The sequence below is a fragment of the Polyodon spathula genome, chromosome 20 (genome assembly GCF_017654505.1).
Source record: "Polyodon spathula isolate WHYD16114869_AA chromosome 20, ASM1765450v1, whole genome shotgun sequence".
Classification (NCBI taxonomy): Eukaryota; Metazoa; Chordata; class Actinopteri; order Acipenseriformes; family Polyodontidae; genus Polyodon; species Polyodon spathula.
In genome coordinates this window covers 5,697,455-5,769,543 of record NC_054553.1, presented here as the reverse complement: position 1 = coordinate 5,769,543, position 72,089 = coordinate 5,697,455, and the positions used below count along the sequence as shown (strand labels likewise).

The following is a 72,089-nucleotide window of genomic DNA, read 5'->3' as shown; positions in this document are numbered from 1 at the left end:
AAAAAAATGTTATTAAAACAATAACTAGGATCCAGTATGCACTCTAATGGGTTAGGCCAAAAAAAAGGCATTTTAATTCACCCACATTTTATTCTGCTTACTGTGAATGCACTAAGGTCAAGCTGACCTCCACTAATTTACTGAACACTGTGTTAGATTTGCAAAGCCATTCTCGTTAGATTTTTTTTTTTTTCAACAAGGAAAAAACACCAATTACAATTCTAAAACAAAAACCCAACTGCTTTCAAGATTACAAGACCTTAAATTAAATGTCTGACTGGTTATATCTAAATTGTTAATGTTATTATTATGATTTACCTTTCTGTAAAAATTGTGGTTATGAATATTTGGATACTTGGAGTAAACAGCTTTGAAAAAAAAATCCTATATCTTGAAGAGCTTGGTCAATTTTGATGACCCTGTGCATGGGACATCAATTGATGTTGTTGGCCTACTTTTCATTGGTGCTGACAACTATCGTGTGATTTTGTAAGCGGCATGCATATGTGTACTTACATGCTTTACTTTATTTGTAGTATTTTTAAAATAATGAGCCCTATTAATATAACTTTAAAGATTGTTTAAATGAGTCTTTTGCTAAATATTTTAAATTGTGTTTCAGCTTTTTTAGAGGGGGTTTATTAGTTAATTTTCATTTTTCAAAACACTGTGCAGATAATGTTTAAAAACACTGAATAGAAAATCACAATAAACTTTGCGATAGATGCAGCAACAATAAGCTTGTTATGAAAACTTGTTGATTTTCTAGCTTGGCTATGCAGGTCTTCTCACTTCCATGGACTACAAACTCACTGTTAGCACTTTCTGCAATATTAAATTATTCATTGTGACAATAATTCTACATAACATCTGTCTCTGTCAACTTGAAAAGTTTAATTCCAGATGGGTGTTTGTGAATCCTGACACTTCTTTGAGCTGCCAAACAGCTGCTATAAGGAGCTGGTCTGGAATATGTTTTAACAAACTTTGCACCACAACACTTTTAATTAAATAAATGCAGTGGAAAAGAATAAAGGTGGACAAACAAAACCAAAAAAAAAACGTTTTTCCAAAAATAAAAAGGCGACGTAATTTCTATATGAATATGCGCTGAATGTGATAAATTACATGTGTTTGTTGTGGTCCTATGCAACACTAAACACAGCAAGAAAAATCCCAGCACCAAAATGTGTATCAACAGTGCATAAATGGAATGAGAGATGAAAAGTAACTGATTAGCAGGTACTTACTAATCAAATTGTAGGTACTCCTAATTATAAACATTGCATACAAATGAGTATACTGGATATGTAGTATGTGTAATACAGTCGGTTCAAGCTGTAAATATTTTTGTATTTCTTGATTCGAATACAGAACACAGACTGTATTATAATAGTTGTTCTATTCTATGTTGTACGCAGCATGTACTTTCTCTGAAACACCAACTGACAGAATAGTGCTACAATTATTTTATTGAGTAGAAATATATATATATATATATATACAGGCTGGCATACAGTTTCTTGGCTAACATGTATGACCTCTAAGGAAGAGCAGGTATTGCAGGATGAGGCATTGATGGCATAGCTGGGGGTATTTTGGGTCTGAATTTAGGGTTAGTAAGCAGTGTTGCAGAATATACTTTCAAGGCAGGCTTATTAATGTCTGTCCTAAATCTATTGATCCAAATTTCCCCCTTCTCAAAAAAAGTCTTCAATTTGAATGTAAATGTGAGCAGAACATCACTGAGAACGAGATGCTTAAAACAGTGGAGTTTAATCCTACTTAAATATATTCCAGTTACTATAAAGATGAAGGCCTGGTACAGTATTCTTCACTCCAAAACATTTATCTTTAAAGTCTTTTTTTTCTTTTAAACTCTAAGGAAAGGGAAGAAATGCTACAGAGTATTTTAAGCATGTACAAAATTAGGACAACTCTTCAATTCTTCCACTTGTGAATAGTTAAAGATAAATAACAAATTAGTTCAAATCTGTTTTGAAAGATTAACACAAAAAGGGGGCTTGATACTTACTGCAGAGCAGCTCCTCCCAGTAGAAGAAAAGGCTGTAAGATAAAGTCATCACTAAGGGTGCAGGCATGAGGCTCTGCTAAGGGTTCTCAGGAATTCTGTTTGAACTTTCTACTGGTTTTCAATAAAGCAGACCTGGCTTTATGCAGGAATGCTCCTCTGAGCATGTGAAGCTCGGCTTCCAGGACATAACTGCAGTGCCTGCCCAGCGCTCTGCCTTTCAAGCCTGCACTTCGAAACTAACTGGGTTGTGTTGCAACTCCTGGTAGTAATACAGGTCATATTTAGGGATGGTGAGATGGTTGTTTTGTTTAATAGGCTTATTTAAAGGTAGTCTACATTGGGCTGGAAGTTATATTTGTCATTATTTTCCAATAACTTAAATATATCAGTTTAAGGGACACACATCAATAAATTAATTGTAGTTGAGGGAGGAAAGGAACATATGAGAGAGGTGTCATTACAGAAAGTGTGATTATACCTATATTTTTATTACCCGTTATAAAATAAAATTATCAATTGAAATAAGTCTATCTTTAGCATTACAGCACCATGCAAATACCCATTCTATTGTGTTAATGTTATCGATGTCAGGCTGCAAAGATCAGTTTTCTTACAACAACAACAACAAAAACAAAACGTATTTGGCTTTATGTAATACAAGTATAACAAAAGGAAAATCTAAACATATATGTATAAACAGCTAACAAAATGTGTATAGTGTTGTTGTTTTTTTTAATATATATAATATTTATTGAAACTGCCTCTATGTAATCTATTTAGCAACACCAAGGGCATTTCAATGGAAGGCTGTTACAAGTAAGCAAGTAGATGGACCAGGTGTTGATAAGAACGTCAAGGGCAGTTGAAACTATGCTGTACTCAACTGAAAGAAATTACAGTTATAGTACAGCTGAATTTCAGCTGCACTGTTTTGTGTATGGCATGGATTATTGTACTGTTTTCATATAGGAAAAGTTTGCCTAATGTATCCTGTAGAGCCCTCTTATTATCCCAAATGTTACTGGGGGCAGATATGCTTTTCCTTGTACAGATATTCTAGCCCCAGTGTGGGGAAGGAGCCTCTTTGCAATGTAAAAGCATCTTCAAAGTGCTCCCTTGTACAAAAGCTCTAATCAATGCCCTCTGATAAAGATAAAGTCCCCATTGATGTATAACAAGCCATGCTTTTGTGTCACTTACCCAACTCAGCATTCCCAGAATGCACAGAAAAACTTTTCTTTTTTCCCCCCTTTATCCTTTGTGCATATCTCACTCTGTTAAATACAGGCAGTTGGAATAAAATGGAACATTTTGTATTCTGTTCGGTTGGCTTATGTTCAGATGAATACAGATCAGTGCCTACCCATCAAAATGTTTGATACATTTAAATTCCTTATAGGAATCATTATGGATTGACGCAGAATCCAGGCTGTTTGAATAGCCTGAGCTCAAAACTGATTTCTGTGCTGAAAGAACAGAGGAGATCAGACCTCATTGTCAGTGCTGACAAGATTAAGCTGCCTCAAAAAGCTGTTCAAGCCCAGCAGCTTTCTATCGGACTGCGGCTTGCTGGCGGATCAAGCAGTAAACACAGACGCTGACAGTGATGAGGACAAGTCGTGCTTCCTGACCAGGGTCAGTTCAAAGCCAAATCTCCTGGCATTGCAGTGCTCCAAGCAGGCCAGCATCCAGACCAATCCGGGCTCAAGCCAAGGTGCCCAGCTTTGCGCAACCAAGTAGGATACAAGAGTGCCAGGCCAAAGCCCACAGCTTGGATCACTGCAGAGCACCTGGCAGAAAAGATTACAGAACTACCAATGTATGTAACACATAAACACATATGTTTTAACACATAAACACATATTTTAATCTGGAATGTTTGTCAATTTTAAGAGCTCACTTTCGGTGTATGCAAGAGAGTGCCACGGTGTGATGTTGTAATTGACTGGTTACTCTTTGCAGACAAATCTCAACCAAATTCCAAGGTAACCAATTCTGTTTTCTGTAATACAGTGTTGTACTTATTCATAATTTACTTAAACTGAAGATACAGGTAAACAGGAAATAGAAGACTGTTATGTCCACTATGAATCCACTGTTCAATGCACAATGTTCATTGGAGTACAGAACTGTAATAATCGCATCTGGTTACCTTAGCGATCAGAAGGGCTCAGGCATTGCAATTAATTAAATCCAGGACTGTTGAAGAGGCACTAATTCAGGGCAGGTTGAGCAGTGTCTTGTGATTACCTCATAATTCTGACTTTTTAATGCATTACCCCCCCCCCCCCCACTAAGTGCCTGTCCAAGTGCTCTTCGACAACATTCAAAAGACAATAACAAGATAGACAAGCGCTCACTGAAAACCAAGCCCCTTTTTCATAATAAAGAGTGAAGGTTATTATGACCATTTCAGTCACAATAACCGTCAGAGATAGTGTTCTCGCAAATGCAGCTACCTTTCACAAACACAAAAGAATTAGTGCTTTTTTTTAAGGGTGGCATCTAATGATAACAAGTGTATCAAACACTGACTAGGAAGCAGACAGGCAGTAACCTAGAATAATGATTAGGCAGGAAGTATGCTGACTGGAATATCGTACGGTTTCGAAAGAAAACAACATTGTTCGATGCAGCTTTCAAGGTGGCATTTTGAAATGTTTTCTATCCTAGGGAACAAGGGGGAGGTTGTGTTTTTTTCTGGCTGCAGGTATATTACAGAGAGGCAATTATAAAGCAAAGACAATTAACTCAGTGGAGACAGTGGGGAAGTGTAGGCAGGGACTACTGGGGCCTTGCAGTTTCTGGAAGGGTGGGACTTGAGTGGAAATAGTATGTTGTTTAGGTTTGAACCCTTCCTCCAGGCGTTTGAAGCTTCTCATTGAGACTAATTTGATTCCTTTGGGCTTGGAAGCTCAGTTGCTGTGATGACAGAAGTGAAGATAAGATCCGGCAAGCATTGAGTTTTAAACCCCCTGTATTTTTCCAAATGAAGCCAGTGTAGCTTCTACTTCAGTAATCTTCGAGACAGCTTACTGGAAGTCATATGGGACACAGTCGTTTGCATACATAATCCTGCAGCAATATGAATAATAATAAAAAAGAAAAAAAGAAAAACAACAACACATCCCAGTACTTGTTGGATGAAATGTCAAAAGAAAGGCATTCACCCTTTCAGTCCCAGTGAGAAACCTGCTGTTGAAAATCACACTCCTTACAAATTACAATGTGTTTAGATTTGAACAAAGAGCAGAAAATAAAGTGAAAATAAAGTGAATGAGGGTAATTAGGAGGCATAATGCTGTATTCCAGCCATTGCCCCCAAATGAAGTATTTTACTCTTGTAAATAATGAAAAGGACACAGAAGCTAAAAAAAAAAAAATGTGAATGCTCTTGATATTAGGAGGATGTGTGATCTGAAACAGGCTTGTAACAGGAGGTCCCCGGTTCAAATCCCAGCTCAGCCACTGACTCATTGTGTGACCCTGAGCAAGTCCTTGTGCTCCCTCTTTCAGGTGAGGTGTTGTTGTAAGTGACTGCAACTGATGCATAGCTCACACGCCTTACTCTCGTATCTTGTAAAGCTCTTTGTGATGGTGGTCCTCTGTGAAAGGCACTATATAAAAATAAAGATTACTATTATCAGGGCCGCTGTCCTTGGGGCTGGCAGTTTAACCCTTTGCCGTCCTATGTCGGACCTTGTCTGACATTACAATTTTCCCTTTCCAGTCCGATGTCGGACCCTGTCTCTAGTCGTTTTTTCTCCGGGGAAAAAGCAGAGAAAACCTTTCAATGGCTGAGTGAGACTGAGAGGAGCCGAATGAAGCTGGGAAAAAAATAAATAAATAAATAAAAAAACCTGCGTATCTGTTAGTTTGTTTGTGAGGCATGCCTCATGGACCACAGAGATAACATGGACACAAACAAAGGAGATAGCTGCTTCTGCATTCAGCGCACAAAGAATATCACGGACATTTGCAGAGTGTTTTGAGATGTTATAGGAATAAAATAATGACTTGGATCGCATTATTGAGGAGTTTGGTGATGAAACGAGTGATGAGCAGAGGATTTATCAGTATGCACATCTATAAAGAGGTATGTGAAAAATACAGCAAACAAGGAGAGGGGTTTGGCTGGAGATGCAGTACTGAAGTTGCTTTGCCATGCAATATCTTTTAAACTTGTTTTACCTTAAAATAAACCATGTGTGAAAATAAATTGGACCTGACGTGCCTGACAAACGCTGAATAAATGGACTGCAAAGAGTTAATGTTACTACTAGTTTACTACTTTAAACACCACACTAAATAATCCAATCTCAAAGAGATGATGTGTCTGTTAGCATAGTTTATAACTGCAGTATAATCGTAAATCTCTGAAAACTACTCACTTCTAAATCTTTTATAGTCATTTTTGTATTACTTTAGTATAAATACATGTTAATTTGGATTCATATGTTGTTTTTTTCTGACTTTATGTGAACGAAAAGACACACATTTGCCCGTTTTCCCATTGGAAATAGTGATATCACTATTTTTTTTATATCACTGTCCTGGTCACAGAAGCAAAGTTTGTGGGGAATAATAGCCATTTTCTATACTTTTGAGGCATAAGCAATTAAGAAATAACACTTACTACCCAGGAACAAAACAAACAAAAAATTGTTACACGGTGTAATTCATTAGACTACATTTTTCTATAGTAGAAACCTCTTATGTTATTTCTCTTTATCAGGAAGCAGATCTTGTCAATACCTAGGTTAACATTCTCTTATAGTTTTATCTGTAGGGACACAAACTTTGCCCCCTGACTCAAGTGTTTCTATCATAGGAAGATGTAGGAACTGTGGTTGTCTTGCACTAGCACAAGAGATTATTTTTGATCCAGGCTTCATGGTGGTAATGATGACACATGCAAAAAGTCAAGCAGTGTATCGCACCACATAACCCAGGCAAGTAGCATCTGAAGACGATCCATTGATCTAGTTTTGCTATGTATCCCCCAAGCCTTAGCAAGGGGGAGGAACGAGGCCAGTTAAATCACGATGCATAATAACAGCTGCTATTCGATACACATTCTGTGTCAAGGAATGATCTGGTGCATCTTTATCTCGATTTTAGCTGTCTCAATCATGCATGGCTGGCAGGGCAGCTCCCCCATGAAGGCCACCCCTTCAAGCAATGAAGAGTTAAAAGGGATTGATCGCAAAAAGAGCTGCGACACAGAAATGTCACAACGCAGAGAGGGGTTAGTTTGTTTGTGAGGCATGTCAAGCAAATGGCGTTTAAAAAAAAAAAAATTGAACACAGTTATCATGCCTTATGAATGCTGGTGGAGATCCCCTGAGTTTCACACAGGCCGTGCTTTGCGTTTGCATGTCACAGAATGTCACTCTTAACCTCTCTGCCCAGCATCTGAATGCCCAGATCTGGCTAGTGCAGAGAAGAGATGGAGCAGGCTGTAGACTGCCGGTCCCTGCAGCCTTTTCCCATATGGGCTGGCACATCTAGACTCAATGCATGTTCCTAGCACATGTCAGCTGAAATTACTTTGCAGGTGGGCCTCCTTTAGTCAGCCTTGTTGGAAACCTCTTAGTTTTGTTTCCTAACACTGATTGCACACTATCTATCAGTATTTATGGGCTATACTGTAGTTCTGCGCACTGTGTAAGAACATAAGCACAAATAGGGAGGATTTTAGGTTGTGTTTAAACCTGAAAACAGCCAATGTATTCCCATGTGATTTAATGAGCTCTCTCTCCATTTATTTTTATAAAACAGTTTATTAATTCATCTCAAAGAAGCCCTCATTTTTAAAGAACAACCCACAACAAATGAAAATGTATGGTCTGTATCAATCTGCTCTGTCTTTGTAAACATGTTAAGTAATTGTATTGATTATTAAAACCCTGCTCCTGCCTATTGTAAATTAGATTTCAATGGCCTTAAGATTGGTTTAAAAGTTGTTCAGTGGGTGGCGGTGGTTGTGGAGGGGTTGTTTGTTTGTTTTTTAATCATTCTGCCTAAACAACAATGATTCCCCATGCACTATGTAGAGCCTGAAACACTTATAGAGAAAAATGATTACATCTGAAAACAAACAAACAATATACTTGTTCCTCATTTAACATTCTGAATAGAAATTATCAAAGTGATTATTCAAAAACAAACAGAAGAAAAAGCCAAAAGAGAAAACTCAAACTATCAATAACACTCCCCATATCAACATAGATGATACTTTACTATTGGGCAGTACAAAAAGTGAGTGCCTTGTTAGAGTGGTTACCATTTAGACACACATGAGCACATGAGCACACATTCAAACACACAGACACAAAACTGCTTTAGAGTTGGCTTTGTCTAAATATCAATGCTGGCGATTAAGGTTTGAAATCCGTTCATATTTATACAGTTATTTTGTACAGCTGGTGATACTGAGGGGCAGTCTGCGTGGGTTTATATTTTAATCTTGTAGTTTCGGGGATTATTAGGCTGTGCGGCCAGGCTGGGATTAGAGGGCGATGGCTCTCTCAAATGAGATTTGCGCAGTTAGGACAGCAAATTGTGTAGCATATTTTATATTCTTCTGCTAATCTAGGTATTTGTCTTTCTCCCAAGTCATCCAGTGTCCTAATATCTCATAGCTGGAGCTGGAATTATAGTTGAATAAACTGAAAACTGAAAAAAATTGTTAAAGTACAGCTCAGGGACACAGATTCAGAAGAGCTTGTATTACAGCATCTAATACAGTTTAGCCATTATAAAACCTAAATAGCACATAACAGAATTGATGCATTTAATGTTTTGAACTCTCTTTCATGGCTGTTCCATTAGTTGTAAGTTCAGGTCTTGCTATCAAACCGTTTTAATAGTAGCTCTGAGTAGTGTACAGATATGTGCACATGTTACAAATGATTGTCTCATTTATCTCATTTATCACATTGTCCACAGCTGGATATGGTTACATTTTTGGGGTTTGATTTTAAGAGGGATAATCGTTGCATTGAAGAGTAGTCCACACTAAATTATTGAATAAAGAGATTAATGAGTGTCTTGACAATCTATACACCTTAGACCTCATTTTTCTTGGTAACTGGGGATTAATTTAGTTTATGAAAGGTGCCAGACAGTAATTGAGATGGACGCCTGCAATTTACCCAGAGAACTGTGGCAACCATTGTACCCAGCACACTGTATCTCCCACCCCACCTATATATTCACTCTGCCTGGCCATTCTACCCAAACCAAGCCCTGTAGGGGGGTAGAGCTAACTTTACAGATCCCTGTAAGCCTGTAATGTGGAGTGAACAATGGAATGAATCTCCTAGCGGCTGATCAGTTAATAATACTAACATCAGCATAAGACCTGCACTTTCCTCTCGACTACTGACCTTGCTCTTTAGTTGAATTGTAAGACGTTTGTCTTTGAAAAGTATGCTTTGAGGTTCACGTCCAGCCCTTGACTTTCCATTTCATTCAATGGGCTGAGATGCCAATGCATTACAGTGGCACGCTATGGGAAATAATCTTAACCCTTGTGGTTGAAACAGGTAATTAAATCACTCTGTTCTTTGCATGGTAGCTATAGCATGCATGCGGGTTTGCCACGCATGATTCTAAGGTCGCTCCGAACCCTTGGGGACAGTGAATGTCTTGGTTACCTCCACTTGTGTTTATGCTTAAGGATGAGCTTTGACTTAACAGGGGGAGGATGTAATGAATCTTTTCCTAGCGGCCGATCAGTTCACATCAGCATTACCTTAACTTTAGTTGAATGGTAAAAAGTGTGTTTTTGGACCATGTGGTTTGTAGTTCATGTCCTGTCTTTTCAATTCTATTCAATTCAATGGGCTGAGATGCCAATTCCTTAAAATGTCACTGTGGCAAAGTGCCCGACCCTGTGTGTACTTTCTGTTATATGTTGTGTTTTAATGTTGGTGTATAGTCATTGGTACACGGGATATAAACGGGTCTGTGTAACACGAGTGCTTAAAATGTATATTTACATTTAGGCACGAGGATTGCACAGCACTTCCGTGCAAGTAAAAAGTAATAATATGTGAGCACAGGGAATTGCACTTTATTAATTCACGTGCAGTTGTACCATGACTCCAATTGAATGATTGATTAGCAGTCCAGTCTCGGTACAGCTGCATAAAAGCAGCATGTTTTCACTCACTCGGGGTTGTGTGTTTGGTGAGTGGAGAACGGGATTGGAGATGGAGGCAATATTAAGTGTAATAATGAGAATAATAATCGTTAAATAGAAGCTCACCGTGTTTTGTCTGTATAGTCCGTTTTGTTAGTCTTTTTGTTTTGGCGAATGTGCCGTGTCCTGCCTTGTTTGTCTTTGCAACCTTTTATTTCCTGCTTGTATAAATCATTAAATGCTGAGCGAGATCATTCGCTCAGCTCCACCAAACTCCACCTCTCTCTTTGTTTATTTCCTGGTTCCTGTTTCTGGTTTGACGTCCCCCACTCCGGCTGTCTTTGTGACAGTCACATACACACTCTTGTCACATTCTAGGCTGTCATGTCTTTACACAGTAAACGAAATCTTGATTTTATTATAGTGGTTTAGGCAGCTTTAAAGGGTTAAATGCGACTAGATTAAACTGAACACACATCCGTTTCCATCAACTAATCCTCTTACTCCCCCCTCTTAATACATTTCTATATCTTTTTCTATCTCTGCGGAGTGAAATATCAGATTAGCTGCAAGCTTTGAGTGTATCATATTGCATTCTTACCTAACGGCAAGGGGAAATGCATTTCAAAATACGACAGGGAAAACACAATGCAGGTTTGCCAGGTAACAAATATATATAAATATAATATATATATATATATATATATATATATATATATATATATATATATATATATATATATATATATATATATATATATATATATATATATATATATATATATATATATGAAATTTTAATTACTGATTAGTTACTGGCAAGGCTAAGATCTGCTTGAAAAACATATACACATTTTTATGTCCAGTAAAGGTATAGCATTCTCTTGTTTAAATATTGCACATGTAATTTTTCATTGTCAACATCCTCACAACTTTTGACGCTTATAACTTTAAAGTCTGTTTCAAAGCTATTTTTAAAATGTCCGCTTTAGTGCACTGGGGTTTGAGATACTTTCTCTAAATCACTGCAGGAAAAAAAAAATAACCAAACAAACAACATAACAACAAGTGCTCTGGCTTTTCTGCTCCGTACCCATCATGGATGGTTATTGTTGTGTATTTCCAGATTGTGGGCAATAACACTAACTGTGCACTAGAGCAGCTATTTTGTAAAGAGCTTTAGAACAGACTTCCAAGTTATAAGTGTAAAAAGTTGTCAGATGATAACAGTGAAAAGAAAAATGACAGGTATGTTATTTAAACAGTTGTAGTAACATACGGGGGCATGTAACACTATTGTTTTGAACCCCACTACTTACTTTTTAAGACCAGCTTTATAGCTTTTGACAGATCAGAGCCCAGAGTAGATGGAATCTAAACATGCTCCTCACAAAGGACAACTCGATCCCAAAAGTGGAAAACACAAGCTGTTCACAGAGATTTTTTCAATACTGGATGGATGTGCAATTTATGTCCTCTGAACAGCATGCAGCATCTTTCATGTGCTATCTCTTAAATCTCTGCAATATTTTCTTTATTGGGAGAAGGAAATTATCCAACAAAAGAAACTAATTGCTGTTTATCCCTCTGTTGCAACCCCTGTCAAGTCTACAAAGAAAGATGTGATACTCTACTGTTAGCACAAACTGGCAGATGCTAAAGGGGGCAGATTTAGGTTTCTCTGATAAGCTGATGAGTTACTCTGCGAGACATTGCTAGAATTTTTTTTTTTGCTGCAATAAAAAAAAAAAAAAAAAGTAACAGTTTGGACAACCACTTAGCTATGGCCAAAAGTTTTGCATCACCTAGAATTTTAGGATTGAGACATAATTTAAAAAAATTAAAATTAAAACTATATGAACATAATTTAGATATTTTATTTAACATCATGTAATCAAAACAAAAGGATATTGCAGGAGTCTATCGGAAGCCATGATAGTAGTACAGTATTTCATGTTAAATTTCGAAATGTCACATTTTTTAATTTGTGTCAGTTTCTCATTAAGTATATGGAAAACTACAAAGTGGAGAAATAAGGGAAGCAGGCCTATAGTGTTCTGGCTACTAGAGTAAAAGCATATTTTAAACATTTTAAGAAAAAGGTGTGAAGTTCATTACTAAGACTGAATGGGGAGCTGACAGGCTCTGACAGAGAGAGTCTCGCCAGTGCTCTCCTCTCCCTACAGAAGTCACAGCACACAACAACACACTGAACCCTGCTGATGCAGATTCAAGGAATTACAGAGGATAAAGCTTCCAAAACAGCAGATAAAAATATTTAGATATTAGATTAGATAGACGGATTTAAAAAACGGAAGCAATATGTTTCTCTGCCTTAAGTCTCTTCCCTAAGTACATATTAACTCACAGATACAATTAATCATGCGGCTGTATATGCACTTCTAAGTCTTTTTTTTTGTTGTGCCATTAGATATTTTCATTCCTTGTATTTAGTCTGTATCTAAAAAAAACAAACATGACACAGACCACATGTCATTTTAAACATCAAGGAAAAACAATACAAGGAACTTCAAAGGCAGACGTGAGATAAAACAGGTTAAGCTCCTAGCCAAGTCATTATACTGTATCATTAGAACACTGTTTTAAACATAGCTGTGGGTGAGGAGGGGGGTGTACAGCTAGAGTCAAAAGCTTTGCATCACCTGATTGAATTAACTAATTTTAAAGTCGAATGAAACCTGCTGAATAAAGTTATGTTAACATATTGAATTACACACCGCTTTGTAGTTTTCCATATACTTAACGAAAAACTGACAGAAAAATGTTAAATGTGACATTTCAAAATCGAGAGTCTGCTCAATCTGTTTTAAACACTCAGTTCATTTTATTAGTTGGCTACCCATATAAAAGTCTACTATAGTAAAGGCACAGCAAAGTGTAATAAAGCATAAAAAAGCATGGTAAATTAAAAGTAAGCATTGTAAAACCCAAAAAGATATGATATAGCATATTAAAAACAAACAAACAAAAAAAAAAAAACATGGCAAACCATGGGAAAATATATGGTTTATGCATGGCATAAACATTGGGAAAGCATGGGAAAACTGCAAAATTGACATTGAAATTTACTGATGTAAACTTTTAGAAGCATATTTATATACATTTTGACACGTCCCAATGCAGTGGAATGGAAGTAATAGACAATGAGCAACAAGATTCTAGAACTGACATAATAGATTGCAGAATGTGCTGGAGCCAGTCATTAAAATGTTCTGCATTAGCTATTCAATATAGCCACCATACATCTTAAGGAGAATCAGAGAGACTGCATCAGAAAAGTAACATTTTCACACCAACATCAAACCTAACGGACGAATTTGATTGTAAAAATGGGTATTCCAATGCAGTAGTGCAATGGCGAAGTGACTTTTCACACCCTTAAATAATGCACTATGAAAAGAAATGTAAACCATGCGATTGCCATTCAAAATGTGATGATTGTGCATTATTTTTGAATAGGGTGTTACTATAGTGTATTGGCACTGGAAATGGAAAAGTGGAAAAATAGTTAATAGCACAGTATATCCTATTGGTAGTGATTTCTTGTGATTTCAAAAACTTTTTATGAACTGGTACTTTCCTGGTATAACAATCAAAAAGCTTTGAACTGTGCATCCAAGTAGTGTGGCACCAATTAAAAGCTTACAGCAGGGTGAGTCTGCAGTGTGTGTGTGGATGGCTGTGCATGTTTGTAAAGGGGGGTGGGGGTGGGGGGGGGGCATGGAAATAGCAGCTGTTATATTATTTAATTGACTCCCCTATAGGCTAAGCAACAAGTTATCACCCTAAATTGAGAAATGAATAAGTTGTCCTTAGGCAACAGAATAGACGGTCGCTGGCTACGTCTGTTTTCACAAACACAAATGTTTTTAGTTACAGGGCACATCTTACATATTACATAATGCATAACATCTTGGTAACCCCACTGTAACTAATATGGAATGAACTGGTAGTAATGGTGTGAACACAACATTTATCTCAGTGCATGCGACTAGTAGATAATTGCATGGTAACTGAAAATCCTTATTCATAAATTCTAATTTAATTATACAGAATCGGCATGAATGCAATGCGAAATGTAAAAACAGCGGCGTGTTCAAGAGAAGTTACTGAGGAATTAAGAATAGTGGACAGATGCTAATTGCCGTCAAATTACTTAAATGCTGTTTCACGCCCTATCTGCAGTTTTATTGAGTTACTATTTACTGTTTTGCTGAAATGTACAATTGTTATGTTGTTACAAATGTACATCTGGTAATCCCTTATGAAAGCTAATCAATTGTTAACAATGTTTTTTGTTTTTTTACCATGCTTTGGCGTACCTGTGTCTGATTTCCCAGGTATCACTATGCTTTACCATGTGTTCACTATTCTTCACTATGCACTGCATTTACCAAGGTGTACTGCAGTAAACGTTTAGAAGGTATATGAATTAATGAATGGGTTACATTGGAATTATTATGGGAGTCTAACCAGCAGTTGTTGGTGTATTGTATCTCTTGGATGTGTATTTGTAATATTTAGTATGAAAGATGTAACTGGATTGTGTGTGGCTGCTGTCCTAAACATTTACAGCCAGGATAAAGAAGTTTTAAATAAATAACTAGATAAATAACTACAATGACATCCTTTATTTGCTTCAATGAACTATTGGTAGAAATGTATATACAATACATGCTGGTAATTCATTGCAGTTTTTTGCTGTGTCGGTGAGAGTTGCATTTCCATTAGCAGTGTAAGTCCACTCATGGTTCTTCTAGGACTTCTTCAGGTATTATAATGGTAACCCCATGGTCCTTTTAGAACTTTCATGTGAACTAGTTACCATTAATTCAGTGAACAGAGACAGCTCCCTTAACAGACACAGTGTCTCAATACCATTAAGAATGCCAGGGATAGGTTGAAAACCCAAGTACATTATAAATGAATACAGCCATGAAGCTTAACTGAAATTGTCAAAACCATACCACCAGTTTACCATTCCTAGCGCCAGCTATAAACCCTGTTGAATATTAACATAGGAAGGAGACAGTTGTACATTTTAGAAAAGCAGAGATTCCAATCAATCAAACCTGTGCTGAGTAATGAATTGGCAAACCGGCTACTTGTGAGTATCCCAAATTTCATTGAAAACCTCTGACATGTTGAAATGGGAAAACTTAAGAGCTGGGATTCATCTCAGTGAGCATTGCCATCACGAGTTCAGAGACACTGCTGCTCAAAATGATTCTCATCACAATGTGAAGATTGACGGGCTCGGACCCTTTTAAACTTTGGGATGTAGGTGTTCACTTGTTTAAGGGCTGGTTAATAGCTGAAATACAAACAGTGCTAGCTGAGATTTGGATAAAAAATAATACCTAAAAAGCTACCTGAGCAATGTACAGTACATATCCCAAGCCATGGAAAATATATGGCACATAATAGATGTCAGGACCATGAAAATGTAGATCAGTTTGAGATTTAACAGCCTGCAGAAAGGAATCTCATCAATACAGTCCATGCAGAGTTTAAAACAGAAAAATTGTTCCCAAAGTATAACCTTAAATTATATAACCTTATGGAGACTATTTGTCTTTTTTTTTGCAAATGTCCATGCTAGATTACTCAAATTCAGGTCAGGGGTTAGTTATACAGTGATTAATTTGGAAGCATCATTAGCTTCATAAAAAAAAAAAAAAAGTACCCCAGAGAAGTTGTACAGTTCCTGTAATTCAGTCAGAACCACATGATACTCTGCTATCAAATTTTATTCCCTCAGTAAAGAATCAAAATGTGTCTGGATGTTAAGTTACCATATCACACCAGAAATACATCAGAGTTGTGCAGTGATAAAGTATTATCTGTGCTTGTGGTTTATAATGATACCAGAAACCCTTTATGGAATTCAACATTAATGCGCCATCCCTTTAGTGACTGGTTAATTTGTTTTTCATTGCATGTCCAGTGGATGATATTAAATGCAAATTATATTAAAATGTCTTCTGTATTCATCATTTACTTGGACATGATCAAAAAACTATTATGCAGTTCGATGGGAAAAGAAATGTCTGGTGTATTTATGAGCTTTCAGGTCTCCCACAAAACGTCTATCTGCATTCAAATAAATAAATAAAAAAAAAAAAACATCCATCCATTATCATTAACTGCTTAATCTTTTACAGGGTTGCGGTGAGCCAGAGCCTAACCTGGCAGACACAGGGTGCAAGGCGGGACTACACCCTGGATTGGATGCCAGTCCATCACAGGGCACCACACACACGGGGCAAATTAGAGTGACCAATCAACCTGAACAGCATGTCTTTGGGAGGAAACTGGAGTACCTGTAGAAAATCCACATGAACATGGGTGAAGCATGCAAACTCCACACAGACAGACCCCTAGGCTGGAACTGAATATGTAATATTCATGTAACAAGATTCATTGAAATGGTACAATGTACACAATCTTTCACCTTGGTCATCTGTGGCCGTACTTATTGCAGTGAAGTATTGCTGGAAAATTAAAGCATGGCAATAGTCACCTGCAGAATACATGCTTTAAAGGAAGATAATGGGTGTGTTTAATAGCAAAGCACTGCTCTGTTTTAGCAACAGAAATAAACCCAATTTAATAGACACTTCCCTTGTCACTGAGCATTTCTATAGACCAGCTATTAAGTGCACTGGACACTTTTTGAAAAGGTGACACAATTTAGTAGGGCTAGTTGCAATGTGTTAAAAAAAAATCTGTTAGAAAACTATTTACAATTTTTCTGTATATAGTAAACAATGTTTTCAGCAAATGATAGTAATCAATTAATTATTATACTACAGGCAAATGATGCAAACAATGCCGCCACAATCATTTGTACTACTTACATGCAGAATAGCATTGTGGAAAATGTCTTCAGCAGTGTAATGCAAGTTTCACATCATCACATGAGATGCTTCTTCAAATAATACAGTTGAGGAAGCTGTATGTTTTTGGGGGGAACATCTCTTAATGCGAATCTTAGTCATGACACAATTGAATAAAAACATTTAGATACAGTTTCAATCAAACCATAACTTGTATGTTTTAAAAGAAATTACTAGAACAACAAGCAAGTTCTTCTTTTAATGCTTCCAGTGAATATCTAATGGTAACATATCTTCTATAAATGTATGTGTATGTGCATCTTGTTCTTGTCATAGCTCCTTACTGAAAGTCATTTCAGACAGGGTTTACTATTGTAACAGTATGTAATGTGTTTGTCGATTGAATTTCTCTATTGTAATATGTACATGATGAAGTCTAACGAAAAACGGCTGTACATGAGTGAGTCCCATTCATTTTTTCAAGGTCAAGGACTTCTGAAAATCTTCCAGAGGCATTTATTTCATTAATCACCAGTCCCTGTATTATTAAGACCTTTATCATGGTGCTTTATCACATCCTCCATCCAGAACGGGCTGATGAGATTGTAGACATGAATGCACTATTATTAATCGGTGCATATAAACATACAACGTATACACATAATAGCACGTAAGTAAATCAATAAATAGCCTACTGCAGCCAATGCTTAAAATGCGCTCATCATATTTATTGTTTAAGGAACACACACATTCAGAACAGAACAGCTGTTTTTTTACGTATGTAAAAGAAAAAACAAATGTACGTGTTGTTTCGTATTATTTAAACGCACCTTGGAAGAAAAAGATAAATGTGTTGTACACGTGATTCCAACTATCGACACTAGGTGTCAGCCTTGTAACTTGTTTCGACGGGTTTACACCATATTGGAATGTTTATTATCAAAAATCACAGAATGAAGAGTGGGAGAGGGAGAGGGAGAGTTAGCGGGAGGCGGGACTAAATGTGAGCTAAATGTGACGCTTTTTAGTAGTCTGAGTTAACTATTTGTTTTATTATTTTTAAATATGGGAAATTTTGTATGTTGAATAATCGCTTACATGCTTCTATTCTGTCTGAGTTAATTATATACTGTATTAACCGTATGGATTTTGCAGCATGGCGTACATTGCTTAATCACTGAAGGAGGTTCGAAAAACTATACTGTCATTTATAAAATGCCTGTACCCTTATATTTAACCCATAACGCTATAAACAGACAGATAGGCATGGGCATGGCGGGCGTGTTGCAACAGGCAGTACTAGTAAGAAGTCAACCTGCACTATTAAGCTTAGCTGCGCGTCGCTTTTATTTTATTCAGAGCATGTCCCGTCGATTTAATTGCCATTACGAAATTAATGGCAGCGAACATGGATTAAATTGTTGCCCTGATTAGCTCTTGAAAAGGACAGTGAGTATATATAGCCAGCCATTCTACTAGCTGCCCTTCAGGTAAAGGGGGTATGCGTTCTTGTTCGAGCAGGTCCTGTCATATGCACCTCATTTTAGACTGCAATTGCAAAGTTAATATTTATTTGTACCTGAGTAATTCTTCCGTTTCCTGTTACCAGGGTGGTTGTTAATGGCAAAGGAATCATTCGCAGACTTTCACCTACTCAATCAAATCTCCGAGGCGCCAGATCAGTGATATTGATCATTTAAGTTCCTGACGGACTACACCACAAGGAAACATTCTCAGCCTATTATTAGAATATAGAAAGACACTGTACATACAGTCTTCCTGAATTACCCGTGATATTGTGAACAAATTAAAACTATATGTTTTAATTAGCCAGTGTTTGGAAAGAACCTACCGTTCAGTTAAAGGCAAAGTAAACTCGATGTGATGCAGGTTGAATTTTAATTCGCTGGACCGTCCATTTACCACGCTTCCTTTTAAATGCAGTGTACGCTTTTTCCACAGCCGCAGTGCAATCTAATCCGTACAGTATATACATCTGGCTCGTTTATAAGAATTTAGCAGTTCTGTCAGTCTGTATGCCACCCCCATGAATCTACTGTAACAAGTCGAAATACCACGTATGCAGCAATCAATATAGGTGGTGGTTTGTTTATTTATTTATTTATTTAGTTTTTTTTTTTAAGTTTTTTTTTTAAGTTTTTTTTTTACTTCAGTTTACACTCAGTAGTTAACCGATTTTGGTTAAAAAATGTGAATGTTTCTGGTTTATTGTTTATTTAAATTACTATGCAACAAATCATATTTAATATTAAAATAACCAAATTCATACCTAGACATCACGTAAGTCCTTGGTTTTGTTTTTAATATGAACATGTTTCTAATAATCAAATACCCTTTTCACTTACTGCGTTTGGAGATACCGAAATTAACACTGAAATTATGTCACTGTGCATTTCTTCAATTCAGCTGGGACAGCCTTTGCTCACTGTAGTCCTAAGAATTTAGTCGTATGGTCTTATGGTACTGAGGAAACACTAGTTCTTACAAACTAAAAAAAAAAATAATAATAATAATAATAATTCTTCAAAAATTCTGAAGGTTAAGGGAAAAGATTGTTTAGCGGTAGCACCCCCTTGGCTATGCTTCCATCATATACAGGGGTTACAGTTTTATTCAATGGCTTTCAGCACCCCCAATGTAAAAATTGTTCCAGTGCCACTGCTAACGAATGTTAAAATTGGTAACTAAAACGAGAAAAAATCCTGCGATTGTTACAGGGCTCTAATGACAGACAACAACTACTCTGCACCAGGAGCCCTTTTCCTTTTGAGAAGAGCATCCCTGCATGGGTGTTTGGGGGTACAATGCTGTTGCTATACTTTGCTTGGGAATGTATACGTTTGTATTGAAGTACAGGTATAAAAAAAAAAAAAAAAAAAAAAAAAAAACTAAATAAAGACCTAGCCTGGCTGCAAAACAAAGGCTGAGCATCCTTAGAGGCAAGATATGAAATTTTAGCAGTTTTAGTTTGTTTAAATACCATGCTAGAAGGGCATTTATCCAAGACAACTTACTCACACACACACACACACACACACACACACACACACACACACACACACACACACACAAATATGTGCAGAATGGGAACTAGTCTGGCTCATAGGTGGTATTGGAAGTGCATGCACATCTTTAGAAATCAATAAATCCACTGGAATCTATTAAAAGCTTTTTACTTAATCTCTTGCTATCTAATAACTGGGGGTTTGAATATCCATTTGGTTAAAAAAAAAAGTGACAATTCCTCTCTATTGTGACCTGTTAAAAAAAGGTGAGTTGCAGTGTTTACAATCTCCATGTTAAGAATGCTTTTATTTATTGATACATACATGAATAAACGTATAAACACAATCAGAGCAAAATATGGATTTGAAGCAAATACCAATATTTCAAGAGCTAACTGGAGCTGGTGCACAGGAAGCATGGGAAAATTAATAATTAAACTTTTGATTGCAGTCGCGATTAATGTTTAGTGGCCTTGTGAAGAATCATGGCACCAGATTCAAAACGACTGGCTGTTTATCCACTAGGGATAAAAAAACAAAACAAACAAAAAAAAAAAAAAACAGTACAAATATAGCCCTAGTTACTGAATTTCAATAAGATACAATAACCAGGTTTCAGTATCCCGTTTGCTTACACCGCCAGCCAGAGGTAATACACAAGGTATACATTTAATAAACACACTGGAAGTTTATATTGTGTTCCTTTTTTGTCGAAAAAAGATCGCAGCTGCGCCATGTAGTGGAATAAAAACGGTGCCGTTACAAATGCGTGCTGCCCTTCACAGAGCTTAATCCCAGAAGGTCTTAGTAAACAGGACGTTCTGTGAAAAAATTACAGATGAAATGCTTGACAAATAACACAATAAAACATGCACTGTGTCTTTAAGAACGGCACTGCATGGAATGTATTGCATTGTCTGAGTTACAGGGCTAAACGGTGTGGGAGGGTATGATTGTGTGTATGTGTGTGGGGGGCGGTAAAGGCTGTGTGTGTGTGGGGCGGGGGGGGGCAGGGGGGGGGGTTACTTCAAAACAACAATCAAGACACGAAACAAATAAAATGCTTACATGCTTCAAAAACAGGCAATGTTGCTGTAATAATCACACACGTTTCTTGATCTGTCAAATCAATAGCTTACTGTAGTTTTGCAAAAACAAAACAAACAAAAAAAACCCTGTAAAGAATGCCAAAGCTCGTGCGCAGCGGATGCAAAAAACAGAATATGATCAAATACGACTTATTAGGACCTTATTTGAGTCAAATTGATGCGTATAAAGAGAGCAAATAATCCTTAGACATTCATTTATATTCTTATCAGGATTGCTGAGTGAACAGTAGAGGAGTGGTGAATGTGTGGGACTTTCAGAAGAAAAGGCTTTATTCTGCATTGTGCTATCAAGTATAATTAAGCGAATGCATGTGTTCTACGAAAACAAAAGACACGAGCTATAGACTTAAATATCTCCTAACTAGTACTTTCAGTGAGATAGATCCATTTGAAAACAAGGACAATCAGCTCCCTTGTTGCTGTGATCTCCGGGAGCTTCAATGTAGGACCGAGAACGTGCCGTACGCATTTTCCTGCTATAATTACACTAGTATTTAGGTGCTCTATTGTACTGCAGAAATGATATGCTGCGTGTCATTTGTAAAGAGATCATGTTATAGCCTAATGTATATTTTATTTTCTTATTGAAGTTTTCTGGCACATCTGATGTAAGAAGGGGCTATTTCGCTAGTAACTGATAATGATAATATAAACCACTGCTTGCGCATAAGCATGGCTAAGGAATGACGTTCATAGGGCTGCACAGATCATAGCAATTGTATTTGCCTCTGTGTGAAGGCTAAGACAACACGCTGTTAAAAGAAAGGTGGATGTAGCAAGTTTTGAAGTCCTGCAAAACTAGTAAAACGGACACTCGTTTTACCATGATATTTATCTTACATCAGCATTCAAATGACACGGCAAGTTAAGGGAAGCGCCGCTGCAGCTATCCGTCGTGCTGGTCGTTACAGTGCAAGTTTCAGGAATAGCAAAATGCCATCTCTCTACAGCCCCGATTTAGGTTAGCGGCAATAATATGTGTCAGATCTGCTAGTGTTTACAAAACAAAACAACAAAAAAGAAAATAGATTATTTAAAAGAATGGCGATTTTGTGCTTTTCGAATACTTGTTCTATGCCGTCATCTCCGAATGAAAAGGATGAGGAAGTGTGGCATAAGAAAATCAGTGCTATGATTGAACACATGGAAAACGTGGAGTAACGAAAGAAAAAAAAAATGGATGACAGGCTTGATAAACACTTCCTCCATTCTTTACCAGAGAAGAAAACTTAATGATAGACAGCGCTCTTGTTTCTTAAAGACTGCAAGACAAATTATATTAAATATGCTAGCTTAAAAAATGTTAATTAATACAGACGGAATGTGGATGTTTACATTGGAAACGGAGTTACATACACAGAGTCACTGGGTAGCTGTGGAACAGACCAGTCTGGCGCTGAATTCAGCTATAATGGCCATTACAATACATGCCTTTCTCTCAGTGCTCTGAAAACTAAATGCAGGGAAGTTTGCCGACTTTCAGCCGCAGCTGCACTTGGCTCCTCCCAACAGCCAATCGATTCCTCGAGTGTGGCCTCTGATTGGCTGAGCGGGGTGCGGGTCCTAAGACTGAGCGACAGGCGCTGGGCTGTGCAGCCAGCAGTTTGCACTAGAGATGCAAGCTGAGAGCAGAGAAGGGTCGGCTGTACTGAGTCGCTTTTGCATCCCATCCTCAGGCTGGAATTTTATAAACCCGTTTTCACAGTACATCTGAGCACGACCTCTGCCTCCAGTCATCGTTCCACAGGATCCTGATTTTATTTACTTATTATTATTATTATTATTATTATTATTATTATTATTATTATTATTATTATTATTATTATTAACCAATACTGGATTTCCTATAAAGTGTATTGAAATGCACAGCAAATAAGATTATCTGTTGTTACTGGTGTAGAGGGGACTAAAACTGCAAGTCTTCGCTCTGGAGAAGCAACCTTCTGTCTTAAGGAAAATTGGATAATTCTGGACTGGACTGGACTGGAAGTGTAAATACTTGCGCCTGCAACAGCAGCATATTGCTTGTTCTGCCGGATCTCGTGTTGTAATTGCACGACTGGATGCAGCATTATTTAAATGTGGATTTTAACAAATATTTCAGTCAGAAAGCTCTCAGTTTTGTACCCGAACAGCAGCACAACTGCAAATCATTTTACTCTGAAAAGAAAAGATTAAAAAAACGGAATCTTTTTCCATTTTTTGTTTAACTGGTTAAAAAAGAACAAGAACGTCTGATTTCTTAATATAAATACTCTGGATGTCATTGTATTTGCAGACAGAATACCGTAATGCAACATATTACACAATGACATATTTTATTTTTAATGGCTTTTTCAGTGTGGATATAAGTATTTATTTTGTTTTTAATTAAAGCATAATTTTTCTTTTTTTTTTTTTTTTTTACTAATAACGAAACTGAAAGCTTCTTTTCTATTTGCAGTTATTACAAAATACACCTTATGTGAGTAAATGAGGCTTCTTGTTCTTAATATATATCATTTGAATATATCAGACTGAATAACATGACTCAACTGATAATATAATGAAGTCGATGAAATGAAGATCTGATACACAGTAAGTAAATCAGATTAAGAAGCGTGCTATTGAAATCCGTATCACCGTGAATTTGGTTTTGTTGCCTACAATTGTGTTGGCATTCACTGCCTTTATCGATAATAACTTTTAAACTAAGTGCGTTTTGAATATTTTGCCGTTTGATAAAGACGGGGCGCTCAGATGATCAGAAATGATTAATTTAAGTTATTATTTATTACTATAGTGATAACAGCAAGATCACAATCAACAAGTTTAGTCTAAGGAGATGGATTTATTACACATTCTACCGATTTTTCTACTGTGCTGGACTCTAGCAGGAGCTGTGATCAATCTGAAATATTCTGTGGACGAGGAGCAAAGAGCAGGTACTGTGATTGCTAATATTGCAAAGGATGCTAAAGATGCTGGATTTGTGGTCGATCTCAGGCAGCCTGCCTTCCGAGTCATCTCTAATTCCGCACCTCATTTGTTGGACATCAATCCCGCGGGTCTGCTGGTAACCAAGCAAAAAATTGACCGGGATATATTTTGCAGACAGGCCCCCAAGTGCGTCGTCTCATTGGAAGTGATGTCTAACTCTATGGAAATCTGTGTGATTAAAGTTGAGATAAAGGACTTAAATGACAATGCGCCCAGCTTCCCCACAGACCATATAGACCTTGAGATTTCAGAAACGGCAACCCCGGGCACTAGGATCCCTCTAGAAGGCGCTAACGACCCCGATTCCGGGAGCTTTGGGGTACAGACCTATGAAATCACCCCGAATGATCTGTTTGGACTGGAGATCAAGACCAGGGGAGACGGGTCCAGGTTTGCAGAGCTAGTTGTAGAGAAAAGCTTAGACAGAGAAATGCAGTCCCATTACAGCTACATGATCACTGCATTGGACGGGGGTGACCCCCCTAATTTTGGCACAGTTGAGCTAAATATCAAAGTTATAGATTCTAATGACAATAACCCCGTTTTCGAAGAGCCTGTCTTCACTGTAGACGTGCTGGAAAACTCTCCCATTAACACTATAGTGATCGACTTGAATGCAACAGATCCAGACGAAGGAACAAATGGGGAGGTGGTGTACTCATTTAACAGTTATGTGTCTGAGAAAACTAGAGATGTTTTCAAGATTGACCCCAGAAGTGGCGTGATCACGGTCAGTGGGATGTTGGACTTTGAAGACACGCAAGTTTATGAGATTGATGTTCAAGCCAAAGATCTGGGTCCAAACTCCATCCCTGCACACTGCAAAGTGACTGTCAAGGTTCAGGATGCAAACGATAATGTTCCAGTAATTAATTTACTGTCTGTGAACAGTGAAATGGTGGAAGTAAGTGAGAATGCTCCTCTGGGGTATGTTATAGCCTTGGTTAGGGTCTCTGATAGAGACTCGGGGTCCAATGGACGAGTGCAATGCAGGCTGTTGGGCAACGTTCCTTTCAGGCTGCAGGAATATGAAAGTTTTTCCACCATTTTAGTTGACGGGAGGCTAGACAGAGAGCAGAGGGATACTTACAACTTGACCATCTTAGCCAAAGACAATGGCATCCCTTCTCTACAAAACACCAAATCATTTATTGTGAAAGTCACCGACGAGAACGATAACCACCCCCACTTTTCCAAGCCATATTATCAAGTGATTGTGCAAGAAAACAACACGCCAGGCGCTTACCTGTTGTCGGTTTCAGCCAGGGACCCAGACCTGGGATCAAACGGCAGTGTTTCTTACCAGATCCTGCAATCTCAAGTCAGAGACATGGCAGTTTTTACCTATGTGTCTATAAACCCAACGGGTGACATCTATGCTCTGAGATCTTTCAACCATGAACAGACTCGGTCCTTTGAATTCAAGGTTTTGGCCAAAGATGGGGGTAACCCATCCCTCACCAGCAACGCCACTGTACGCGTTATAGTATTAGATGTAAATGATAACACACCAGTCATAAGCGCACCACCTTTGATAAATGGAACTGCTGAGGTGTATATCCCGAGAAATGCAGGTGTGGGCTACCTGGTGACTGTAGTAAAAGCCGATGACTATGACGAGGGCGAAAATGGAAGACTATCATATTCTATTTCCGAAGGGGACAGGGGTTTCTTTGAGATCGACCAGGTCAACGGAGAGGTCCGGACCACTAGGACCTTTGGAGAGAACGCAAAGACTGCCTATGAGTTGATTGTGGTTGCCCACGACCATGGCAAGACGTCTCTGAGTGCCTCAGCCTTGATCCTGATCTATCTCTCACCGGCGCTGGATGCGCAGGAGTCTATAGGACCAGTAAACCTGTCCCTGATCTTCATCATTGCTCTGGGCTCCATTGCTGCTATTCTGTTTGTCACTATGATCTTTGTGGCAGTCAAGTGCAAAAGGGACAACAAGGAAATCAGGACTTACAACTGCAGGTAAATAAGCATTTTTCAATGTTTGTCAAAACGACTCACGTTTCCTGTATTCCAAGTGTATATTTTTATACTATGTTTTATACAATCATTTACAGCTAAGCGTTAGTTGATTTTCATCCTATAACAATTGATATCTGTGTGAGTTTAAGGCTGTGCGTGTCTGTGGAAACCTCCCGGCGTATTGACATTACCTGTAACCCTTATTACAATGCAGCTAGTGTTAAACACATAATAAACAGAATAATTAAGGTATCATTTCCTCAGCAATCTGTCCGATTTTTAATTAAACATGGAATACTTTTTTTTTTTTTTTTTTTTTATCACACAGCAGTCTATCGTTCTGTCTGACTGATGTAGTTCTTTGCTGGCTGATTCGCTTCAGATTGATACAGCTACGCGTATAGCCTGCAGGTTCCGTAGCTGAATACACAGCGCCTGTCCTGCACAAATTAAATGGGCAAAACAACTTCACTCGATAAATGCAAAGCTTTTAAGAATTTTCATTGTGTGCATAATGTTTACTGTGACGTACATCTGGTTGTGAGCGTGTAAGCACGGAACAATGTGAGGTGCATCAAATCAATCAAATTGACAAAAGAAATGAGATATTTAATAGTCTTGCGATTTTCTCAGGAATGTGCTTTACCAACACAAGACGCTCTAGCACAGGCTGCAATCTGGATTTTTCACTTTTCACGTTTTCGTTTTCCTGTGTCATTTTGAGGGTTGAAGAAATAATTTGGACAGTAATTAACTGTTGGGATGTGGAGTTCATTAACTTAAGACAATAATAATGTTAATGTAAAAACTGTGAACAATTAAAACACCCCATTTGTAATACAAAATGTAAGCAGTGTATTCGAAATGATGGCTAATGTAGGCTACAATTATTGAAATGCATATTTATCCGCAATACTTTATTCATATATGTGTGAGGCAGATATTAATATTCAATATTGTGAGAGATATTTAAAATGAAGTTGCCTCAGGATCGCATTTAATGTATTCAGTTGCTGTATCCCCTGTAATTATTTCTCGTGCAGCAGCCTACAGCTATGGCCAAAAGTTTAGCATCACTTACAATTTTCGGATTGAGGCATATATATATATATATATATATATATATATATATATATATATATATATATATATATATATATATATATATATATATATATATATATCGCACAAACACGACCAGAGACCCAGGTATTTCATTTTCAAAATGTCAATTTTTTTTAAAATTTTTGTATGCAATAAAATATATTAATGTAACATTGTTCACCAGGCTTCCTTGAGTTTTTCAAGCAAATTAGTTTATTATATAGGGTGATACAGAACTGCTGGCCCTCTTAACAAAAGTGAACGCGTTGAGGGTTTAAAATATGGTTTAAACTTGAATAAACTTATGACAGGCATACTGAAACATCGATATACTATTACGAAGTTAGCTGAAATGGAAGAGGCGTGCATGGTATTATTCAACAAAATTGGTTTTTATTTCCCTGAAGCGCAAGCATGATCAGACGATCGTAAACTGCAATTAAGCGCAGTCGTTAGTCTATCAAGGGAATTAAATCAATGATAACGTAGTAACAAATGATAACGACCGCCGGAGTAGCCACTTTAATCATAAAATTATAGTCAGGTTTGTTGATTAATTTCACTGGGGTGAAGCAATGGTTAAATGCAGCTGCAGGCAGTTTCATTCTAGTGCAATTAAATGTTTGCGTTGGCGCGCACACACGTACAATAAAACATCAACTCCAGGTTAGAATGCTCTTACAAGAGATGTCCTGATGGTCAAGGAAACTGACTCTTATTTTTCAAATCAAACTAAAGTGAAAGAGAGAGCGAGGCAACATGTGTTATCTGCACCAGCACGACATACTCTCAAAAGACCGTGAGCCAGCCAGAGACATGCAGCAAAAATTGATATTAATACCTCCTTGCTTAGCGACTGACCGTAATGAATATATATATATATATATATATATATATATATATATATATATATATATATATATAGTGTTATGAGACAGTTTACAGTGCAGCTTCAGTGCACAGATTTCCTGCAGCTCCTTTACAACACAGAGCATGGGGATATCGGCAAGCCAAACGAGTTGACTGCAGCTACTATTGTAAGTAGAGGCAAAGATTGTTCATCCCCTTAAGTGTTTACCAGTAAAATATCTGTGAATTCATTAAATAGCTAGTCAATAACAATAGACAACTAAACAAATGCTGCAGCTTTATAATTGGACATTTCCCAAATTAACTCAAACATTTAAAGGCAAACAAAACAGTTACACTCTCATCTTCTATAGGCCTGGACGCCCCTCTCCCAGACAAAAATCTATACAGGCTGCCAGCGAAGCAGTCCCTGAATACATCAATGCACAGGCTGCTTTAAATTGAGCTTTGTACAGTAGTTGCAGATCCCTGTGCTATTTATAGTAACAACATCATCTGCTTTGTTTTCATTGATCACCCAGGATTATCCAGATTTTACACGTGTTTGTTCTCTTTTTATGTATTGATTTATTTACAATTAGGATTTATATTAGTGGCTTATTTTAATTTCAAAAAGCCAGTTAGTTGGGGTCATCTGTTATGTGTAAAAAAAAAAAAAAAAAAAAGATGGTATATCAATGAATGTAGCAGCATATTGCTTTCATAATTTCCAGTTAGCTTTTCAGTTTTTTAAAGGATTGCTATAGTTTACAGCCATACTTTAGTACAGTATGGAATTTTCATTTCACTTCCTTGCCCCCCTCCCCCCAACCCTCCCCACCCCAAAATGTTGATAGAACCAGGCCCCACACCAATGAATTAGTTGTAAGTTACCCATTCATTGTATTTGTAATCTATAAAGTGCAAGATTAATAATGATATTTAATAGCATGCTTATGAACATGCTCTTTAATTAAGATGAGGAAACGCATTTGAATATAACCCAGTGTACAATGAAGTATGCAAGATATTCACAGCTCTACTTGCATATGATTTTTCAGCACCTGTGTAATCGACCATGTGCTGTAGGTTTACTTATTCCAGTGCTTCTTTGCTGTGAGCTGCCTTGGGGCATTTCAAGATACTGCAAATATACTATTATTTTTATAGCTGCCAGGTTATAAACCTGAGGCTTGTGGTGGAGAGGTGTATTTAGGCTGGCTGTTTTGGGAGTGCGCCCCTATCTGTTTAGATGTCTTTCCTTTCTGTTCAGGGAGTCAGCTTGGTCAGCCTAGAGTAACAGTAAAGAGTGGGACAATACCTTTCATTGTTATTGTTCCGATTAGTCAGGTAGTGTAGTTAATCAATCTAACCACTTGCATCCCTTTTATCCGTCTTTTTTTATGTGAGCTACTCAAACCTCTTATGCTCAGCAGGACAGTTCTTTTAACACCTGTGCAAGCCAGCCGAAACGACAGAACAGACTAGAATATATGTAATGGGGTTTTAAAACCAGACACAAGCCCAAACTGTAGGTTTGATCTCCTAGACTGCATCTTACTGAACAACAGAAACGGACAGAGACTTGAACCTCCAGGGGTTAGGGGTGTTTTTTGTTTTTAGCTGCATGTGTGGTACATGCATTTTCTGCTTGTATTACAAAAAAAAAAAAATGAAAAGATTCTCATCAAGGTTTTAGAAAGGCATGACATCTAGTGTAAAGGCCTGGGTAACTGTGGTGCTAGAATGGTGCTAGGGTCTATTTGAATGTTGTTTAAAAAAAAAAAAAAAAAAAACTTGCTAAAATGTATCTGCATTTATGCAAAGGTATCTGCATATATGGGAGTATTTATAGTCTCCCTTACGTAGTCAAGTTCTGGTAAAATGTTACAAATTTGCAAAGATAATGCAGAAGGTAAAACGCAAATCATCTACATGTATATAAGATAGATTCTACCATGGCTAAATATATTTGACATTTGCATGTGTACATGTGTGCGTGTGTGTAACACACATATTCTTTATATGAATCAAAATAAACAGATTATTAGCAGCAATAAAAGCCTGTTAACATCGACAGTACTACATGCACATATATGTGGGAACATTGAAGACATTGAGAAATAGTTTTAGTCATTACATTTGTCATTGAGGTTCTGTTAGCATTTCTAAATGATCAATGTTGAGTGTTTTACAATTATGGTTGAAAGCACTTCTGTAGGTAAGGAAATGTCTTTTTTTCGAACATTTTGTCTACTTTTCATCCAAACAGTTTTACCTCAGACTTGTATTATTTCAAGTATGAAGGGTGGAGCTTGCACGTGCATTGATCCCACTTAGTTGTGTCTTTCTGCGCAGGGTGGCGGAGTACTCGTACGGCAGCCAGAAGAAATCCAACAAGAAGAAGAAGATCAGCAAGAACGACATCCGGCTGGTCCCGCGCGACGTGGAGGAGACGGACAAGATGAACGTGGTGAGTTGCTCCTCGCTGACCTCCTCGCTCAACTACTTCGACTACCACCAGCAGACCCTGCCGCTGGGGTGCCGGCGCACGGAAAGCACCTTCCTCAACGTGGAGAACCAGAATTCTCGCAACGCTGCCCCCAACCACGGCTATCATCAAACCTTCACCAGCCAGGGCCCACAGCAGCAGCCTGACCTCATCATCAACGGCATGCCACTGCCAGAGGTGAGCCGCATTAAATCCTAAGCTGTGTTGCTATTGCCGGGGGAGGAAGGCCTCTTCAGGCCTCTCCTTTGCGTTTGCACACTCTGGTGGCTTACCGTGATCCAAATACCCAACAGGTTTTGTTTGAAAGGGTCCTGCTAGAATGGAGCAAAGTCAGAGCAGAAAACAATTATTAGAGCAAATTAACCCCTCGGGGGTTAGGACCAGATGCAATGTTATTTTATTGTTAATTAAACATATTATTTACAAATAATAATAATAATAATAATAATAATAATAATAATAATAATAATAATAATAATAATAATATTCTTATGATTTTTTATTTACAATATAAATAAGTAAAAAAAAGGAAATCGTCAACAAAAATAAGAAACACCAATTTAACATGACCTCCCTCATTAGTTATTATTGACATTTTCATGGATGCCAAGTTAGCATTTTCTGAAGCCTGGTAAGTAAGTCACTTCACTGAGTTCAATTTGACTGGGCATGGTGGAATTTAAGCAAGCCTGATTATTTTGTTTCACCTGGAATTTAGTCAGGACTCTTTTGGAAACAGTGCTATTGGATGTTTCATTTTCAGAAAATAGAATTGGTTTTACTACTAATCCAACTTTAGTTTAAAAGAGTTTGTAAACCGTGCAGTCCAGATACAATACAAATACAAAATGAAAATGTAGAGAGAACCAAACCCCCCAAGAGTTTATTAAGAGCAAACCTGTGCTTTACAGCATCAGATAGCTGTACTCGAGCCAAAAGCCTTAATGCCGAGTCTCGCTAGGCTGAGGTTGCCTGTATGCAGGCCAGCTGATCCTTAGCTTATGGATTGCTGTGCTTGCAAGCAGGGCGAGTTGAATCAATCGGCCCTGGCCTCCAGGCTCACAGTTGTGCATTAAAGGGAGACCCCCCCTGAGTGAAATCAGCCTGAATCACATGACAAAAAAACTATTGCTGTCATTATTGGCACATTGCACCATTCACAGCCAGCCTCCTGCAGGTATAAACAACATGATCTGTCGGTCAATGAGGATCAGTGGAATAGAGGAGATTTACCGTGTGATTTAGCACATGTCCTCGGCTTGCAGAAGAAAGTGTGACAGTACGTGTGTGTGTGTAGAGGATTGCCAGTTAAAGCTTTTTTGTCGATAAATAGACCTCTGCAAGGTTGGTAGCTCCCTTTGGGAGCTAGAAGACCCAGTAGTAAGGAAGACAAACATTACAGTATATATATATATATATATATATATATATATATATATATATATATATATATATATATATATATATATATATATATATATATATATATATATGTCATAGGTGTGTGGTGTCTCTGCTGCAAATGAAACAAAAAAAGAGATGCAGACTGATTTTGTCCTCATTTCTGACACTGTTGTGACCCTTCTATTCTCCACTTGAAACTCTATAATAATAATACATTATTTACGAAGCTATAGAGACTTAAAAACATGGTAATTGGTAACTTACAAATTTTATAAATCATACAGTCATCCTGCAGAGTAATATTCTTATAAAATGCCAGCTTTTCTATGGCAGGTGTTGCATGTTTAATGCAGTAGTTTCTGTGAAAATGTAATGGGAGAGTTGAAAATGCAACATCTACTTCTAATGGAAATGAGCACCCTTAATGTGGAAGCCCCAGCTTGTTATCTGTTCTGGGGTATTGTTCCCCCATTTGTCTCAGATACCACCCCCCCCCCCGCCCCCCACCCCCCTCCATTGGACCTATATACTGGCCTCCCATCCTTTTTTTTTTAATCAAAACAAACTCATCTAAAGATTAAGGGATAAGAGTAAAGAAAAAAATAGTCAGGGGATTTCACGCTGTAATAAGCCCAATGGAGATCATAAAGACTTTGCGCTTGCGTGTGCGAGCAAAATTTCACCACAGTTAATTTTCTGAGTGCTCGCAGCCATCTTGTCTAATGCTCCCATATTGGCCACTAGAGATTAGGAACTAAAATCCTAAATTATTTTCGCGGGGGGTCTGAAGCTTGTTGAATTACACCATTCATTTGGCAGTGACAGGTGTATGCCAAGGGGCAGCTTTTTAAATTACGGTACTGACTGACTGTGCTGACAGCTTCTGCGTCAGGTATGTAGAATTCCATTAGTTTCAGAGACTGCCCTTGGCTCTGTTACACCAGCCACACAGTCTATCTGCAGGGCTAGTTAGCTGCTACTTTACAAACATAAAGGCACATGGTGGGGAAACAGGGACAAGTGGGAGAACTGAAACTGCTTTGTGTAGAATCTTTTGAAAACAAAACCATTTGCATAATATATTTAAATGGACTTTCACAATCACATCTAAACTATTCAGGCTAAAGATTTGGGGAATGAAGTACAGGTTTCAGATTTTTGTTTTTTATGAGTTACTGTGTGAGAAAACTTTTTAACAGGCAGCATCATGGATTTGGATCAAATCGCTCGTCAAACAGGAAATGAACAGACTTAGTTTATTTGCTTTCAACCACAAATAAATATTCAAGGAGTTGGAAATGCACATTAATTTGGAAAGAAAAACACCAGCCACTGTTATGGTTGAAATGTTTTGTACATGTTAATAAGAACATTAGCATCAATTTAAGGGCATTATTGAATTACTGTATATTTTCTTTACTGTGTTTGTTTGATTTGGTTTAGAGCAAAGTCTAAAACCTGCTGTATTTTATTTTTAAAACACACTGCAAATGTTCTTCTTCCAGATGCTTATATTCTCCTTCACCTACGGGATTCTGCATAAGGTGTAATGTAAGCCTATGATACTTCGATATATCTTAATTTGTAGTTTGAACGACTTAACAAGAGATAATTGGAACATGAGTGCGCAGGAGTCATATGTAACTGTAGAGATTCCAAATTACAGCACTTGTTCTGAGGTTTTGAGGACTCAATTGTGGTAGAGTCAGAGTTTGATTTACTGTATGAGGTGCAAGCCATGGGGTTTGTTTGAAACCTGGAGTACAATAAACACATCTCTGCTACTGGGATTGAAAAGACATTTAATAACTTTAATGGCATCTTGCCTTAAATGCCAAATATATATATACACACACACACACACATATCTCTATATATACAATTACCTGCTTACCTCACCTTGTTGCAGTTAAGCTAATCCTTTAACAAGAAAAAGAAAAGTAGTACTGTATAGCATATAGCATATTTTACTAACCAATACCAGCTGAGGCTGTGCCTGTTGCAGGTGTCTCCCCTGTGTAATGAGTTTCGAGCTTGTTTCAGATGTAAGCTTTGTAAATCAGCTAATCAGACTTGTACATTTTTTACTTTAATTTTTAAGCAATAAGTTCGGTGTAGCCTTTCTGAATCATACCGTGTGCGATTAGGATTTGAGCTTTCTTTTCTAACAGGCGTGTCTTACAGCAGTTCCAGTAAATAGTTTTAAGCTCTGCGTTCAGAGGTTTGCTACAGACTATACATATGTGAGCGCTGTGGTGTGGAATATCATCTGTGTTTTATTTGTTCTTTACGAAGCCGTTTTCATTAATTAAACATGCAGGATTTTGCACTTGCCTAAATTTCATCAAACTAATCCAATTAATCTGCCTAAATCCCATACAAGATAAAGTAAAGGTCACAGTACAGTGTCTGCTTTGAGAGGCTTTATGCAAAGTCTTTATCGAGTTCAGACGCACTGATTAGATGAAAGGATTTGAACAGTTTCAATAAAGTATCTCATTCATCCTCAGGGTTGGGGATAAAATGTTTTCCTGATAGATAACAACTTTGCTTGAGTTCAAGTGTTGTTTACTTTGATGCTCTTGTTGGTCATGGCTCTGAACCCACTGCATTGTAACTAATGCTTTGAATTTAGAGAATTGCTTGAATGCATTCTAGTGCATTAGCAACACATTGTTAGGTCTGATCCTAGGTCCTAGCATTCTGCACTCTTCCAATCTGACTAAGAAATAAATGGGTAGAATGTGTAGCTGTACGAAGAAAAGAGATTTTTTGTTTTGTTTTTACCTTTGAGAAGCACTCCAGAAATGTCCTATAAATTTAAATGTATGTTGCAGAAATGTCACAGTCTATGCAAGTTTGCAAAAATGCAATTTTTTTCTTCGTTTTCTTTTTTTTTCTAATGGGAAGCATAAAGAAGTTTTCAAAACCAACATTGAAACGTTGCATCCTGCAGGCCCCCAATCTTAGCCTGGATCAATGCGTGCATTCTGAAGCAAAAGTGTCAAAAACACAGGATGACATAAGCATGTCACTACTTCCTGCCTGTAACAAGATGTGATGTTAGCTCACTTTGTGAGCCTGGTTGGAACAGCTTCATGTGGAGCAGGGTTAAGAATAATGACAAGAAGAACAGAGACAGGGCAAGGCATCCCAGTCTCCAGCCTAAAGCAGATTATGAGTTCAGATCCAGGTGTCCAAGAGTCCTCATTTAAAATGTGTCCTTTCGTTTGTCAGTTTTCAGATTTTTTTTTCAGGGGATTTATCTTCCTAGCATCCTACAGTCTTTTCAGATTACATGTTGGTGTTATTGGATAAGCTGTTTTATCCCATACATTAATATAGTCAAAGATTATGAGGAGCGCCTTCACATGCATGTGCATTGGTTTATATTGTACTTTTAAAGGATCTGTAGAATAGTAAATATGATTGTCATGAATATTATGTTATAAAACATATTTTACTTATGAAGCCGCTGCAATCAGCAGAACTCACATAATTACGTATAATATAGCAAACTTTATATCTTTTCATAACTACTTGGTTTTTTTCACACGTTATTGCCAATGTGTTATTAAGAATGATTAAAAAAAAAATCTTCATAAAAATAGAAGTGTATACAAATTATGGGTATACATGAGCAATAAGGGTAGCAAAGTGTTCCAAGAATGAAATAGAGGGTGACTGAACTACTTTCTTGTTCAACATCTGCCTAAAAGGTTCATGTTCTGTGGCTTGGTGGGGGTACACTGTAAGGGCAAAGTCAAGGATATCATACTTCGGCTGCTGGTGCTTTACCTGCTCGGTGGATTAAACAGATCACTCCACTGTTTGTCAATCTAGCGATCTTCCCTTGAGATAAATACATCACAAAGCAAAGGTGGAAACATTGCAGTGCAACTTACATCATGCATTCTTCAAACACAAGAAAACAAACAACATTGACCTTCCTGGTTGAATAAAGGTTTAAATGAATGAAAATAAATAAGATAAATGAAAAGAGCCTTATTTCTGCAATTGTGTTGGTCTCAAGAAATCACTGACAATGTGGACTGCAGGAGAGCAAATAACTTATAACATTAAAATCTTTTTTTGCTGTTCCCATCTCTCATTAGAATACATTTCCGTGCCAGCTTTCAAATCGCCTGCAGTTAAATTAACAGGAAGTGAATGGTCGGCCTGGATTCTTTAATACAAGTTAGACCAGTTGTCTCAGAGCAATACAGTTCATTGGCACACTGTTGTGTAAAACCTGCCGGTGACATTTTAGTGTAGCATAATGGTACTATAATTGAATGACTGGTGTAATATGGCAAAATACTTTAAGGTTTTGTGCAACACCAATTTTATCAAAAACAACTTGACAATGAAAGTATGTATGTGTTTCATAATTACATATATGTGTATATATGCATGGGGGGGGGGTCCTTTAAGGACATTAAAACATTGCCCCTTTTTATCACATGTGGGCATCTAAACTGAAGTCTAACCATCCTATGGGTGAGCAACATTTAACTTTGCACAAATGCAAGAGTGGAAAAAGATATTAATTAAAATCTGTGAATAAATATATTAAGAGAACACAAATGGGCTGAGTCCTTGTTTTGTTTCTGGATTTATTCAGCTGCTGTTCCACTTGGGTCCCAGTAATTAAAGGATCATACCTGAACCTAATGAACACTTTGCAGTGCTGGCAATGTGCAGTTTCACCTTGGTTATGTAGCACTATGCAATATAGATTTTAAAAAAAAGACAGCAACAATCAAATGTATTATATGCTATGAAAAATTCAAGCATTACCACACTCTTAAATGATTCAGTGGCAAAGTAGCGGCACTACAATAGTGATGGTTATGTAAGGGCAGCTGCAATGTTATAACTATTGGTAGAATGGTACAACGATCGTACCTATGACATCACAATAGAATTAACCCATGCACATCAGTAAACTACAGGACCATGGTAGCACTAGCAATTTGCTAACGATTTATTCCATATCCACAGTGTCCCTATTTCTTAGGTATTGGTTCTGCAAGTACAAAAGTAACATTTATTGTATCTAATTAAATGTCAAACACCTCCACAGTCATTACAGCAGTTGTTTGAGGTTTTGTGTATGAACAAGAGCGAGAATTGCAGTGTCTGAGATTTTAAATAAACAAAAAACGTTTTTTTTTTGTTTTGTTTTTTTAACCCAATGCTCTGCAAAACAACAATTGCAAGCTTTGCCAGTGCTGAATTATTTCTTTATAAATAATGCAGTTTACAATATACAGCCATCCAAGCAGGGCAACATTGACTTATCTAACAATGTGGAATGATGTAAATCTGTGCAGTTGGAAATATGCAAATTTCCAAAAGAGAATGCCTATTTATAGCTTTAACTGCTCACGAAAAGCACTCAAAGTAGACAGACTTTTCTACTTTTTTAATGCTGTGGTTGAAAATTCACTTTTTGGCCAAGCGTCAACTTGGCTTTGTTTGGGGTAGTTTTACCACGTAAGTGAGGCAGTACAGAGGATCCAGGCAGTGGCACGGTTCCTATGAAACAGCAGGACACAGTAATTATGCAGCGTTCATCTTGATAACAGGAGGCAGAGCTTGTAATGAGCTGTAGCATCCTCACACGTCGTATTTAATGGGCTATGACTGGGTACAGACCTCGCAGCACCACTTCCCTCAGTGTCAGACTGACTAATCCAGATCTGAACTGTTGTTAAGAATTTCACCCGTCTCGTGGAAAGTACAGAGACACTTTGCTCATTCATACTGTATGCAGAGTATAAACAAGTTCTTGGAGATTAATATACAAAAAAGTGTGAGACGAGCCAAAGAACTGACAAGGAACAAAATCTGAAATGTGTGATTAATATATTTTTACATAATGTGCTTATCCAAGTTTTTCGGAAATATGATTTTATATCTTCGGAAGAAATATTTCACAGTCCTTCTGTGAACAAATACGGAAATAGAGTAAAACAGATTTGTCATTTTAGCCAGTTCTTGATTCACACTCGATATCCTGTTTATAGAACACCAGGATGTGTTTGTATGGCTGTTCTATGCATACATTTTTCTTATAGGCACTCATATTTCCCAGAGAAAGTGCAGGGATTTGATGCCTCTTAAGGGAAATTTAGACTGGGGTATGGTTGAGTCTATTCCTCTGCTATTGTTTAACAAGTGTTGAGGGATCATTAATCTTAGCACAGCACAACAGACTTTAGCACAGCCACACACAAACATATCATGCTGAGGTGTTAACAGGTAGATTTTACAAGGTTTTCCCAGGTTGAAATTCTAAAACTCAGAACTTTTGGCCCTTCGGGTAGAATTATGTTATCAGCTGAGTCACCATGCACTTGCTTTCCTGGTACAAGGTTGTTTACAGCTATGGCCAACTTCATGAAGCAAAATTAGTCCATTCTATAGGGTAAAAACATTTGGCCATAGCTCTGGCTTAAAAAAACAATTGCTTTGGGGCAGTGTTCTTTTTTTGGTTTGTTTGTAAATCTAAGCTCCAGTTTGGACAAGTCACGCAGGAGGCTGGTAGAACAGTAAGGCTTATGCCACCCACAGTGATTGGGAATTTTGTCTGGAATTAATCTGAATGGCAATCATGCCAGGTGCACGGCAAACAGGACAAAAGGCTTGACGCTGGATGAGGCCAGCTGGGGTGCTTATGAGGCTGAATTGAGTTTGGCTGCCCATTTACCTGCGCCCTGGTTATTGGGTTAGAGAGCATTTCTAATTATAGCCCTTGAGTAGCGGTGGGGTTAGGTTGTAGCCCAGCCAAGCTGCAGCTTGCATGAGCAACTGCAAAAAGCTGACTTTTGGTTTAATTTGGAGGACTAATCCTGGCTAAGTCTCTAAAGCTGCAGCTTCCCTTCTGTGGGATTATGGGTGCATCTTTAAAAGGATCAGGGGTGCTTATCAGTGCCTTCCCTCAACACTTTTTAGTGACTCCAAAAATGGAAGATAGGTTGCGAGCATCAAATGTGTAAAAGCTTCAAAGAAAATGTATTTCTTTTTGATTATCTGGTTAGAGGGCTAAAGTGATTTATTCATTGCCTGGAGTTAAAGCAGGACCCCCCAAAGAACTGTGGAGCCATGAATGCTAACTGGAATCTGGATTTACAGTCCAGCTTTGGTTTTAAGATGGTATGAAGGATTTTAGAGGCGATGGTTCAGGAGTTTGATGACACTGATTCGTGAACGTACATTTCTACAGTGGAATTTTCTGGTTTCTGTTATTATTTTTCAGCTGATTTTGTTATCACCACATTGTGAGACTACAGGGATTATTTGTGGATTTCTAAATTTGGTTTGTTGTTTGAAATAGTGTGAACCAGGAGACAATGTTTGGTTTCATTGGTAGGGAGGGGAGAAACCGCTGGTCCCTCTTGTGGGAATAGATTAAAAGTGTTCAGCCTGAGCAAAGTCTTTGGCCTGGAGTACCTGGGGGAGCAGACAGACATAGATATATTGGTGCATGTTTATGTTATACAGTGCTAATGAACACCATCCTTGTTAATCATCAGTCCTGCACACTACAGTGATCAAAGCAATACATCTTTTTACAGGGTGTAATCATATCTATCTGTCTGTTGATCTGCCTATTTGTTAACCAGTTCAATGAGGTTCACTGCTGATTTCCCATAGTATTTAAGTTAAAAGAAATAAATAACGATTTTACAGGAGGAAAAAATGACTTCAGGTAGCTGGATCAACCTACTGTACAGTATACTGTTAGACAGATATATAAAATACAGAAATGTAACAGGATATGGATTATTATTAATCTGGCAATCCCTCTTCAGTTCCCACATACTTGTCAGTAATTCAAATTTAATTGGATCCACTTTGTAGCTCGTTCTGTATTTATGATATTTTCTTTGTTCTGGAGCCTTGTGCAGAGGAATGAAAAAAGAAATACATAAGAAAAAAGAAAATAAGAAAAATGGTTGTTAAAGTCTGATTCGCTGCTCTGAATAGAAAACATTTTGATGCTTCCAACCCTGCCCCCTACCTCAATCGCCATGCAGGCAGCATCCTCACCAAATTGTTTAACGTGACCTTTTTCGTACAGTAGGACTAATTATTACCATCACACAAGCTCTGTAAACTAGACTGGTAATTATCTCAGATTTATTGGAAGGGACAGTTATGCTATTCCAGACAGGTTGATCAAAGCTGCCGCCGGTGTTGCTATCTGAATTTGCAGCTCAGGGGCAGGTTAATTAGAGTAATTAATGCATTTCTCCTGGCCCCTTTCTAGAGGAAAGTGATGTGCAGGGGTGCTGGTCTGAACCCCTACAAGCTGAAAGCAATGTCTTTAAGCATAACTGCATCATCGACAGTCAGCCTTTCATTATTCAGACAGTGGCATCAATTTGACCCCTCTCTGTTCCTGCACTGATTGGTTGATAAAGGGCAAAGCTGCACTTGAAACTCACATTCTGCATGCTTATACCTGTTTATTAGATATTGAGCTCTGTTGTATAAATAGAATAAAGTATATGGTATAGAATCTTCACTGATTGGTAATTTACAGTGTGTGTTGATGAAAGTCATTGATGCAATTATTAAAGCTATTCATCTTAAACATTACTCCACAATTATATTTTCATGCAGACCAAGGATGAACAATGGAAGTCAAGTCCAAGTCTATACTCCCACTGACTGATTCATTCATTGTGCAACAGTCTTATGGCAGGTGTTTTTAATTTTTTGTACAACCCCTGTATGCTCTCACTAGTAAGATAAATGTAGCAAATTCATGCTTCTCTATCTTTGCCAGGGGGTTTAGAATTAATTACTAGGGAATCCAATAGATTATTATATTTTAGGGGAAATCTAATTACTTTTTTTTTTCTTTTTTTAAGTGCTTTTAACTTTTTTTTTGTTGTTGTTCAATGAAGATGTCTTGATGCTGGCTATAAACTGCAGAGTTCTTAATGAACTGCTTTGGTGTTCCTTACAAAACTGAAACAGGACAAGGCAATTACAGCTTTCAGGATATTTTTTATTTTTATCTACTTATAATAATATTTCTCGGGGCATGGTACATTAGCCTCTGCATAGATTCTGCATTGTCTGATGGAAGTGAAAAAAAGCAGGTTAACAATGTAGCTGCCAGACACATAGGTTCTTGTATTTAGTCTTTTAGTCTGGGGCTGTTGAAACCAGGTGACTGTTTATTCCTCTGGCATCACTTGCATTGAAAAAAAACAGGGTTTAGTAGCTGATAAAAGCACCTTATTGTTTAGTTTAGAATTGTATGCACATGCATGCAAGCATTGCAAGATTGATACTGTAACAGATGTGGAATGAATCTGAGATCAACAGATAGGGACCTGTGTAACGACCCCCCTATAGTGCAAGACTTCGTTCTGGGATTTGTGAAAGATCATGGCAGTTTCTCTTAAAAACTTAAAGCACTATTTGATAAACCATGAGATGGGAAGCTGTTTGAAAAAGAATGAGGAGTTGAATTCAACAGAAAGAGTGTTTCAGTTTTTAAGAGAGAACTCTAGACTTGCGTTGCCTGGCTGCTTCAGATAATCTCTTGCATTTTATATTTGTATAGATGCCAGACTGAAAAACAGACAGAACAGTAGTGAACGAAAGAGTGACTTTAACCTGTTATCCCCTAAGATATGTACTGTGTACATAAGAGATGGAAAATAAAAGAGAAGTTCAGACGTCCTACTACAAAAAGGTAATACAGAGCAGGTTTACAGTAGCTTTGCAAAGCCATTAAAAGGCAATTGGGGGATGATCTGTTTTGGGAGCTAGGAGAACCATTATTGACCTGCAATGTTGCCTAAAGAAGGAAGGGGTTTGTTGTACTAGGGAAATTAGATAAATCTTTAAAGTAACCTGGTGACAACAACATTGATTCAATAAGAAAAAATCCTGTTTAGAACAAACACAGGAAGCAACATTCACTGGGTTTACCAAACTGCTCCACTTGGCTCCAGCCTTGGTCTTGCCCAGGCTTGCCCTATTTCTGCCTTTGTCTGAATGGATGATCTCTGCTTTATTTTTTCAAACCCAATTGGCAAAAAAAAGCCTAATGCAAATTAAATTAATTGAACACATTGCGGCTGATCCCTATGTGTATTTTTGAGCTGGTGGAATCCTCGCTGAACTCTTGAGGTCAAGCCCATTGCATCTGGCCCCAGCAGTCCACTTACGTGCTCAAGCTGCCTCTCCTTTGCAACTTAGCATTGAGCAGAAGGTAGCTCTGCAGCTCCCAGGATCCCCTACCGGGGTAGAGCTAAAGGGGACTCCTGGCACCACCAGAATGGTTATCTTATTAAACCTGCACTTGCAGTTTTTGCCAGTGGGAGGGTGGTTTGGGTTCATTGGAATATTAAGCCTTGGGCAGTTTGCAGACTGGGGAGTGTTGGTGCAGTAGGTGTTGGTGAAATCATTTGGTTTATAATTTGTTGAATGAGTGGCGCTGAGACACCCATATTTATCTCTATCCCAGCACAGCTAGAGACTATTTTGGCCCATGCTTAATCTGAGTTTGTCTGCCCTTTGTAGCTGCATACTATGTAAACATCATTTGTTTGAACAAATCACCAGGGTGCTGGTATTAATAAGCAATGATGAAGTCTCCCCTTCTCTATCCCTACTGTAGATCTCTGTTTACAGTGTGGCTTTAATGCATCTTAAAACAAGGACTCATTTTATGTATAATGTCAGATTAAGGAATGTCAATAGTAAAACTTTTTCAGTACAACTCCAAATTAGATTATCCCCATTCTCCAGTCCATGTGCATCTGTCTCTGTTCTCTGTGGAGTCTGTAATAAGATGTAGGAAATTTTCATTAAAGTAAAATCATTTGAAAAGATATTTCATTAGGCTGTGATAGGCAGATGGGTTTTCTTAAGAACTGCGAAGCTCACACTGTTTCCAGAGCCAACTACAGGCTCACAATACTTCAGTTCTAGGACCTGGTTCTCAAGATGACTGGGGAGGTATAGTCAGAAGCTTATGCACAGTTGGTACTGGTGCCATTGCTTGAATTCATACAGTAAATCAGTGCTTAGACTCAGGACCTTTCTGATTTGAATCAGTACTTGCACTGAAGGTTGATTTAAACAATAACTTGTCCCCTTTTGGCTTCCCTACACCCTTAAAATACTTAGATTCACACTTTTAAACTGCTGTCCTGCAGAATTCTTTTTTGTAAGATTATCACTGCTTCTCCCTAAGATTGAATATAAGCATTTACTAAAAATGTACTGCTTTGATTTAGCTTTTAGTACTTTGTCTCTGCAAATAATCATTTGTTGTATGTGTCAGGTACTAAGTTGTTACTGTCTGTGACAACAAAAACTACTTTGCAAACTACTAACTTATTTAGTTAGATTTCAAACGTTCCATATTAAAATACTACTGTGAGGCTCTCAAGATTATTCAATTTGTGACATCATGTTCTAACCTAACATTAGGGATAGTTCAATTGTTCCACCTGCTTCCATGGACCAACAAACACAGAGAAGAAGAATTGAATCACTTTTACAAGCTTTTTTTTTTTTTTGCATCATTTGATGTTAATCCACATGGAAGGCAAAACTCAAAGGTAGCAGACCTGAATGTCATGCTTATTTTTGTAAGAATCAGCAGGCCTAAAAGCAATCTGTCTACGCAGATAAAATTCCACACTTTTGCATGGAGGATAGATTTCAGGTACGTCATGGGAATTGAAATCCACATCTCTCAGGTGATTTGAGTCTGAAACTGAAATTGGGATTTAGGCTGAAGGAATGAGAATATTCCTCTTGACACCAGATTTAAACTGGAGTCCGTCAGGATTGCATGCGAGTGGATTTAGATTTGATAAGGTTCTGAGGGCTCTTTTAAAGAAGTAGGATAGCTCATTCTTCCAGCATGACTATGCCAGGCTAGTTTGTTTACTTCTATTGCTAAAGTAAAGTGCATTCCACTTCCCCTAGCAATGTCAGACTATGTGGGTGAATGTCTAATGAGTGCAGACAGTGGGCACATGTATTAAGATACATAAATAATTGCAAATTCACAGTTAGTTAGCGGGAGCATTTTAATCAAACACAGTTACGTAACATTGCAAAGCTTTGACCTTAAATCCACTAGCTTAAAAACAGATGAATCCATCTGAAAAATTCAAAATGAGAATATTTTGTGTCTTTGTTTGCAAATGAGGGGGTTGTCTGTCAGGCACTGACTGGATGACTTATTAATGCAATTTCTTTTAATGTATGCATAATGTATCAAATCTTTACTGGAAGGCTGGCTTATATAGAAAGTCTATATGACTATGTATAGGTATGTTCTGGTTATGGGGAAGTAGCATGCCAGACAAACTCTCTTTTATTACTGACTGTCTTTCAAAGCTAACCACCCATAAGTGTAACTGTTTGATGTCATGTTATTAGATCAACACCACAAGCATGCAAAGAGAGTTTTGACTGTCTCTATTTGTGACAGGAACATCTATGTATTGTAATTGCTCCAGTATTAATTAGAACAATACAAAAAGGTAGCAATAATAGTTGATGACAGATTTGTATATTTGTCATGTCAAATAAACGTCTACTTTATTGAATTGCAGCTCTCATAAGGCATTGTTCTTTGTTAAATTGTATTGTATCCGTAAGATTGATTCTCAATTGTCTATATTGAGTGTGGTATGAATTGACAGGTGATATAGCATCATAATACAGAGAATATGGCATGACATTACACTTTTATTGCTACAGTGATTGATTACTCATAAATTGAATCTGGGCTTTATAGATAAGGTTTACAAGACCTTTTATTCATCATGCTTTACCTTACAGGAAGAAAAAGAAAATGTAATCCTGTGGAGAATTATTGGAGAGACAAAGGGACTGTATTAGCCAGTTTACTTTAGGGCAATATAGATCAAGTCTGAACATTTAAAGCTGTAGTGCCCAATATGTTTGCAATGTATGTGTACATGTTTTTTTTTATCTGTATAACATCCAGGTGCTGCATTATTTTTCTCACAGAGCAATATAGTGGCTCCCAAGTTTCAAGTGCAATAAAAACAGGAAATCAGGGAACACTGAAGATTACTGAAGGGGTAGTAAACGCACACCATGGGAGGTAGTGCACCTGGTTGTGGAACAATGCTGTGTAGCTCAAAGACAATGTGGTACAAGCATCTGTGTTTCTTCTCTGGTTGGGATAGCAGGCTAGCAGGGAATGGGTAAGCCTCACACAATGGTGAGAGAAAGAGAGAGGGGGGATAGAGAGAGAATAAAATGCAGGGACGCATAGCAAATCTACAGTGTGGTCCCACAATAGCAATTACTGTGTGAGACAAGGTATAAACAAGCTCACTTATGATCAACTCCCACCGCAGTAGTGGATAACGTGTTTGGCTGTGCGAAGCTGCTCCCTACTAAATTAGATTTTTTATTTTTTTGGAAAAGGCCACTTTAGGTACATAATGTTTCAATTTATTATTGCTGTATGAAAACATACAAAAATTAAAGCTGTCACACAGCTTGATGGCACTTACTGGTTTATTTATATGTTTTTTTGAACATCTGTCCTTTTGTTATTTTAAACATGTTTCACCACAACCAGCTCAATCAGATATTAATGAATTGTTTGCTATTGTTTCCCACATTATTTTTTGCAGTGATTCTCCACTCCTACACCCCCACTCCTACTCCCCAGTCCTACACCACTTCAACACCTCCACTCCTACTCCCCCACTCCTATACCTCCACTCCTACACCTCTACTCCTACACCTACACCTCCACTCCTATACCTCTACTCTTACTCCATCACTCCTACACCTCTACTCCTACACCTCTACTCCTACACCTCCACTAATACACCTTCACTCCTACACTTCCACTCCTACCACGCTCTTACACCTCCACTCCTACACCTGTACTCCTACACCTCCACTGTTAGACCTGTACTCCTACATCTCCACTCCTACACCACCACTCTTACACCTCCACTCCTACAACACTCCTATACCTCCACTCATATACCTCTACTCCTACACTGCCACTCATACACCTCGATACCTACAACACTCTTATACCTCCACTCATACACCTCTACTCCTACACCACCACTCATACTCCCCCACTCCTACACCTCCATTCCTATTTGTTGAGCAAAAGACTTCATATCCTCAGAGTTAGAATACATGTCAAAACCATCCGTTTCCAATTTCTGTGTTTGCTGTTAATCCCTTATTGCACAATGTTGCTTTGAAGCAACAATCTGTTGATGCTTAATTCCCTTTGGAAATATGGTAGAAATTTGTGATGTATAGAGGCAAGCTGGCTCATCGCCTTAGTTTCTTCCACAAGGCAAGGTATCTTAGGTAATTAAACCTGTATGCAATGTACTATATATTTCTAGGGTAATTACACCTTATGGAAAACTACACTTACCTGATTAATTGAAAAACAAATTAGGCACCTACTATATATATATATATATATATATATATATATATATATATATATATATATATATATATATATATATATATATATATATATATGTGTGTGTGTGTGTGTGTGTGTGTGTGTGTGTGTGTTCTGATGATTGCCAATTAATTACATGATATGTGAATGTCATAAACAAGAATATTAATCACCTGCCTATAAATTAATTTATACTAATATGGGTTAATTGAGGTTAATAGCACTTAATTGCTGCTCATTTAAGTAAAATGAAATACTTGCACTCATTCTTTACTCAATTAAGTTCCAGGATAGTTACTCCCATAGGCTACACATCTCATATAGAGGAAGGTACAGGGGCAAGTGGCAGCAAAAAAATAAAAAATACAGAAATACAAAATCAAACATATACATGCTTTTATTTTGCACGACTTGTTGAAGTATATTCTCAAATCTTGCACTCATCATGCTGAGATGGTTATTACATGTGCGAGAAGTTAACTAGAGTAAAAACTATGGAACAAATCACAAAACTCTAGAGAAAAAGTGCAACCAGACTCACATTTGAGATCTCATTGATAGACAAGGGGTACAAATGGATTATTAATACTACCCAAGGGCATGGGATTGTAAAGGAGATATATTTTGCTACAAATGTAGGGCGGTCCACAATCTGACTGAACTTAGTGTCTCAAGAGACAGTATTAGCAAACTGTTTTTCCATCTGAACCAATTAGAACCTGAATCTGGGTTGGGCTTCATTGTGAATTTGTACACTGTCCCTTTAATTAAGTTTACCCTGGTTTCTTTCTGTCACTCTCATTCATTAATTAACCCTGGGTACCTGTGCAGAACTATAATGAGGCCTCACCGGGACCAAATTGGAACACAGGTGGCATTTCAGAAAAATATACACCCTGCAAGTGTGTAAATAATTGGCAACACCAATTACCTCAGTGTTAATGGTGTCACATTGGATGCTCCACTGTATAGACAGACACCATAACCTCCATCACCACTGCCAGCAACCGTGAGAGTAAACAGCAGCCTCCCCAATTAAGTGCTACTAATAAAATGTTAATTAAAGCACTTTCAAAAATTACCTTGCCGATAACAATGAGTTAAGGTTTAATTTGTCAGTAGCAGAGCCCCATGTTTACCTTCACTGCCTGCAAATCACATCACCGCCACCAATCTCAGTCACCATCCTGTTATGGCTATGTAATTAAAAGATTATCTTGCCTATATTATGATTAAAGATTGACACGCCTAAAACTATTTATTTAGTTTTAAGCACACCTACAGTGTTCAGACAGCTGGAGTACTTATCTAAGATTTTTTAGAGTACTTTCCCTTTTTTAAGAAAATGCTCTGGAGTAACCTAGAAGCATATACATAATAAAAACTGTACAATTACCTGAGGAAATTATAACAATGGGAAGCATTCGTTTGAAGTTGTCAAGAAAAGTAGTTTTTGGTTAAACATAGCTCGTTCTTGAGATGTTGGTTCACACACTGTGTTTAAAATTACAATTATGTAATGTTCTGCCAAAAATCCCCACGGTGAACACATTTTGTTGGGAGCTATTGATTTTAAATTCAGAATAACCAGTACTGTTTTAGATCAGGCTGCACTGAAAGACAGGCTGAGTTTCCATGGTGACTAATACACTTTGGTATCCTGGTATGAAAAGAGATCAGCAGTGACTCAGGATGTGAAGACCGTTAAGTCACTGGAAATTAACCCTGGGCCCGAGGCAATTGGAATGCATGTTTTCTAACAGGTTTCAGAGCAGCCCTGATGCATACCTGGAGGTTACAGGGGGTTCTTCTGAAAACCAGTTACTTTTCTCTGCATTAACCTGTTATTGCTACAAATTATTTGGGTTGTAGACTTTCCGCTATGAGTACAGGGTTGTTTTGATGCTCTGTGTGTTCTCTTGGGTCTGAATTACTATTTCAGAAAGTTGCTGGAAAAAAACAAACGATACATGTCAGAACTTTTTGCAGATGTAACAGGTTTAAACATATGTATCTTTAAATAAAATGAAATAATTAAGAAAAAAAAAACCTTCTTTGCAAGGTATTTTAGGTGTATATTCATATGTTTTGTTTCATAACATATTAGAGGCATATCTTTTATTGTAATCAATAAAAATTTAATTGTCCTTGCCAATATTTGAATCTAACTGTGTATCTTATCTATTGTGAGTCTGTTGGAGGTTAGCTACCATGCTGTGTTTTAGTTTGTGTACTTGTTAAAATATTTCACTGAGTAAAAAAAGCAAATTGGAAGATGATTTTCTCATATAACATTGGAAGGAATTGTTCTTTGTTTTAGTGCCCACCTAATTACATTTGTCTCTTTTGCCTTTCAGACTGAAAACTATTCCATTGATTCCAGTTATGTGAACAGCAGGGCTCATCTCATTAAAAGGTATATCTTCTTTGACATATTATGCATGCTTCTTTTTTAATAACAGATATACCTATGTAATGTAAAAATAATAGCATTTCAGGCAATCGCTGCAAAGAATATACACAGTGTTTGTTTGTGTGTTAATATTCACTATGCCCAAAGTAATCCAAGCAATATTTATATTCATACTAAATGACGTTTACCAGAAATATTATTTTAATAGCAGGCATGCATCTGTTTATCAATGCATCATTTTCATGCATACAGTGGGTCGGAATGTCAAGTCATTTAGATATTGATGTCTTCATTTCAAAATCACCGCCTCAACAAAATGCGTCAGTTTGTTTTGAACATGTAAATACTATTTTAGTATTAACATAATTTGGTCTTGATTTATTTTTTTTACAAATATATTTCTGATACTAAAACGGTCCATTTTTGGTCCAACTGTTAAAAAAAATGAAAAAACAGTTTGAAATAGAGGTTATAGTTTGTAGAGACCATAAGCTGTTTTGAAAATGTCCCCATAATATATATTTAATAACGGAGTATGCGTTTAAGTGTAAACATGATATAATTATAACATGCACCTGGAGTCTGGTGACAAGGGACTGTGAAGATGTAGAACACAGAGACTTTGTGGAGGGCCAAGGGTGATTACTGTTATGATTCTTACTTCATCTGCATGAATAGATCATTCTTTCTTAGGTTTTTAATCCATTAAGCCCAGTCTCTAAAAAGTGCCTTGTATTTATATAAACAAACAGCATTTAAGTGAAGCCACTGCCGTTTGATACAAAGGAATTCCCCTTCGAGGTCTAGACGATACCAGGGGATAGGTGACATTACAATGATCACGTCAGCAACCTGTACAGCTGTTACTGCAGACTCGAAACCTGTTCATGAAATACATCAGGAAAACTGTTGGCTATTCAATTTACAAGTGGGCTCTCCAAAATGAAAATGGTTTAGTGGACTGGGAAATAGGGTGTACTTGTGGTCAGAGATAAAGATAAAATAGCCTTTTTGTCACCTGAGGGTAGTCAGCCAGAAAATGTTATCAGGAGGCTGTGTGGTCCAGTGGTTAAAGAAATGGGCTTGTAACCAGGAGGTCCCTCAGCAAGTCACTTAACCTCCTTGTGCTCCGTCCTTTGGGTGAGACATTGTTGTAAGCGACTCTGCAACTGATGTATAGTTCACACACCCTAGTCTCGTATCTTGTAAAACGCTTTGTGATGGTGGTCCACTATGAAAGGTGCTATATAAAAATTAAAGAAAGAAAGGAAAGATCCCCAGCTCAGTTACAGGAAGAAATCCAGGTTATTCATAAACTGCAAACATGCAGACCCAGTTGCCAGACAATGATAGAAGATAACTGTAGATCCAGGTTATTCTTCAAGAGAAACAGCACACCCCCACATCTCCCCAGTGCACTATGCTGGTATATGGACTATATACAGGGTTATCTTTAAACCCAAACAGCACATCTCCAATAATGCCTGTGTCAGATTGAGCAGGTCCAGTTTCTCCAAGACAAGACTGAACCAACAACTAGCTGAATGGCAAGGTTAGGGTTCTGAACCACCAACACCCTACCAGTTCAACTGCCTACCACACTGCCAGGAATGACGGACTATATTTAGTCAGGCCTGCCAAGATGAGCTCGAGATTGCTTGCTGTCCGGTTATTAATCTCATTCATCAGGATGCCTCGGCTGCTGAGAGCAGACGCGCTTCGGGCAGAAGTTAGAGAGAGAGAGGGAAGAGACACGTTATCTGATCGGACTTGACGTGACAGTAAATCAACGTTGTTTTTTTTTTTTTTTTTGCTCTACATTCCAGCACTTCAACGTTCAAGGACTTGGAAGGTAACAGTCTCAAAGACAGTGGTCATGAAGAGAGCGACCAAACTGACAGCGAACACGATGTCCAGAGAGGGCTGTACGCTGACACGGCCGTCAACGATGTACTAAATATGAGTGTGCCCTCCACTGGCTCTCAGCTCCCTGACCAAGGTAAGCTCACCTTTTCTGAGCGTTTGTACCATGGGGAGAACTAACTGGCTTGTTAACTATCTGGAGACTTGACCTGCTGTTCTGATAGCTTTCAACAGGACACGTGAACTGGTTTCTGATGGTCGAAACCTTTTTTTGTCTTTCAGGAGCTCTGTTGTTTGACAGTAGGGACCATAAAGATAACCAGTTATCTGACACCTCACATACTTTGGCTGTTCTTTAGTGAAAATGCAAGGTTATTGAGCCTGTTGTTTTTGGGCTATCAAAAAAGATTTCGCTTGGAAGACAGGCTGGCAGGCAGATAGACAAAAGAGAGCCATACTGATAAATAGATATGTTGACATACATAAAGTTTGATAACTCAGATTTTTTTTGTTTTTGTTATGAATATCCCAAAACAGATCTGTATGAATGGCAGCAATTAGTCTAATGAAGGTGGAAGGTTAAAATATGCATTTTGTTTTCTCTCTTAAACTCATGCATTATTCAGCTACATCCCTTAGTGGAAATTAATGTTGTTTTTTTTTTATTGTAAAGACATCAGATACTGTTGGCAAGAACGTAGGAGGTCATGTGGGTATTTGGCACTGTCAGTCACAGTGATATGTTAGGGGAGCTTTTGAAGGGATGTATATACCACCTGTGTGAAGAGATACATAAGCTTGCATTTTCAGACCCTTAGGGGTGTGATGTTTTGCATTCAGATTGTGATTTAGACGTGACAAGGCTATCTTTCTAGATTACAGCTCAAATAGACAAAAAAAAAGATAAATCTTATGATCTGTTTTCAAACAGTATTGGAAAGCTCTACAGTAATAGAATAAAAATAAAAGGTATTATCACAGAAGAATTAATAGGCGTTCCGATTGAATCAATGAATGTTCTCAGAACTGTCTGCAAAACTTATTTATATACCTTAACACATTCATAGGGGAATTTAGTAAGATATTAAACTAAACATAACAGCCCTACAATGCATATCTGAAATAAATAAAATTGAGAAAGAAGACCCCAAGAGGCAAGGACACCTCCTAGCACTGAACCTATTGCATTTCTAACAGCAGATTAGATATATTGACATGGGAACTCTCCCTCATCCTATAGATTACTGATACAGTTGATTTATTGGAGGTGTAAATGGAGAATGGTGCAGTGAAGGAATTCTTGCGAAGGAAGGTGCATTTCCTGTCACAGCAGAATGTATGTGTAATTGTAACGTTTGCAGCATGGGGAGAAACTGAAGGTGCTGGATAAGTGTTTGCTCAGTAGCTCACAAGCAGGAGTGAAAAAAAGATGGAAGAGGCCATGCAAGAAGAAACTAGGTGGTAATAGTTCAATGGTTAGAGCAACACGGACGACAGAGAACAAGGATTAGGGATTCCAGTTTGGCTGATTGTAAAGGAACATCAAGATATGGAGATTCTTAGGCTGACAAGAGTCATTCAGGGCAACAGGGACATGGTAACAACGTATAAACAGTAGTCAATATGTATTTGCTTTATCTGCCTTAATCTGAAAGCCCTGTCTGTCTTTGTTTATTTATTTTTTTGTATGTATATTTTGAAATTGGTGTTGTTAAAAGAAAATGGAAGTAAAACATTAATCAATGTTAATTAGTATTAGGTCATTGACATTAGTCATTAGAGGCACTCATTAATGTAAAAATACATGAAAAACAAGTAATAAAACAAGACACACATGCAACCTTTAAAAGGTTTGTAATGGGAATTCTTCCGAGCTGGAGTATCTATGGGGATTACAGCAGATTTCAAACAGAGTAATTGCCAAAGGAAAAGGGGGGTTTCTTTACAAAGTCTTCTCTTTTTTATTTTTTCTTCCAAACAAACACAAGCAGGGGAAGGAAGGTGGTGCTATAAAACCCATTCCATTTTCTCTGGTTCACTTTGTAAATGTTTATTATTCTCACAGTTGCTACTGATATTTGCACAGGGGAGGCTTGTGTTCCTTTTTTTTTCAGAAACCCTGTCCCCATACTGATATGTGGGATGAGAAGACACAGTATTTATAAGGTAGTCCCTTTTAGCCTTCCTGGTACCTACATGATTGGAATGTGGTCTCATCCTTCAAGGGACTTCATAGTTCCTTTGGACAGAATATTGTTCAAAACTCTTGTATAACTGCTGTGGAGTTTTTCACATCCAAAAAAGGAGACTGAACCCTCATTTTGACAGACCCTGCTTCTTACAGCTCAGCTTCCCACACATCATGCTGGGATGTTGCAGGCTCTGAGTCCCAAGGCAGTGTTTTAATCTATGACCTTGTGACCCAGAGACCACCTGCACCCTATTTAGCACTATTGTAACTCAAGGAGAGATAGTGTGCTTCTGTCTGGAGGGTGCAGAGGGTTGCAGTGTAACGCTCTTCCCCAGTGTAACAAATCAGGTGAGTGCTTTAGCAAGCTAAAAGGAGCTACCGCATGCCCAAAGGGGTAGGGTGGGTCGTTGGGTATTTTAAGAAAAGAGTGTCTTATGCCTTCAAGCCATTTGTTTTATGAACCTCTCAGCAAGCCATACAAACCCATAGACTGCTGAACCACTTTGTCAGTAAACAGCTGTTCTTTAAAAAATATTTATAACAGTAACAGGAAGTTCATTAATCCATAGTACCATTCCATAACCCTCAAATACACACAAATCTTCTGACATAGATTAAATAATAGATTTTGTTTTACAAATTGTAAACAGTGTCATGGTTATTTCTCATAGCGCTTTCCTAAGAATAACCTATGATAGTAATATACTATTAATAATTACTATTATAATTCACTTGGAATTGCTACAGTGCTTTTACTGGTAGCAGATGGGATTAGGGGAGATTTGAAGTGCAAACCTAATATATCTAATTTTAAGTTATTGTCTCTTAACAGCTATAGCTACTCACTAGCCTCACACTCAGCGGAACTTAAAAATGAACAGGTTACAGGTCTAACAGAAGCGAATATTTATATTTGTAATGTTTTGGAAGGAGATTCAAATACAGCTCTGAGGGGTGTTGTTGGAGTCAGGGAATATTCAATTTTGCAACTCAGATGTATTCTCTTTTGCTAAAACAATGAGGCTGGCAAGACAAACTCAAGAGCTGAATTAGAATCAGGAGGTGCTGGCGCCCCTCGTTGGCAATTCATCAAGGCTTTTTATTCTCTGTACTGCGGGCTTTGTAATAATCATCCTTCCATTTTCTGGAACTCTTTCCCCTCCCTGATCAGCGGACCAGGAGGTTTGTAATAGCTGAGCTGACGGCTTGCAAATAGCAATAACACTGGCACTTAATATCAAGCCTAAAGGTTTTTTCATTGTGTTAATAATAAAAGAGAAAAAAACAAAGGAGAACAGTGTTTGGGCATTGACAAATGACAACTGCATAAAAAAATATTAGTGGTTGGTTAGATTAGATGGTAAGCTATATTTTTGATAGGTAAGATATGTGCAAGGAAATGCATGAGTTAATACATTATTGTTGTTGTCATTTTTACTAATAAAGCTACTGTATGGATTTGTTGCTGATGCTGTGCCTGAGTTCTGTGGGTTTCATTTTGTTCTGCTGGAAAATAGCCCTGTTTTTTCTTCCTTAAATCACTGAGTTTATGGGTTTGATTGCACGGCTTAGAGCTTAGGTCAGATGGACTTTGGAGTTTTATTTAAAAACTTTTGTAAGACCACATGTGTATTATTGATATTGACATCTGCTGTCAGGAATATAGTTATTGTCTGTTCTGCCCTTTTTTTTCCTGGTTTATTATTTTATATCATTAAAACTGGATGTCTGAAAAATTACAAAGTGACTGGGTTGGGGTAAAAATTGAAACCCTAGAAGACCCCATGAAGTCTTTCATTCTAAAAGCAGGTCAGCCTGTCTTGTTTCCCTCACCTTCTGCCTTGAACTCCCCCTGCCCAGCCGATGATCACCTGGGGTTTTCGGAGCAAGTCCCTCACCTGGGTCTCCACTTTTCAGCTGCATCTAAGGAACCAAGCTGAGTTAATAAAAGGAACTTGTTTAAAAGTTAATGAGACAGACTGCCATGCTGTCCGTAATCTGAGCTTCCTGGTGTGGTCCCAGGCGATGAGTCATTAGCTCATTAGCTATGCATATTGATCGGAGTCTGACATCAGGAGCTATTCACTTGCTGGGCCAGCAGAAGGCGGTGCTGTGCACAGACATGCCCTTCCCTGCTGCTGATCCCAAACATGGGTGGTCTGACCCCTTGGGACAATCAGGGGTAGGGAAAAACACTGGACTGCCATATAGACAAACAATGGCAGGTTAAACCTATATGTCTAGATAGAACAGGCAGGACTGAGGCATGGTGAGAACAGATGGCTTTATGAACTGATTTGACGACTGGCTGGTAGATCAATCTAGCGGTTGGAGTTGAGAACAGGAAGGCAGTCTGGACTAGTGGTCTTTTAAAGATACTGTGCTGCTTAGTTTTAAGAGGGATGGACTGAGGGCTGATTGGCTAGATCTGTTAACTGTGAGACCAGATAACTGCAGCTTGTGTTTTAAAAATTGAAATTCGGTTTGTTGTTATTATTACCCTTTCCTAACCTTCCTTTTGGATTTTTGCAAACAAGAGTTTTAAACCAATGTGGTTCCAAGAATGTGAGATCTGAACCTCACTGTAGTTCTGACACAGTGCTGATGAACATCTGTGGCTATCTGGTTCTTTGCCATGATTCTTTTTAAACCAGCAGAGTCCTGCCTTGCAAGTTCTTGTTACTCAGAGCTCAGTACAACTGACACCAGACAGTCTACTCCTCCTGGGGCCAAGATTGCCTGCTGCAGACTCTGGCATCCATTGGAATCTTCAGCAGCATTCCATTAACTGCAGCAGATCACTCATTTTGGAGCAAATTATCACTTAAAGCCTTACGGGGTGGGGGGGGGGGTGGGGGGGGGGTGGGGGGGGGGGGGGGGGGGGGGGGGGGGGTGGGGGTGAGCGTTCTGAAAAGAAAAAAAAAAAAAATAGATTTGTTTTTTCTACCTGTGTTGTGTAGTTTAAATAATGTTTTCTTTCCTGGAAAATAATGGTCTAGTGGCAAGATGAAAGCCTTGTCGTTTGCAGAGGGAAAACAATATCTGTTGTTTGATAACCAACTATATCCTGACAGAAAAAAAAAAAAAGCTGCCGAGTTTCTGTCCAGAATACATAATCTTTCTCAATAGTTTGACTGAAGAAAAAAAAAGAAAGCTGAATAAGCTTTTCCCACACCTTCTATTTTCTGCAGATTGCTTGGGTTCATAATTACAATTTCTCCAGGTAAAAATGAAAATGCTGATGTGGGTGTTTCTTATCAGATTCTACAGACCTGTTTTCTAAGAGTCTGTATTTGTATTATGCAGCCAAAGAAAAGAGAGACTCCACTGTTTGTTTTCTTTTTCATTCTGGCAGTCCAAAAGGGCTTTTCAGTTTATCTCTGTCACTTTTAATTCCGTTATATTAAAATGTTATTGAAATTCAATATAATAAAGACGCTCTCTATTAATAGGTTTCGCTGCTGTGGTATAATTGCAGGAGTTTAGTAGCAGAGAAAAACAAAGGTTATTACCCTGAACCTTTGGTTTGTATCCCATCATAGTTAATTTGATAGAGAGGGGATTTATTAAATGTATGTATTTACTTATAAACAGATATTAGATAAACATTAAGATCTGTGAGCTGATGTCCTTATTTCCAGCTCAGCCAGCTTCTTCCTTTTCAAGGGATAGCTACTCACCTCCATTTTAGCATTTTGTCCTTTAGACACACACACACACACACACACACACACACACACACACACCCCGATCACATAGGATTCTGGTATAATATAAATTATTGCCATTAGTTCCCCATGATAGGATTAAAACTCACAATATTAGAGCAAGCTGTAGTTTGGCCGGATTATGCATTATCAGCAGGAGATTGTATAAGTAAATGGGAGATCTTAACGGATTGTTTTTAAAATCCAGCAGATGAGGCCAGAAGTTTTTGGGGGACATGCTATCATTTTTGTTTGGTTGTATTTACAACCCCCTTAACACCACACAGACTTTTTTTTAAGGTGGAAATGTGGCCATCCAGGTGAATCAGGTAGAATTGAAATCATTCACCCTTAAGGCAATCAATTAAGCTTTATAATTCGACAGACTGCTTTGCCTAACACCCCCCCCCACACACACACACACACACCTCTTCCTAAAAGAAAAGAAGAGAATCAAGTAGCTATAAAATTGTATAGCTCACAGGAATGCTCTGAAATGAGTTTTTTAGTGACAATTCATGGTACCTAGGAGGTGTACTAGCCATACAACTACCAAAGACAAGCAGAGGCAGTAGTTTCAGATTCCAACTGAAACACTCAGCGGCTGCTCTCCTCAAAGGGTGAAACTCCACTATTACTGACCTGAATACTCCAGTCTTTTTTCCCCTCACTCTCTTGAATATTCCCTGCCTTGATCGAAGGAGGTAGCCCTTGGGAAGAACCTTATCTGACCTATTCAGAGTAACTCTCAGTCAAGCACTAACACAGCTGAGCTGTTTAAGGGGTATTTCAGATCTTGCCACATTGTCACTTGGTTTTCCTTTCGCAAGCTTTTATTCCTCTAGCAGTAAAAAACATTTTATGTTTCATTTTATCTGGGGGATGCTACTAATTTATACAAGTTGAACTAGACAGTGTCACTTTAAAAAACTCAATTATATAATTGTTTCAGAAACTGGCAAAATAGTTGAAGCTGAGCACTGGGATCCGTGATGTCCACACAGCTGCTATACTGAGATCAAACAGAGTCCTAGAATTGACTTTGGGCACTTCAATCTTTCTATCTCGAGGGGGATACATCTGAAAAACACCTCTGTATGCATGGGTAGCTGGCTTCATTGTACAATCTTACATTGTCCTACTTCCATAGGCTCTTAAGTCATGAAAGACAAAAAAAAGAAAGAACTCATTCTTCTGCCCAGACAGCACAAGGATAAAATCAAATAAAAAACGATATAGTCCACACAGATCCAAATGCCCAAGCCTGAATGACACTTTCCATTACATTAATTATGTAACAGTTATTTTCAAGCAGGCAACATCTTGTTGGGAAATCAAGTTTTAGAGATCTCTGTATTGCAGCTGAGCGCACAGCCCTGTGCTGAGTTCCCAGCTGTCGTAAGCAAGGCTGAATTGATTTGTTGAGCAGCGCTTGGCTGAGAAGTCCACGTGGGTTTATATCTGTCATGGGCAGAATGGGGGTAATGGAATTTTATTCCCTGCGATACCACTGTCTTATTTGTAAGCAGGTACGGTCTGCCTAAACCTTTTAAAACAGCGTGTACAGTTTTTAATGACTAGAATTTTCAGTTCACAGTCCTCAGCTAAAACCATTGAGCTACACTCCCCCTCAACTCATAGCTCTGACCACTAGACTCACTATCTTCTGCTTTTGAGCAGACCACTCTGCAGGGCCCCTGAATTAGGGGTGACCGTTGGTGCATTTAAAACAGATGATTGCCGTATCGCTAGATTAAGACACCCAGGACAGTAATAATATTAGCTGCTTTCTGTCATGTCAGAGCCAAGGTGTTTATTAAGTCACCCCTTCGACCCTTCAGAATAACGTGACAAAAACCCTTCTTTTAGACATCCATGTTTAATTCTGTCTTTCTTAATGACATCCACATTTAATTCCATTAAGATTACCCTCAGTATCATTTGGTAGGTGGCTTGTAATCTTGAGGCCAGCCTGTAGGTTTAAATATTAGGCAGCTTGAACTCTCTACCTCCCCTTAATCCTGCTGAGTCCTGCAATGAACATGCAGGAGGCGAGATTGGAATTGAAGGAGAAAGCAGAGAAGAGAAAGCTTAGCCTTTGTTTGTTATCAAGAGTCCCTGTACTTCTCCTGAGACTACCCTTGACTCCTGAGATTGCCCCTTGAGTCATCCAGAAGATTGCAATGACTATTGATATGAAAAATAAACCACCTTTTAGTATTTTAATGTGTTTTAATATGTGTGTGTGTGTGTGTGTGTGTGTGTGTTTACTACATTTAGACATTAAAAAAGTAAACCTGTAAAGGGAATGAAGCAGTGTGTTTTAGACAAAGGCAGGGATTAGTAGCACGTTTAATAATTTGAACAATGTGGTTCACAGAGATTAATTACTCTCTTTTTAGAAAGCTGACACCACCAATGAAAATGCCCCCCCCCCCCCCCCCCCCCCCCCCCCCATCCAAGTAGTTTCCTACTAAGAAATGATTTGCAGTCTCAGCTTCATCACTGTTGCACTTCACACACTACAGGACCTGGCTGTAAATTAGCCAAATAGCTCAGTCAAGCTTAAACACAAGGCACACCATTTGTTAAAATGTGTATTCCTAAAAAGCACTCACCTGTACACCCCCCCCCCAGAAAAAAGCATTTGGGCCTCTGCTAATAAATGTAAGATGGACACTAAATTAAGGAATTTCTGAGGCTCCCTTAGGACGCATTATATGAAACCTCTGTGTTCTTTCAGATTTAATAAGAAGCATCAGGGATTTCAAGTAACAGTATTTTGCAAATAAATCGTGTGGCCTTGGTATTCATTAAATGGCCCCCAAGCCTTGTGTGACCCACAAAACATTGGCTTGTATCTCATTGTAAATTAGGCAGCCTTTCAATATGGTTGCTGCCTTTAAGTACCTTCGTTATCCCTGCCATCTTCTACCCCAGGGACCCTTTCCTTCCTGCGTGGCTTTGTGTTGCTTGCAAGGCGTTGATGTATTGCAATCCTTCTACTTGTTGAGAGGTCCAATCTGACAAAGGCTTGTTCTCATTATATCAAGTCGTGGAGCTAATTGCTTATTTATTCATTAAGTTGTTTGGTTATGCAGTGTGTTTCACCAGGGAAAGCTTAATTAAGATATGACATCTTATGGTGGATACGGTAAAACAGAAACCCAGAACCATATTTATGTAATGTACATTAAATCTTATTCATTCTTTATTATCTGCTTTTAAATTATATCTGCTTAATACATCAAATATATTTACAGGATTATTTTTGGTCACACATAAAGTTATGTGTGATTTTACATTGGACTCTGAAGACATAACTAGTCCTGTCTGTTTGTATTGTTTGCAAAACAATCACAGTGCAATTTCATTGCAGAAACTAGCTGTCAGATGCACTCATTACTACTGCAGAATTAGTTCCTGATAAATTGACTGGTACTAATGCTATGAAATGTAAGTAGTCAAAAAAACACTTGAATTACCATCTGTAAGACATCCTTCACAGAATCGCTGGATTGCTTTAATTTCATTAATACTTAATATCTTGTGAAAGGCAGGCTGACTGGCTGGTGAACCACAAAAATACACTCTGAATAGGAACTGAAGGATTGGGAGATGGAAATAACAGTGAGACTCTGTAACTACCTTATACAATAGATTGATTAGTTACCCAGTTCTGTAAAGTTACGCTTCCACTATTTGTAAAAACAAGATCATAACACTCCATCTTGCAGTCCCCAAGGAGTCTTATCCTGGGTGATTTGTAGGAGGAAAACTGGAATGCAAACCCAGGATGACAGCAGCCATTTGGAATTGTCCCAGGTGAGTTTTAACAGGAGCTGTACATCAGGCCATTTTCCTAATGTCACTGCACTCCAATTTAACAACAGGGAGAGGGCACAGAGCCTGACCCTTGTACTGTGCAGGAACCTACTGGTCTTGTCTTATTAAAGCCCTTTATTGTTTCTGGCAATACTTACAAGATGAATGGAGGGGTTGCTGTTCTGTCCCTATGTTGAGGAGGGGTACATTGGCTAGGTCACAGAGTTCAATACAGCTTGCACCTGGTCTGAAAAGTGAAAACTTAGCTTCTGCACCAGTGCCATCAATCCGTCTGCTTTTCAAGTGCAGTAAAATTCCTCATGAAAATTAACAGCCTTCTCGTCGTACATCCATCTCAAAATGCAGGACATTTTAAATCAGATGCCCGGAGTAAACATCGTGTGACATTATTACCAGATGATCTGTACCATATTTGAGGATAAATACAGATCCTTCGCCGCCTTTGCTGTCAATCCATCACCAGTCAGGAGCTCTAAATTCAATAAACCATAGAGGGAATATACATAATTTCATAAGTACTGTAGATTTATAGTGGATTTTTGTTAACCTTCCAGAGTCCCTGACTCTTCTTGTTTCCATAAACATATAGCCGTATTGCTGTAGTTTTGAAGTCCTTGCTTCATACAAAAATAAGGCCATCAGCATTTTAAATATTTTGGCTCAGCACAGGAGCACAAATACTTTGTCCTGTTGGATAGCAGGCTGGTGGTCTAGGGATCCTATTAACTCCTGCTTTTTGCTCAATGTAAGCAGTTTTGGGTGCTGTTTAAAAGTGCAGAGCTGGTCAGATGCAGACAAATACCTTTTGTTAGCGACAAACAAGCAGACAACATACAAGCTGTCTGAGGTGTCTCTGTGTTCCTCTCTATGTGACAATGTAAGAGAAGATGGCTTGGCTATTTTTGTTGTAGCTGCCAGCCCAAGAACGGGTGGGAGGGGGAGGTATCTTGTTCGCTATTATACGGCATAACACAAGATGCCATCTGTATGCAATGAGAATAGCTGGACCCAGGACGTCTTTCTGAAATGAGAGGATAAAGTTCTGCTTGTTTTATGGCAATCATTACAGTGCCAAATGCTGCCACTCAGAATGAATGCTTGGCAGAGGTCAAGTTTTTGATCATTTATTCTTCAAATAAACAGTTATCTCTGTCACGTTTAAGGATTTCAACCCCTAGTCTTTTGCTAATGCATTCCTTTTGCGTTGCAAAAAGATGGAAGACAAAATGTAGTGAACTTAGCTATATATAATTTCTGGCCATATATCTTAAAAGTAATTCAAATAATGTAGAACATTTTTACTCCACCTGGTGCCAAAGATAGCCATGGATTTGGGCTAATAATGTTGAATTTGATTAAAATATTGTTAAAATGTATGTAATATATACAATTATGCATTATTATTATTATTGAAAATGTCAAAAAAAGCACTTTATCTACACAACATCTGTATCCCAATTTAAATCTCTCCTAAGAGTTTAAATGTTACATTATAACTGATAAACTTTTATAATTCTATGCATTTCCTGTTTCTCTGCTATGTGTAATGCTTGGCAACCTTTAGCCAACGGATTCTCAAAAGGCAGTTGCAGCTGGTGGAGCCTGTTTTCTATCTTGCTTGCCCAATTCATATTGCTAAGTGTTTAATTGCTTAGTTTATTATGCATACTGTATAGAGACATGTTCAGATATAAATTATTTTTTTAAATGCCTGGCTTTTGTGCGACTCATTGAAACCCATGGTGATAGCTAGTTTAATCATAATATACTCTCTGAGTGTTGTTTTTCACTTAGAAACAACGTGGTAGTTTGTTAAATTGCCCTTCAGCGGACTCCCAGCTGCTCTTAAATGGTCCAGATTTTGGTTATAATGAAGTTATTTATTATTAAGAAGACCTGTATGCATAATTATGTGTGAAAGTGTGCTTTTGCATCGGTTAAGCGCTTCCACTGAGATCGAGATCTAAGTTCGATAGGAATCCTTTAAAAGCTAGTGTTATTATTGAAGAGCTGGGGAATGCTTGTGTGTAGATAAACCCCTTGCTGTGAGAACTTTACTCTTATAGGAATACCTGAATAGGTGTGTATTAATATTTCGATTGACAGGTGCACGAATGTGTGTGTGTGTGTGTGCGTGTGTGTGTGTGTCTTTGAGACTGGCCATTGTTACCGTGGCAACACAATTGACAATTGGTGATGAAAAAGTCTTTCAAAATGTGGGCCTGTGTGTGTGAGTCTGGTAATTACAGAGTAGATTGAGTCACTTATTGTGCTGGAATAGTGTTCTTTTTCTTTTGTATAGACCACATGCTAACTTTTTTTGCAAGTGACAAATTGTAAAGCCATGTAAGACTCATAAATGGCTTGAGTATGGATGTGTCCATTGTGATGGCTACTATGTATGTTTGTGTGTGGCCCGCACTGGTCCCTAGAAGGTTAAACTCTCATTGATATTTAAGGTGAAATGTTTACCCCAAAGACTAGTGAAAGAAATCCACAACACAGCCTTTCATAAAACATTAATGATGATCCCTGGATGTAAGAGCCCTGATCTAAGCAGTTCTGCTGTTTCCTGGAGTTTTCCTTCCTTTTCCTTGCCAGACCACCTCCTTTAATGATATGTGACACCTGAGTGGCCTTGTTTCCTGAACCAGAAGTCTGTTTATCAGCCTGCTCAAATTGCACTGACAGTTTTTTCCCCCTTTAATGCCATGGAGCATAGCCTGGCATTCAATCTTTAAAGATTGATCCAGGCCCAAGTCGAAACGCACCTTAGAAAGAGAAATCAGCATAATTGGTGACTTTAATTGGGATATATGTCTCGTCGGAAGCACTAGATCTAGGCGCATACTTGGTTCAATGACACTTTCCCACATGCCCTTGCTGTCTGTCTTTGCCTCTCAGATCCGTGAGAGGAACTTCGCAATCTGCTGAGCTTGACCCCAAGGCATCTTGGTGAATGCTATTCTTAAGTTTGTTTCCTACTGGACTTTGCCACAAAGCAGACATTAGCAATTGTGCACTGAGACAGAATGTGCTAGTGTATTGTCTGAGCAGCTGATTCATATGTTACCTGTTGCATTCTGGGAGTTGAATGTATCACTGCTTGTAAAGATAATAATAATTTCATATTTTTAGGGGGACAGTTACATTTTTGTCAGTAACAGTACCATGGATGCTATAGATTTGTAACTTTGCCAGCACATATGTACATGTTTGCATCGTTGGAGACCTACTCCTTTGTTTGTGTGTGTGCCTGTATGTGTGTGCCTGTTCTGTCAGTGTGTGTGTGTGTAGGTAGCTAAGTATTATCAACTTAAATGTCCCTGTGAAGTGAAGGTTATCTGTCCAGATGGCCTGTTATGAAATATTTATGGAATGAACCAAAGCGTTTGAAGCAGCAGAACTGGCACTATGTTAACGTGAGTAAATTATTAAAAACAGTTTTGTTAAATAATGGGAAGGAAAAAGCAGACAGCTCTTCATCTTGAATGTAGATTGTTGCTTCATACTGTATAATGAAGTGAAATCTGCCACGTCTTTGTGATACTACAAAAGACTGACTGTATACAATGCATTTTGTTCCTGTTATGCACCTTAATTATATATTTATAACCACATCTGCCTCCACAAAACAAAATGATAACTTTGCTTTTACTTCAAAATATAAATTGTCATAGTTTATTTATTGAGCCTTTTTGAAAGAAACAAATTGCAGTAACTCACAGAAATGTATTTTTGATAAAAGCAATACAGCCTTTAATTTGACAGGTCAGATCCTCTCTACATGCCTTTATTAAAATTATTTCTTGTATGTTAAAAGATAAGAACACAGCCAGCAAGTACTGTGGATATAACTAGCTGTGCAATCCTCCTGATAATAAATATGTTCCGGTGGACTGTAACACAAATTAGTCAAAAAATAAATACATTAATAAAAAAACCCTTAACTGCAAGGTTCTGTTCTATTCCATTTATTACTGAGGTGCGACAGACATAGATAATTACCACTAGAGTGATATAATAAGGCTTATTGTCATTGCCATCATTGCTTGGCGTCACTTTTCTGATTGGGTCTTGCGAATGTTTTTAGGCGACCCACCAGCATCTATTATATCCCAAACATTTACTACAGTATAAGGTGATTGTAGCAGTTGTTGGGGGAACACAGTCAGGTTCCCAAACATGGCTCTAGTTATTCAATTACAACATAGCATGCTGCAGTACAAAGCAATCAGTTCTTTTCTGCCTTTCCAGATTCAATATAAGGTATTGTCTGCTTGTGATTGTTTTGTCAGACATTTTAAAACGTCAGCGCAGGGGGGGCATATAATGACACTTTTGCTAAAGACACATCTCCTTTTTTCCTTCCTATGCAGATCCAAATGAGACCTTTCACTGCCGGGAGGAATGCCGGATACTTGGGCACTCAGACCGCTGCTGGATGCCACGAGTCGGAGTACCAGCCCGAGCCAAATCTCCGGAGCATGGCCGCAACATCATTGCTCTATCCATAGAGGCCACCACTGTGGACGTCCAGCCCTATGAGGACTGCGGCACCAAAAGGACTTTTGCCACCTTCGGCAAGGACGGCTCTGAGCATGGGCAGGATCTGGAGAGGGGTGAGATGAAAGTGAAAAGGACAGTTGATGTACCCATTTGCAGCCCCAAGGCCAACGGAGCGATCCGTGAGGCCGGGAACGGGCGAGAGGATGTGAGCCCCCTCACATCCCCCGTGCACTTAAAGAGCCCCCTCTGCTCCAAGCCCCCAGCCTCTTACAACACTCTGCACCGCCGCGACGCTGAGAGAATCGCCAACCACAGCCTGCTGCGACAGCCCGAGGGGAAGGACAGCGAGCCATCGGTCAGGGAAATCAACCAACTCCTTCACGACAATAGAGACAAAGACTCACCAGGCGGGAAGCGGCTCAAAGATATTGTTCTCTAAGAAGTGGAGGAAATAAAAGGTTCAAAACAAATTAAACACAATTTGCAGCGCACATAAGGGTATCTGCTTATTTCCTGAAAGGATTAAGCTTGGCTGGAAAGCAGGGGTGTCTTGGACTGAGGTCCGTTGTGGATTTGTGTTCTAGCTGTTTTTTCATTTACCGTCCTAGCAGAGGGAACTGTAGGGGTGCTGTTTACCGTGTAACTTGCCAAATCCTTCCCCTTTGATTCACCGGAGAGGGAGCAAACCATCTAAAAAGTTTACTCCTGTAAAAATGGACACAAATAGAATCACGCCTTTTTTCTTATTTTTACTACCATAATATTGTACTTTCATTCTCTGCAGTCCTGTGCTGTGCGGAAATAAATATTTGTGTGTGTGTGTGTGTTTTTTTTTTGTTTTCTTTTGTTTTTTTAAGAAGTCACCAGTGGCTATAGTGCTTTTATATTATATAAAAAAAAAGAAACCTAGCCTTTACCCGAAGTTTCCCTTTGTATGATAACAGAACTTCTCCCTTGATGTTTCCCTCAAGATGATACTCCCTCCTTCCTCACAGTGAAGAAGCTGTGTGGATGGCCTTTGTTTTTCACACTGATGGAGCTGAACTCTTAACAGTCAGTTGTGGACATCTGTAGCCTGGGAAATTGATCTGTTTACCACCTTGAAGGAAAAGAAATGACTCAATGACTCAAGTCTCCTGTCTCTGTAAGGGGCTTGGGGTGGGAAAGGGAGATGTATTGGGGTACAGTTTGTTAATACTTGGGCCCTAACTTCATTTAAACTGGGCTGTGGGACTTGGTATAGAAATGATCATCACTCACACATCTTGCTGTACGTAAAGCTCTGTATAGATTTTTTTTTTCAATAACCAGTTGTTTTGTGACAATCCCTTTAATGTTTCCAAGTTTAAAGAATAAACAACAGGGGTGTTCAACTGAAGCAAAATTAGTGTTTTGCTACACAAACACACACACATAAAAAAAAAAAAAAAAGTGAAAAGTATATGCCAAAATATATTTTATAAATAATTTAAAAAATCTATTATGAGAAATGTAATGCTGTATAGTTATTTTATTAGTAAGTTATACTTGAATTAACAGGCTTTTTATTTTGTTTGTTGTTGTTTTTTTTTTTTCATTTGCAAAAAGAACATGGACTCTTGTTTGAAATGTTACCCCTGGCAACTGTTGTTTTGCAGTCTACCTTGTTGTAAAAAAAGTTTCTTACTGGTCGATTTCTTGTGCCATCAAGTTTGTGAGCTGTGTGGGTAAATACGATACAAAGTTCAATACCTGGTACGCCTATTAAATTAGCTTGGATAAAAATGGAACACAAACCAAAAATGGAAAAATGAGGGGAGAGTAATTAATCTTAATATTTAAGTAAAAAAATCTAGCTTTGTGAGCTGGGAAGACAGTCTATACATTTCTGCTACTCTGTGTATGTAAACCAAGGTTTATATCTGTGTCGAGAATGCATAGTCTTTTTGATCTAGTATGGTGAGTTTGCAAGGAGAGGTAGAGGGACCCATTTGGGAGGCTGTGGGAAACCAAATTGGAAATGAAATATCCCACAGCTAGTACTGTAAATGGAGCTGAAGTGGGAGTGGGCTGTATACCAGCAGCTCCTCTTCCCATCTCTGATGTGGTTAACCAGACAAAGGTGTTGTTTCTGTGGAAAAAACAAAAATGCTGAAACAAAGACAGAACAAAACATACAAGAATTGAGGCTATATGTACTGGATTATTTGAATTAGGAAACTGATTTATAAAAAAAAAAAAAAAAAGGTACCAATCAGTGGGTTTTCAGTTGCTTTGCAATTTAAAACACATTAAAATATGCACAGAAACATTAGAATTGAAATGAAACAGGGCTCAAACCTAAATGTTTACAGGTCTCACCAACAGCTTGTGGCAACAGGAACATCAGGATAAAATAACTACTGAATGTATACAGCCGCTTATTATTAAACTATTAAATGTTCTCCACATTGTATCCTTGTCTTTTCCTTTTTTTAAGTGTAGGTTGCTCATTTTGTATGTCTCCTGCACTAGTTTTTGCTTTAGGGTGGTTGTGTGTGTGTGTGTGTGATTGGAATTACTTTTTTTTTTCTTTTTTTAAGATGAATTTGAATTTTCAACAATACACCATTCAACTCGACAATGAGGATAATCCACAAATTCACTGAAAAACAAAAACAATAAGAAAACGAAACAAAAAATGAAACGAATCAAAATCCCTCCATTGACGGTCACAGGTTTTAAGTTGCTCGGAGGTGGTTCTGCTGGTTTTCAGAGGAGCATGCTGTGCTCTATATATGCTCTGCATGTCTCCATAACTAGTTATTACTCTTCACAAGTTCTTTTCCACCTCAGTAGAGAAGGAGCATTGTATAGCATTACATCTGAGGAAGGTTTGCATTTGTCAAAATCCCAGTACTTTCTGAGCACAGGTGCATCCTGTGTAAAGAATACTTCAGCACAATTCTTAAGTTTAACAAATATATATGTTAAATAAAGGAATGCCATCTTCAATTGCATGACTCATTACAAGTCAATAGGGTCCAGTTTAATGATCTAAACAGTGGAGGATCTGAATACCTTGAACTTTATACTAATCCAGCTGGGTTTCCCCTCTGAGGGATATATCGACCTGCTTGTTAACATGACTTGGTTTGTGAAAATAAGTATAACAATCTACCAGTGTTTTATATAATTCAAATAAACTTAAATATTTTCTGTGTAGGGTGTCTCTTATTGTACAGTATAAGACCTTATATTAAAAATGTTATTGTACAGTATAGCGGTACTTATTCAGTTTCCACAGCCAAGAATCATAAGAGACACCCTAAATATGTTGTGTGAACCTATGGTGGTGTATCTGGAGTTACGGCACATATATTCAAATATAATTTATGAATGGGTTATGTACTGTATGCTAGGTAACGTAGATTAACTTGTATTTATTAAAACCATTTGTATTGAAGATACAATGTAACGTCACATGTGGTAGTATAACTAGACTGTAGATACCCTAACACTATAGAGTAAGCACAAGGGCAGCTGAAGTTTGGTTATAATAAGTAATGGCACTTTACTTATTATTTACTTATAATCCAAGTCTTTGCGAAAACCACATGGAAATTCACTCATTTCAGCTCTGCCTTAGAAAGGTTTGCAATGCATTCTGGGTGAAACAGGAACATGAATGCTGCTAGTCGTTTATCATGAAGTGACTACTATTATAATAGGACTTTCTGATTTATAAATGACTATCTAAAAATGATTGAGAGGCAATCTCTTATGTAAACACTTCAATGTATGCCACACATTGCTACTGTCAAGCACAATGTGAGAGCAAACAAGTTAGCAGATAGGTTACCCTGACTATTCATGTCAGCAGTTTGATGCAGCTCAGTTTGTTAGTATTGATTTTTTGTTAAAAAGTCTATTTAGTTTATTTAAAAAGATTGGTATAACATAATAAAATAATAAACTAGTAGTTGTTTCATTCTTCTTTATTTATCAATGCAGGGCATTGGTTGGTGTTATTTTTTTTTTTTTCTAGGTTACACTTGAATGGACAAATAATTTGAAGCTCATTGGCCTAGAAGAGCAGCAACTCCTTGATAATTATTCAGGAAGGATTTTTTTTTTTTTTGTAACATCACTTCGGAAAAGACACAGCAGTCAAGCTTCTGATTCCAGAAAATTGCAAAGTGACTCATCCCTTCAGAATATATACATACAACTGAAGAAATCAAAGCCAAAAATCAGCATTCACATTACAGGGATCCCGGAGGGTACATACCATAAAAGTACCATCACTACAATAAAAGCAGAAACTGATAAAAGAGAAAGCTGAGCTTTTTATATTGATTTACTACAACAGTGCCTGGCCTCAGGTAGTAAAAAGATGAAAAATGAGTTCAAATATTTGCATACTCGCCTACAATGTATATACTGTATATACAGTACCTGCATACATATACTGCTGTCAAAGAAGCCAGCAGCAGTTGAGAGCAATTTCATGAATATCAAAAGATATTTGTATTTTTTGTTGTATGGCCATGAGGTTTGGTTATCAAGTGGGTTAACTGAAATGACTGACAAAGCCCTAGGAGAAGCCAATTGTGAGATCGATGCAAGGCTATTATAATTCCACATGTCATTGCAACTGATTGTAGCTATGGGTTTGGATACCTTGTGAAAATGTATTTCAAATAACTGATTGTCAGGTTCCACTTACTGGCATACAATGGTATGAAACAATGCTTTAGATTATGCTGGACATTTCACACCGCTGCTTTTCTGATTACACTAAGAAGTCCTGTGAATGAAAAAGGAAGAGTTAATGAAAATGTACCTTAAATAGAAAAATTATAAATCATACCTGGAACTTGCATTAGTCAGATAGCCACACAAACGCTACTGGCTGTGTGGCTGTGAATGGTCTGGGCTTTATATACACACCTACACAGACATATGCATTCGTTTTGGTTCTGAATTTGTTTTAATTTTTCCAGCTAATTGCAAAACACATTATCTTGTGTTTATGAAAATGAACTGAAGGCGTGTTACCTTGAGGCAGTTCACCCAGATTTGCATACATTTTATATTCAGAACAGGACAAACCAAGAGTCAGAGAGAGACTGGAGGAACAGTGGGTGAACACGATGATAGTAACTCAGTATGCATTGCTCAGGTTGAATCCTAGTTCTAGAGTATCAATATCAATCCAGTGGCATTACAACAACAATAGTTCTGTACAAAGAGAAAAGCTACAATTGTAGGGACCATTGGAAGAATACCACAAAGGTAACATTTTAGTTTCTGATATACCTGATACATATATTAGTTAAATATATATATATATATATATATATATATATTATAATATTTTATATATAATATATGATATATATATGGTATGGTACCACTTGATCCGAACTGAGGCTCCTCCAAATCTAACTGAGTTCCTCTCTCCAGGACTGGTGACTGAGAGCTGGGTGAGGATTGACTCGAGGAGGGGTGAGGATTGACTCGAGGAGGGGTGAGGATTGACTCGAGGAGGGGTGAGGATTGACTCGAGGAGGGGTGAGGATTGACTCGAGGAGGGGTGAGGATTGACTCGAGGAGGGGTGAGGATTGACTCAAGGAGGGGTGAGGTCTGACTTGACTCGAGGAGGGGTGAGGATTGACTCGAGGAGGCGTGAGGATTGACTCGAGGAGGGGTAAGGATTGACTCAAGGAGGGGTGAGAATTGATTCGAGGAGGGGTGAGGTCTGAGGATGTCCTAAAATGGACACCGCATGATAAGATGCAATTGAGTGTAGGATGTCAATTTCTCTTTCAGAAGTAACTAAGTAAAACACAAATGATGTCAATATCGACTCTCATTTAGGACTTTTGCTGCATAAAATGCAACATAAAACATAATAATGCAATAAAAATAAAGATCATTTCTTTAACACAGTAGCAATCAATACTATTCCCAGCAGGTAACAAAAAGATGGGGTCAAAATGAGTTCTACCACATATTCAGAATGCTGATGACAGCGAGGACTGAAAATGTACAGTCCAGATTGTGTAATCACATATCTCAAATCTGAACCACTAACAAATGGAAATGAGGGTTATGGTTTATTTATTTTCAAATGTGCACTAGTGGTTATTGTGCTATTTGTGCACAATAAATAAAGACTGTGGCTTTTGGTATGTGCATGTGTGGGGATATGTGTACAGTACATATCATAACTAAATAAATAATAATAATAATAATAATAATAATAATAAATAATAATAATAATAATAATAATAATAATAATAATAATAATTTCAATTCCACCTATTTATTTGGTTTGTTTGAATTTATTTAACATTTGTATGGACTACATGTATTTACATTCGTGATTTATTTAAATTGTACGTAGCTTCAAATTACATATGAGTATTTTTTATGTCATTATGATTATATTTTTGTATCATCTTCCTATACTTTTATGATGTTTGCTTTGGAATTATTCAGAGTGTTTTTTGATGCAATTACTTAAGGAAACTTAAGTTTACTAGATGGTGTTGGGGCTTATTAACTTAAAGACACTGGTTTAAATAGTCTTTGTTACTGTCACTGTTGGAAAGTAAAAATAAAAACAAAAAAACAACTGTTCTAATAATGGATAGGCACACAACTGATCACCCCACAGTTGCTATCTCTTTAAACTTTAAGAGAATGGTAAGGAAAGAATTTGGTATTCCTTTCTAACTCCAAAGTTCAGAACCTCTACTATAGTATCAATTGCATTTTGGAAATCAAGATTTAATTTTGCTTGATAACAATCCCTTGGTTGATACTGTGTTTAGCTTAAACCTACCTCTGGTTTATACACGTTTGTGTAAAAGTATTTATATGTTTTATAGATAAATAACATGGTCTCTCAACAGTAAAGTCAAGGCTGCACTTCCGTTGAAAAAATGTGACACATCCTTGGTGGGAATGGAATAGTTTTCTCTGTTCTAGAATCACATATCTATTTGTGGTTAACTTGGGTATCCATCCACTGCAGTGTTGCGATGGAGGATTTCTACTAGTTTGCCCTCTGAAAGCTTTCAGGGTCCTAATTGCTTAGTGCCTCCCAT

At 37.9% G+C, this 72,089-nt stretch overlaps 1 protein-coding gene across 2 annotated transcripts; it reads left to right on the top strand.

The window, feature by feature from the left end:
• The first annotated feature begins 23,599 nt into the window (after positions 1-23,599).
• Positions 23,600-67,439, top strand: LOC121295806 (protocadherin-19-like). 2 transcript variants are annotated; one of them, XM_041220866.1, is made up of 5 exons: positions 23,600-26,135; positions 30,447-30,777; positions 48,841-48,899; positions 50,723-50,895; positions 64,883-67,439. In XM_041220866.1, the coding sequence occupies exons 1-5, from the start codon at positions 24,004-24,006 to the stop codon at positions 65,449-65,451; spliced, it is 3,264 nt and encodes a 1,087-aa protein (XP_041076800.1). In that variant the 5' UTR covers positions 23,600-24,003; the 3' UTR covers positions 65,452-67,439. The 2 variants fall into 2 exon arrangements, with proteins under 2 accessions (XP_041076800.1, XP_041076799.1); XM_041220865.1 differs by having other exon boundaries at positions 30,429-30,777.
• Positions 67,440-72,089: the final 4,650 nt, after the last annotated feature.

What these genes read in the sequence shown, in the direction of transcription:
- LOC121295806 (XM_041220865.1), top strand. Translation starts at nt 24,004, where the DNA reads ATGGATTTATTACACATTCTACCGATTTTTCTACTGTGCTGGACTCTA. An exon ending in ACGGCATGCCACTGCCAGAG is followed by an intron (nt 30,778 to 48,840) that starts GTGAGCCGCATT and finishes TTTGCCTTTCAG; the next exon opens with ACTGAAAACTATTCCATTGA. An exon ending in CTCTCAGCTCCCTGACCAAG is followed by an intron (nt 50,896 to 64,882) that starts GTAAGCTCACCT and finishes CTTCCTATGCAG; the next exon opens with ATCCAAATGAGACCTTTCAC.